Source organism: Nicotiana tomentosiformis, chromosome 6 (genome assembly GCF_000390325.3).
Source record: "Nicotiana tomentosiformis chromosome 6, ASM39032v3, whole genome shotgun sequence".
NCBI classification, from domain to species: Eukaryota; Viridiplantae; Streptophyta; class Magnoliopsida; order Solanales; family Solanaceae; genus Nicotiana; species Nicotiana tomentosiformis.
The window spans coordinates 141,110,147-141,182,235 of NC_090817.1; the positions used below are offsets into that span (position 1 = coordinate 141,110,147).

Below are 72,089 nucleotides of genomic sequence, written 5' to 3' on the forward strand. Positions count from 1 at the left end.
CCAAATTATATAAACAAAGGTGATAACCAAGACAAACCAATCCAGAAAACATATAGGCATTTCATTTATTTGATAGTTAAGCATAAAAAAGAGACATCGTAATAAATTTTATAGGATCCAAAAAGGCACCCGGCCCAGTAGTCAACGTATAAAATTTAACCTTGATCTTGTTTCACAATTCATGTCTTTCAATTGTATAGGGTTACATACAGGAAACATAATGCATCTACTATTTTTGAGATATTTACAGACACGTTCAACATACAGCCCTTCATACCCCCCCCCCCCCCGGTGTGGGGGAGGGTGTTTGCTGATTAATATATCACAGAAAAGGTCAAAAAATAAAATGAAGCCTCTCTCTCCCTCCTACCCTAGTTAAGTGGATCTTTTCTAAATTCTAATGCTTTGAGCCAATAAAGAACATCAAGATATAAATGAGAAGTAGAATTCCCAGCATCAGGAGAAAAGCCTGTTTAACAGAAAATTCCCTAAACTTTCTTTCCATCACTTGCATTTGCAAAATACGACTATCCGTTAGGAATTGATGGTTCATGTTGAAGCTTGCACATAGAAAAACTTTTCCTTGTGAGAACCGACTTTTTAGCAACTGTGACCTCTAAGAAACTGTTACTAACAACAACAACAATCCAGTATAATCTCACTAGTGGGGTCTGGGGAGGGTAGTATGTACGCAGACCTTACCCCTACCCTGGGGTAGAGAGATTGTTTCCGATAGACCCTCAGCTCCCTCCCTCCAAGAACTCCCCACCTTGCTCTTGGGGTGACTCGAACTCACAACCTCTTGGTTGGAAATGGAGGGTGCTCACCACTAGAGCAACCCACTCTTGTCAAAATTGTTACTAACAGAACAACCAAATCTTAATTCTACAAGAAATTAAACCCACTCAAATCACCCATCGTCATTCTTGTCCATGTATATAAATTTCCTTACTACTTCATGATCATATGCTTGTGAACATTCCATGTCATTAACAAAGAATCAAAATGAAAAACAAATATAGGAATTGAAGATTTCTGCTAAACAATGAGGAAAAATATTCAATACCCTTGCCAACTCTAAAGAGAGCTTCCAGTTCCCTCGGATTAATCTCATCAGGAGCAGCACAAGAGCATCTGCGAAAATGTAGTTGGCAGTAAAGGGTTAGAAAATGTCATTCTTCAGAGTATCCATCTAATCCCTGGACAAAGGTATACCAGAACTAGCTCACCTATCAAACATTGGCCGAGTATATACAACTAAAAGTTATTAAATGAAATAACAAAATTTGCTTAGGCTAACACCCCCACCCCCAAGGCAGAAGTAGGATTTCTAGTACATGCGTCATGGGTGCACCCAAAAAAAAAAAAAAAAAAAAAAGAGGAAAAAATTTATCAAGTGGGAATTGATCCGTCTTCTTCTTGGTAAATAATTCAACCTTCAACCAAGTGCACCATTCAACCTTTTGGAGCATGGGTGCCAAGAGTTAATATTATACCACTTTTAGAAAATGTGTACATAAAATATTTAATTTTGCGGAGAGACCATGGGTTATGTGCCCCATATTTTCCCGTATAAATCCGCCCTTGCCCGCCCCCAAAAAAGGCAAATGCATCTGAAAAACATGACACATTCATCTAACACCAACATCTCAGTTTGCACCGACTACCAATATCATAGTAAGAAGTCACTAAATTGGTTGAACGGAATTACCCCCTGGTTTATGGTTTACCTACCGAGGAACCACCATATGGGCAAAGATCAATTTTTCTTTTTCTTTTAGAAATGTGATATCTTGGGAAATTGAAATGATATAATAACCTAGTCTCAAATATAAAGCCAAAATGGGAGATGGATGGAGCCAGATACAGACCTTCTTGAGTCCCAAATATTGTCCGAACAAGTCCACTTTGCAGGAAGGAGAACATGCACCGGCAATCTACGCCATATAGAGCAGCTGTCACATTGAGCCCATTGCTCCTGATGCCTGCACAACGGTACAACACAAATTAGCAATCAGCTTAGCTCATTAGAAAAACAAAAATATCTAGCACATAACCAAATAGTGAAATGGCATAAGTAGTTCAAAGGTATCATGTGACAGTTTGAACATTGAACGAAGTTCTCTGAATACGCTGAGCTACAAAATATCAAATTTCTCAAGTCTGCACAAGTTGATCCATTTATCATAATAGAGAACTACAGATAAATTTCACTCAGTGTAGTCAATTTTTCCCTTACCCAGAAGATCGGGCAGTAAATATTGTCCTCTTTCCAAAGACTGGTGGTTCCTGTAGGAAAAAAAAGAGCATTAGACATTCCGCTTACTACTGTCTATCATTGACTATGAAAAGGGAAGGACAATGACATACAATTAAAAGAAAGGGAAAAAATTTTAGTAACACTTTCTACATTTGGGTTGCACGTACTTCATATTCCTCAAATTCATAGTCCTCAATCACAACAACGGTAGGCTTGGAAGTCGGAGGTGGCCGTAGCAATTCTTGTGCTTCTTCCCAAGTGATTCTAAGTTCCATAGCATCATCAGCATGCATAAGAAGCCTCTTATTTTTGGACCCTATGTTTCTTGCCTTTTTCTTCTCTGAAATCGGCACTTGCCGATTCACAGAATCATCACTTGCCCTGCCTCCATTCTTTTCATGCTTCGATGAGAAAAAGAATTTGTATTAAGGGAAAGAGCAAATTCAAATGCTTGCTTAGCAAAAAGACCTAACAGGCTAGGAGCAACACTCACCTGAAGATTTTCAGTCATGCCAGTGAATGAAGTTTCTGCAAAGCCACTGGGAAGGATAGACAGTTGAGGATCCTGTTATTTGCATATGAAAAAAAGGAAATAAATCACTATAATAACTTGAAACGAAAGCTGACTATAGCAACCAATATTTTTGTAGGTAACCTGCATGTCAGCATTGTTCGTTGCCTTTCGAAATCCCATAACAAGCTTTCCTCCCGGATCTATTCGACTGAATATCACTACAATAATAGACCATAATCAGTAGTTTATCTGAAAATCACTATCACTATCAAGTACAGAGTCCTTCATGAGCGAAATAAAGGACAGACAGCATCCAAATAACTAGCCATCTGCAAGAGGTGGAAAAATATTTCTCTGATAAATGTACCCGATCCATAGACCTCTTTTTGCCTTTTCTTCTTCTTCTTTTTTTTTTTTTTTTGGGGGGGGGGGGGGGGGGGGGGCATTTCCATTGAGTTTAAAAGAAATAACAGATGTAAGCATGCAAGAAAATGTTTTATAATTAATACAAACAGGGTTGGTCATATGAAGAGATTTCTTTTTGTTTTTTTTTCATAAGAAGAAAGAATGAAGAGTTACCAGTATCACCAGCTTGCAATTGCATATTCTGTATACAAGGGGTAACACCCTCCAAAACATACATCCGGCTGTTGTTATTGGGCCAAAATCTGAATTGAAATGTCCACTCTTTACCCTTTATATCCTGAATCCTTATAGGTAGACCCTCAGATTGGTTAATTGGAGGAAAGTACGCCTGCATAGGAATTGGCATTGATGACGCAAAAAAGGTGCATCACAAGCTAACCATTTGAGACCATAAAGATAACAGGCAAGATATCATATTGTCCAAACTTCACAAATTACAAAACATCTGAAGAAGTAAGCTCTTACCTCAGCACATGCTTTGGGCAGAACCAGACGGCCTATTCGACCAGCATCACTGGCACTTAGGACCTTCTCAAACAGTGGTACAATAGTAGATTTTAAACTGAAATTGCAGTTAAGTCAACATAAATGATATCAAAACTGGGGGAGGGAAAGTAAAAAAAGAGCCATAAGTAGAGCCTCTGATCCCTGTAGAGAATGAATTTTTTAGCCTCCTTGAGTTTTCACCATTTTAGCGTTTAAATTTTTCTTTTAGGTCTAATATTGCCATTTTTACCTTCATTTCATTTTTAGTAGGGCTTATTTGAGGAAATTGAAATTACAAAAATTAGTCGCATATATACATAATAGTTAAAGAATCCCAATTTGATAAATAGGGGCGATACACAACTCAAAGATAACTAACAGTAACCTTTTGACAAGGATACTCTCCAGATATTTGTTGCAACTCCTGGTCTGTAATCCTAGGCCAGTATCGAGGCAGTAATTGGTTGCGGCCACCTCGGCCTTCAGCGGGCGGCCTTGCAACCCGTGTCTGTGAAGCCATTGCTTTGTTTGATTCAGAACCTGAATTGGGGCTAGGTTTGGGGGGCTTGGGCAATATATGGCGTGTCCTTTGGCCCAGTTGAAAGGGAGAACTTTTGCTTTGTTCCCTTCCTTCAACATCTCCACCAGGAAAAGGCTGTGCTGAACTAGACGCACCAACAAGAGTACTCAATGAGAAATTTAGAGATGGCTGATTGATCAATTCGTACATATCTTTAACCCCTTGGCTTTGTCTGTCATTATCAGGCTTGCCAAATAGAGAAGCTGTTCCAACGGGCTGCTGGTTCAGATTTGAAAAGCATGTACTGACATTACCGATGGGAAGCATTGTTTCTTGTTTAATGTCATTCTTTTGAGTTTGAAAGAGTTGACCAGACTCACTGGTCTCCACTGGCTTGCTCAACCGCATAACCCTTCTTTTGTCAAAACTATTCTCATCCATTTTATTCTCAACACCCAGTGGCTGCGTAGCCTTAGTTCCCAAGGTTCCATTGGGAAGATCATCACCAGGTATCTGCCAAAGCATTTCTCGAATTTATTAAGACTCAAATTACGTCTATTGAACATTATCTAAATTTGTTATAGAGTATACTTTCAGGGCGTGGAATAAGTAGTAAAAGAACATGTAAAGTGGACTTCAAGAAAACATGTAAAAAGAACTCCAATTATATAAGTGAGATACGAGGGGGGGGGGAAACAGAAAAGAGAAGTTGCTCATTTGTCAATATGTTGAACACCATTTAGATAAGTGAAATAAAACAAAAAAGGACAAAGAGAACCTATTCATTTGCCAATATTTTGAAGTTCAGGGACTGGGAGCTTTCTGGTGGGGGTGGTTCCTCTACTGTGTGAAGAGTAGAAAGTAATAAATTACGGAGGCGGTTTAGAGTTTTCACGGCCGAGGGTCTATCAGAAACCGCCTCTCTGCCCTTCCAAGGTAGGGATAAGGTCTACGTACACACTACCCTTCCCAGGCCCTACTTGTCTACTTGTGGGAATTCCCTGGGTTTGTTGTTGGTGTTGTTTAGAATTTTCACTGTGAATGGCTATTTCAGCATGGAACTAAACTGAGTTTGACCGAACTCTTCTACCATTATTGGAGACAACTAATTTTGATGCTGTATTTTAGATACTTTCACAAATCTTTAAAATATTATTTAGATAATTTTCTTAGGACATGATAACTAAAGAAAAGACAATGTATTTAAATAACCAAGTACACTAGCTATGAAAGAGCATATATCAAATATGACAAGTGAACATCTGATTATCAAATGTTTAAAACATGCGAAAAAATGCTAAAAGGGGAGGGAGGATAAATAATCTCTGGTGGGTCTGTGTTGCATAGACACAGCACAGACACAAGATTAGGCAATTCTAACAATGCTCGAAATCAAATTATTGCATGCTTGCTCTCAGTGCAAAAGCAGCGTTAATTTGCAGAATTAAACGTGACGGTTTGAAAGTAATATACTACAGTGCTAGTCAGAATTTCACCATTGACGGCTATTTCAGCATGGAACCAAACTGCATTTGACCTCACTCTTCTTCCATTATTGGAGACAGATAATTTTGGCCCTGTATACTTCCACAAATATTTAAAATCAACATCGACTACTACTACTACTACGCTTCAATCTCCAACTAGTTGGGGTTGCTCTATGGATCCTCACTAACTATTTCACTCTATTTTGATGCATTTGAAAGTACTATTCCAATATTCAATAACTTGAGGTTCTCTACCTCTTACTACATATACATCTCTATATGTATAAAAGGAATGATATCTTAAACTACAAGTTCAGCTACACGTAGGGAAACTCGGTGCACTAAGCTCCCGCTATGCACGGGGTCCGGGGAAGGCCCGCATGTTCAGCTACATGGTGTCACCTAAATTGAACGAAAGGAATAAAAACTTACATCTTAGTAACCATTACTCAATATTTTTTTTTTATGTTCCAAATTATTATTATAAACACTTCTTTAATAACCTTGGTATAATAATCTTAAACATCTTATCTCAGTATCCACACAAGCCAAAGTAGGTATTTCTATTGGGATGAAGGAGTATTTTTGACGAATTACTTCATTTTACTCATTTTTTAGTTATTATTTTAACATGCCCTAATAACTCGAATTTTTCATCTTGCCTTGAGCCGACGGTCTATCGAAAACAACCACTCTACCTTCCAGGTAGGGGTAAGGTTTGCGTACACACTACCCTCCTCAGACCCCACTTGTGGGATTATACTGGGTTTTTTGTTGTTGTTGTTGTTGCCCTAATAACTCGAATATAATTTTCTTTTCTTAATTCCTTTTTTTAGGACCAATTTTTCTTTTCTTAATCCCTAAACTAGTTAAACGCGATAAATTAAAACAAATAGAGCACTAAACATGCAAATGAATCATAACTCCTCTAAAGAAAATCCTTCTGGAAAGCTCAAGGACTTCAAGCTCTTTAAGGTTCATTCTCCCTAAACGTGAGGTTACCAGTACATTTTGTGTTCACACATCCTCATACATCGAGTTATTGCAATAAATAATGTTGGAGAACAATACTTCCAATGTTTCTCCTTTTTTTTTAATAAGTGCATTTATTTTGTTAAGAAAATAAATTGCACCAAGATGATTACAATATTACATTTCTAGAGAGCACAGAGAAGCTGTAAAATCTTCTAAGCCATTCACATTTCAAGTGCCACTTCACAGTGCAATAAATGCCTCTTTGGCAGGGGCATTTGTCGTCCATATGGGGAAATTGATTACCCTCAGCTGTTTACCAGCAAGGCGTAAAATGACTTGACTGAGAATTTTAGGTGGGAGTTTTGGCAAACTTCATCTACCATTGAAGATAGTTTTCCCAAATATAGATTTGCTAACAGATGTACAATCTCAAGCTTCTGGTCATTACATTGTCTTCTAAAATTTCGCGACATGACTTTCATTATTTCTCTAAGGGAAAAGGGCCAAATATACCCCTCTACTTTCATATATTGTCTATATTTAACCTCCGTTATACTATCGGGTCAAATTTACCCCTACTGTTATACTATCGGGCCAAATTTACCCCTACAATCAGCAAACTTTTAAAAATACCCCTTGATCTATTAAGTAATCCAAAATCTCCCAAATTCCTTTTATTTAAATCACTTGTTGTTCTTCTTGGTCCACTATTTTTGAAATAATTGGCATTTACCTGCTTTCTAAATTAGAGAAAAAAATATTAAATAATACAACCGAATAAACAAAGTATAGTAAATTGAAAAATCTAAATTAGGTAGCTTTTCTAAATTCTAAAAATATTTACAACATCCCAATTTTAATGAATTCGTTGCACCAAATGTATGGAGACTTTGCAAGTATTAGTGATTGAAGTTGAAGTTCCTCAGAGACTTTACATTGTCTAATTTAACTTTCCTTTAATTAAATGCCTACACATTGTGCACTCTTAAGTTAGTCGATCGAACTCTATACTAACCAGGCAATGACAAAATATATTAGAATATACATGTAAATACATGATGATCAGCTGCATATAATACACAATAAATATACCGACTAAATTCTACTGTGTGTATATGATAGAAAAATAAATAAAATTCTAAACCAATATTATTTATTACAAGAAAAGAAATAAGTGCATTGGTAATTAAAAAAGAATTATGAATAATTTGTATAGTCTAGTAACTTTAGCATTCACATCAATAGTAATATTTGAAAATAATGGAGCAAAAAGAACAACAAGTGATTTAAATAAAAAGAATTTGGGAGATTTTGGAATACTTAACGAATCAAGGGGTATTTTTAAAAATTTGCTAATTGTAGGGGTAAATTTGGCCCGATAGTATAACGGAGGTTAAATGTAGACAATATATGAAAGTAGAGGGGTATATTTGGCCCTTTTCCTTTTCTCTAAAATGAAGCAGAGATATACCTATCAACGGTTAACCTAAAATAATCCGATGAAATATGAAACTCTACTTACTAAAACATATAATCTACACGTCAAAGCATGAAACTCCTGTGATGTGGCTGATGCCTCAGAGAAGCACCAAATTAGTTGTATATGTAACACAGACTTGTGGCCTAAACAAAGTTCGTGAACAAATGCAGCGACCTACAACTATCTTTACTGTATATAGAGATTGCAACATTATAGGGGTAAACTGAGGCAACACCTTCCTAATTCGCTAGCAGAGAACATGTAATGTAAAATTACTCATGAAATCTAATGAACAACCAGAGAAGAATAAGGAAGTTACTAATTGTCCAAATTACAGCTAAGCATTAATTATCCAAGTAGTACATAATATGATGACTAATTCAGATTCACAAAGGTACAATGATGAAAATGAATTTGGTGCTGCTACATATAACGAATGATGAGTTAGTCTCATTGGTCAAGAATTGGAAGGCGAGAGACAGAAGACATGATAGTAAGGTTCTGGTGCACTTCACAAATCACAACTACGTGTGCATGCCAATGCTTCTAACCCACCGCTTCTCAACTGTACATATTCGGATTTTTTTTTTAGTTTAATCAGATTCCACTGTGCATGTCCCTTTCTGTCTCACCAAATATAAAAAATAAAAAAATTACTCCTAATAAATAAGGATACCTGTATTGGTCTGATCGAATGACCATCCAATTGGCTTGCACAGTTTATACAGGCAATACCTCCATAATCCATGCACTCATACAAATATTTTGAGACAATACACCCACAGTGGATAAGCTGCCAGATCAAATGAAGATAGAATCAAAAACACTAGTTAACCATGCAAATCTAGTACATGATTCAGTGACCAACCTTTCTACACGTTTTACATTCCCTCCAACCAGATTCCTCCGAGTGGAACGTTTCACAAAAAACTAAATTCTCAAAAGCAGATCTGCATCAGAAATGAGGAGGCATCAGAAAAATTTGGTTTACTGCTTTCATAATTAACTAGTATTAATAAATAGCTAGGCAAAACACCACAAAAGTAGAAGTCAATTATATGTCAAGACTGACGAAAAGGCTCTTCATTTGGGACCCTTGTATGATAGAAGGGTGAATGAAAGAAATTAACAATAAAAATATGAGTCTGAAGCAACAACGATTTCATACTAGGGAGCTCTAGCCTCTAAGATAGAAGTTGAATTCCCAGGCTATAAGCATGTATACTTCTGATTCCAAGAACCAAACAGTTGATAATGAGGCTGGCATACCATTTGCCATGGGAAGAACAACAGAGCAAAAAAGTAATATTGCCTCAGACTCAAAGTCATTTGCGCAAGTTAATATCTTGGAACTCGATGTATCCAGCTATAACAACCTTAGTGTCTAAGCGATAACATGGAAATATATCAGCCTAAAACTAGATGAAAAATCTCATTTTTATTTGCAATGACCATTAAACCATCATGTAAAACTCATTTTTCTCTACTTAAAAGCTTAAAAATAACAAAATGAGAACAAAAAGGCACCATACAGTCCTTCGACTTATGACTTCCCCTCCTTCCTCCAAAGAAGACTTCCATTATTTCACTTGAAGACATAACTATTACAGCTCCTATTTGACAGAAATTGCAGATAACAGAAAAAATAAATGCCAAAAATGTAACATTTGACTAAAAATCCTATCTTTAGGAACAATTCCAAAATGCAACAAACAGAGAAGAAAAACAAAAACTCCCCCTCTATTATAGGGATCCAAAAATACCCACATCCCCAAACTGCCCTTGCATCAGAAAATTTAACTGAAGAAGAAAAATTAGTCAACGACAAAGCTAAAATTAGAACAGAAAAATTACCCGCAATTATAGCAAAGCTTTGCAAATCCACCAGATTTCAAGCTCCAACCTTTCTTCCATTCAGACGACGTCGTTGCACGACAAAGCTCATTCATGCAAATCATTGACCCCATTTTTAATTCCACCCAAAAATCAAAACTTTAACAACAAATCTTATTAATCAACTCTTAAATTAACCAAAACCCTAAAAAAATCGTTAACAAATCATTGACCCAGATCAAATAAACCCCAAGAAACTCAAAAAAAAAAAAATAACTCCAGCACTAAACATGAAAATGAGCATAAAATTATAGAATCTTGAACTGAATCTTAAGCAAAAAAAAAAAAAAAGCGGGTCAAATTAACACTGAAAAAAAAAATTAACGGCGGTGGTCGGTGGCGGGTTATAGTTTCGATGAAGATAAATAGAACAGAGATTTATAGATACAAATATACAGGTGCAGATTTACATATATATAGAGAGAGAGAAAGGAAGTATTGTAGAGATTTTTAGAGAGAGAAAGTTGCATGCAGTGGAGAAAGGAGCAAAAATGGATGCAACAAAATGCATGCACGACACTTGAAGACACCGCAAGGTCGTCTGTTGTCTACTACTTACATAAATTTTTCTTTTTCATACTTTTTAACCCACAATTAATTTTTGTTTTAATTTTATTTTCTTTATTTTTATTTTGGTTTCTGTCTAATTTTCGGACAGTGATACGATGACCCTATGCTTTCGTAGATTCCAATGTCTCTTTTTGACTATTATGACGTCAAAAATATTCAAATTTTGTAGTGTCAATGGTAAGTCAAATTTTACTATACTCAACATTGACTAAAATTTACCCTAAGTAAGGTAAATTTTGACAAGGACGGATTTAGACTCAGTTTTTTCATCAACTACAGATTTTTAGACTATCAACAACAATGTATCGTGTCAAATCTTTTTAACTATCATATAGCTCGAGTTAAGAATATAAATAAAAAGTGTGTTTGTATGTAATACAAGCTTCGATTTTTTGACCTTGTTATTGTTCCTTTCCTTTATTTTTCTTGAGCTCAGAGGGTCTATCAGAAATATATATTTTACCTTCTTAAAGGTAGGGATCAGGTCTGCGTACACAGGGACGGAGACATTTGATGTGAAGCGGTGTCACCTGACATCGCTTCATCGGAAAAAATTACTAAATAAGTATATATTTATGAATAATATAAAATCCAAATATAAAATCTTCTAGAAAAATATTGTGGCGAACAAGGGTTGAACCTTTGAACCCTTATCCGCAATGGCAAAATTTGCACATAATTATTGACAACATGTTATTTAATTATTCTAGAATTGGGTTATTCGAATAACCTTTAAACCTTAAATTTGAAACAAATTGAAGCAGTTATAGTAGTGTACTTGAATTGTGTTTCTTTATATATGATGTCATTACGGTGATTTATTCATGATTTGTTAACTTCTATAAATATCGACATTGCTTATGAAAAATCATGCATACGCTCATGTGCGTACACACTACCCTCCCCAAACCTTACTTGCGAGACTACACTAGATGTATTATTAGTGTCGTTATTGTATGTATTACAAAAACGATAACGAATACGTTTTAATCCTAAGCAAGTTATGTTAAAATTGACTACATAAATTATCTTTGTTCATGCATGCTAACATATTGATTAACTCCACTCAAATTCATTCACGTCCAATATTACAATGTAACAAATATTGAACAAGTAAAAACATATTACATATCTACATTCGCTCTAAATAATTATGAAACAATTTCTTATAATTTTGGAAGTGGTAAGGAATTTCTTATATAGTTTTTCATCTTATTTTTCCTTCAATGTGATTATGACTTAGAATATGATCATATTGACCATGTCGTATGAACATTTCAATTGTGACAAGGAAACATATTTTTAAGTGGCTTCATTTCACACCAGAACAAATTGTAACAGTGACCTCTTGAATCGGACTAAATCCATTTTAGTCTTAAGCTTTATGCCACTGCCCGACATTTTTATATTCCTTATTACTTTTAATATTTGCCATAATACTTTTTAATGTAGTTTCTAATTATTTAAATTTTACGTAAAAAATATATTAATAAGAAATTGATACTGAGACCGACAAATATTAGAGTGTGATCATCTTATCTCAAATTTTAAATTATTAGAGAGTATCATACTTTTATTTAATTCATTATATTTTCAACAACTCCAAATTCCTTCCTTTTTTTAAAGGACGAGAGTATATGAAAAGTGAAACTAAAATAAATACCATTAAGTGCGATGAACTTTATAACTCCCTTACTGTTTCCAAAATAATTTTTTTGCTTCATTATTAAATCGATAGACTTTGGTCACGCCCAATGCAACAAACTGAAATCTGATTACAAATGACCTTGTTTGGTAATTGGATATCTTTCCAAAAATATTATGCAAAGACCAAGTGTCAAGTTGACTAATATTCTTCATATCAATGACTGTTATATTTGCCATAATAATCTGATCTTTACAGAAAGAACTTCCCAGATTTATTGTTTAATTTTCTTAGTTGATATTTGTAAATTATATATTAATTATATATGGTTATACATAAATTTTATATATATATATATATATATATATATATATATATATATATATATATATATATATTTATTTATTTATTTATCATACATCCGTCAATTATTTTTAATTTAAGTGATTAAGAGAATAATTATTTAAGTTAATTTTTCTACTAAAGAAAAAAATAAATGAGCATAATCCGAGTGGTTAGTACAATTCGTCCATCATTTTAATTATATAAGTGACAAGTTTTATACTAGTAGTAATTCATGCATGCAGCTTGAAAGCAGCTCCAGAAAAGCCTTGCAACAGTTTCATGAAAAGCCTCGCACCAACTTTATTTCTTTTATAAATAAAGAGCCAAGACAATTTATTATGTACATCAATTTGAAATTGAAATAATATATCAGTCTTTCTCTCTATTTGTATTTGGTTTAATTACTTTATAATTTTTATTTTATAATACAATGATAAATATTTTTTCTTGGGAATAATGAGATAGGAGAAGGCCGTTGGGGGAGAGCTGAAAGGTGGGTGACTAGTTATTTTTTGTAAAATTAGTACTACTAGCTTAGTAGGTATACGTCTCTAGTTTCATAACGTTTTCTAGAGCGTTGGTTTATCATGGCACGCACGATACAACTGACCAAATTGAGAAATAATTATATTATTATTCAGGAGAAGACACATCACCCATATATCAAATATTTATAGATATTTCATAATTAGTATATATATATATACACACACGCACGCACAATGTATGTGCAAAAGTTACTGGATGCGTGAATTGATAATCAAGCCTCTATATCCACCTTGCTAGCTAACATTTGTTATATGAAGTTAACATATATTTTAATAATATTTATGTTTCGATTTATTTTAAATTGTCTTAACAGATAATATGTCTTATTTTTTATGTCATTGCTTTTATTTTGACAATCTTATACTCGTAGTTATGTCTTTAATGTAACTTGATAGTCGTAGATATTTTTTGTATTATCAATATATGTATAGACCTACTTCTAGTATACCTTCCGACCAAATATATAATTATGTTATATGTCTGTATACCATAAATGATGTTCATCCTCCTTTCTCTCTTTTGCTTTGAGACTGGTAAAAAAGAGTAAGGGGAAATAAATATTCGGTCCCATTCCTGCGTATTACTAAAGGACATAACTACTCTCACTATAGGAAATTGAATGTGCTAGTTTTTTTGTACTAAAATCCAAGTATGCGGTTGAAAACACTCTTTTTTTCCTATGTATGATTTATGGGTTTTTTTTTTCCTTGCATGTGTATGGTTATGTTACAGATTTGGCAAAGTAATAGATTTAGGGAAAACGACAATAGTACAATAGCCCTGCCAAAGTCATTGATGTGCATTGCATAATTCGTAAGACAACATAATATATAATTCAGCTGTTTTGTAATTTTCTTATCTAATATCCATCCCATTGAGAAATATTTCTCCAACAGGAGTACGTTAGGACACCTAGGACATGTTTTTTGTGCACACATATACAAACATTTGAATCCAAAATACTACTAATGCTTTTTTGTACTGCTAGCAAAGGCCACCCAAAATCAGGTAGATCAGGCATGTAATACCCCATATCTACTTTCCTACTACCTGGGGTGGCTAATTGTCGGGTTAACCGGTTGATAATGTGAATAATCATATTATCCATGGCTTCTTGAGTATGATCACTTTTGGAAGTATTTCTAATCTTTCAAATTTGAGTAATCCCCTAATTTGAGTACTTGCAAATGTAAAAGTTAAACTCATTGATTATCCATTAAGTATCTATTTTTTAAATAGATAATAATATGAATCTTATCCATATTTGACTCATTTTCCAAAAGTTTATTATTTTTTTTAGTGGATAATATAGAGAAAATGACACTGTATATAACCGCTCTCAAAATAATAACCAAAAATATATATTTTTGTATATATATATATATATATATATATATATATATATATATATATATATATATGTTATATACAAAAATTATACAAATTTTATACGTTCAGCTACTGAATGTAAATAGTTTTCGCACGAGTTACAAGTGATAATACCCGATAATATAGGTGGATAACTATTATTTATATTATTTTGCCACCGATACTTATAAGGAATGGGAACATAATCATATTAGAGCTTACTTTCAGTCTCATATGAATAAAATAGCCGACCATTGAAATTGTTTCAAAATATAACAAAGCCCGATAAAATCTCACAAGTGGAGTCTGGGAGGTTAGTGTGTATGCAGACCTTACCCCCTACCCAAGAGAGGTTGTTTCCGATGAAAATGTTTCTAAATGTTTTTCCTAATCTCCATTGATGTACAATTATGTTCAACAATAAGGACACAAGATAAAGCTAGAACAAATACATGTCTATCAAATAGGTAATTCAGGAGCACAATACGTCATGTATCTGTAGAAACTTAAACAAAGGCAGAAGCTCAAAGCCAAAACACCAACTAGCAATTCTTCATTCAGCCAGTGAACAAGAACGAGCATTGCTAATCCCAGCAAAAAGTCAAAATGTTCAATATCATACGCTGCGTGCATGAAGTGGGTAAAGATATAGACACATGCGGTGCAGCCTAGCAGTATAACGAAATAACCAACATTGTACTCCAAAAGGTGATGCAAGGCTGCTGCAACTATCATAGGAATGACCTCAATCATAAATTTCGCCTTAGCACCAATTAACCGGAAAGGCGACATCTCGCGATGCCAATAACAAACAGAGTACCATGGAATCAGATAAGCATTAGTGCTAACAATATAGTAACTGAAAAAGGTGACAGGACCGGCATCCTCCACAAAAATTGGAAAGACAGCCCATATACACCATAAGGGAATAAAATTAAGAAGAAACCACCGCCAGTCATCACCCACTATGAGACGAACTGAAAGAAACACAGAAAAACATATTGAGCATCTCAAATAAAGTTACTAAACACACAAAATCGAGCACACCAAATCTATAAACAAGCACAATTAGAGAGGGCAACTTTGCACAAAAAGTAACAACTTCAAAGTTTAAGCAGTTTAAGCAAAGAAATTGTGGCTTTGATCTGCCAACCGAGCTAGAAAAGCATTGTAACTATCTGTTGGTATATGTTTATAGAGATTGCTAGGATAAATTTCAATTGAAGAAGCCAAAAGACATACCGGCTGGTTGACTACAAGTATATGCACCGGGTAACCTAATCAACTTCAAATTTGAAACCACGGTCATCAACATCTACCTGCACTTCTGATAGGAAACACTGACAATGCTGTGAAAGCGAGGAGGCTCAACGCAGGGGAGGGGAGAGGCGCACAGGGGGAGAACATCACCCATCTCGCTGCAGATAGATACTGAGTCATATTCATATTGATTTGTATTTTGCTGTCAACCGAGAAAGGGGACAAGATGAAAAATATATGTTCAATAACCTGATTCACCACTTCTGACAAAATTAACTGCAAAAATAAAAAATAAAAAAAAAATAAATGCAGGAATAATTGAAATATTCACAAGGGGGAAAAGGCACGAAATGTACTTTGAAAAATATTCACAGAGGGAAAAAGGCACCAACTTTACCTTGAACACTAGTAAAATAAATTAATTAGCCAAAATTGAAGGTCTGTCATGTAATTGGGAATCAGAGAGCAGTAGATGATATCAAAGGACGAAAGTAAAAATTAGTTATCCAAAAACATTATAGCTAAGTATGAAGAGAGGGCTGCACAAAAAGAGAGATTCCAACAGCCTAGAAGAAGAAGAAGAAGAAGGAGGCCAAAAAGAACAATTCCCACCTGGCAAGTAAAGGGACTAAAGCAGCAAAATGACAACACAAATAAGCAGAATGTTCAACAGGAAATCAGGGGAAATATTCAACAGCAAAATGAGAAAAATGGAGCAGGGACTGTGGGATCAACAAGTATGATTCAGCAAGCTAGTAATACACCTGCGCAAGTTCAACATCACAAACAATAAAATATAAGGGGTAAAGCAGTGGCAAAGAATGATGAAGAGGTAAGACCAATTGGGAGCTATTCTGTTCCAATGAAAAACGGGTTTCAAGCTCTTCATATAGGAGATCATGATCAAATGCCTCCTGATGAAGGTGGAGGACCTCACAATACCCAATGACTTGGTTGATATGGAATATGAGAGGAATAAATAAGAGGTATAAGCAAAAGGAATTGAGAAAATATTTACAAGACAACCACATCAAGATAGCTGGCCTAGTAGAAACAAAAGTAAAAGAAAATAAAGCAAATATGTAGCAGATAAGATAGCTCCCGGATGGAAGATGATCAACAACTACAAAGATGCAGTGAATGGTCTATTTGGGTTGTTTGGGATGATAGAGCCTATGATATACAAGCAGTGTTTAGTGATGCTCAATATATTCACTGTCAGATGATGGGAAGACATGATGGTATGGACTATGGACTGTTTCCTAACAGTAATCTATGGATGCAATACTATCGAGCAAAGGAAAATATTATGGGAACAACTACAGAGTATGGCTCCTCAAATTACTAAACCATGGCTGATATGTGGAGACTTCAATGCAATGTTATACCCTCAAGATAAAATGTCTGAATCCCCTGTACTATGGGCAGAAATCAAAGATTTTTCTGATTGCTATCACAATTTGCTGGTAAATGAATTGCCACGGAATGGAGAATATTACACCTGGTCTAATAAGCAACTTGGAAGTGCTAGGGTATGTAGTAGGCTTGATAGGGCACTGGGAAATGATGAATGGATGATGCAGTTTGGCCATTTGATCTTGCAATATGGGGAACCATTTGTGTCTGATCATGCTCCTATGCTTATTCCCATCAGGACCACTATGAATAACAATAAAGTACCTTTTAGATTCTTCAATGTCTGGGCAGATCATTCATCCTTCTTACAAATTGTTGAAGAAGAGTGGGCCAATAATAAAACTAGTAGCAGGATGAAGAATATCTGGTTGAAACTGAAAACGCTCAAACCAAAGTTTCAACAATTGAACGCAGAAGAGTACAAAGGAATAACGGAGAAGATTGATCAGAGTAGAATAGCTCTGAAAGATATACAAGCACAACTCGCAGAACAATATACCGATGCATTGGTTGATCAAGAAAAAATCTGCCTGCAGTAATTAGAAAGGTGGTCATTAATTGAAGAGAGTATCCTTCAACAAAAGGCTAGAGAGCTGGATAAAGTTGGGGGATTCAAATAGTAAATATTTTTCAGCAGTGATGAAGGAGAAGAAACAAAGAAAGCAAATTCTGAAACTCAATTCCTTAACAGGAATAAAACTTAACAGGAATAAAACTACATGATCATGAGGAGATCAAATTAGAAATTATTTACTTCTGCAAAGCCTTGATGGGATCATCTGCTGCTAGTCTGCCTGCTGTAAACAAGATGATCATGAGGAATGGCCCATCCCTATCACATCAGCAGCGACTTGACGATAACTTAAACCGACATAGTGGAGATTAGGATTATGTGTGGATCGTACACCTTTGCGGAGTGCAATTGATTGACTAAGGAGACAAGTCTGCAGTAGGTGCAGAATCTGATGTGGGGCATGAATCACCTAGGCCTCATGCTGGACGTGGACGATGATGATAAGTCAATAGTGGTGGAGCTGCAGAAGGTTGAACTGGATTATGTAGAGGAACTGGAGCTATAGGTAGTGGAGCTACAACCGGAGCTGTAGGTGGTGGAACTGGAGTTGTAGGTGGTGAAGCTACAACTGGAGTTGTAAGTGGTGGAGCTGGAGTGACTGAATCTCTAAAAGATGAAACTGGTAGTACCTCGGAAATATCTAAGTGATTACCTGAACCTGTGAAGTATGATTGGGTTTCAAAGAATGTAACATCAGCGGACATATGGTATCCTTGGAGGTCAGGAGAATAGCATCGATACCCCTTTTGTGTTCTCGAGAAACCTAGAAATATGCACTTAAGAGCACGAGGAGCTAACTTATCTGTTCCTGGAGTAAGGTTATGGACAAAACAAGTGCTTCCAAAGATACGGGGTGGAAGAGAGAACAAAGGTAAGTGGGGAAACATGACAGAGAATGGAACTTGGTTCTGGATAGCTGAAGATGGCATACGATTAATAAGATAGCAAGATGTAAGAATTGCATCCCCCAAAAACGCAACGGAGCATGAGATTGTATGAGTAGGGTACGAGCAGTTTCAATAAGATGTCTATTCTTTCTTTCAGCTACCCCATTTTGTTGAGATGTGTACGGACAAGATGTTTGATGAATAATCCCATGAGATTTCATAAACTGCTGAAATGGGGAAGACAAATACTCTCGGGCATTATCACTACGAAATGTGCGAATAGAAACCCCAAATTGATTTTGAATTTCAGCGTGGAAGGTCTGAAAAATAGAAAACAGCTCAAATCGAATTTTTTTCAAAAATATCCAAGTGCACATGGAATAATCATCAATGAAACTGACAAAGTAGCGGAATCCCAAGGTGGAACTTACCTGACTAGGACCCCAAATATCTGAATGGACTAAAGTAAAATGTGACTCTGCTCGATTATCAAGACGTGGAGGGAAATGGGAGCGAGTATGCTTACCGAGCTGACATGACTCACACTCTAGAGCTTACAAGTGAGATAAACCATATACCATTTTTTGAAGTTTTGACAAACTGAATCTGGTGAATCAGTAACAGGACAAGTTGTAGAAGGAAGACAAGATGTGAGTCCATGTGATTTAGCAAGGATAAGGTAATAAAGTCCGTTTGATTCACGCCTGGTACCAATGATCCGCCCCGTACTGCGTTCCTATATAAAAACATGATCGTTAAGAAATAAAACATCGCATTTAAGTGATTTGGCTAAGCGACTAACAGTTATGAGATTAAAATGACTATTGAGAACATAAAGGATTGAATCTAAAGGTAAGGAAGGAAGTGAGCTTGCTTGACCTATTGCAGTTGCCATGGTTTGAGACCCATTGGCCATTGTGACTTTTGGAAGAGATTGAGAATATAAAATAGTAGTGAAAAGAGATTTGTTACCAGAAATATGATCTGATGCACCTGAATCAATGACTCAAGACTCAGAGGATGAAGATTGAGAGAAACAAGTCATGCTATTATTACCTGTTTGAACAACAGAAGGTATCTCAGAAGATGTCTGCTTACATGCTTTATACTGAAGGAACTCAATATACTCTGTTAAAGAAACCATACGATTATTCAAAGCATCGGTTCCCATGTCGCTACAATTTGTAGTAGTAGGGTTAACTTGAAATAGTGAAAATAAGTAACTCATGTGAGAAAACTGAAGAAATAGCTTGAAAAATACTGTTTATAGCAGGAAAACAGAACATTGTTCTGTGCCAGAAATACTGTTGCTCGCCGGAAAGTTCCAAAGTTCTCAGAATTTATCGTAGCCAGGATGGATAGACTCGAAATTCCTTTGTGAGCAAGTTGTCCTGAAGAAATATTTTTAAAAAATAGCCGAAAAGGTCATTGTTCACGCCGGAAAAATATAAAAGTGGTCGAAATTTGATTTAAATTTAGATGGGTAGGCTCGAAATTTTGAGGAGAGCACACTGTCCTGAAGAAGCTTCGCAAAAAAGTGGCCGGAACCCTCGCCGGAAAAGTTGTTGCCGGCGCGTGGAGGAGTGTGGCGGCTTTTCTGCCGGATAAAATTTCAGGGGTTGGTTGTCGGATAGTGATCTACCTCGTGGTGGTATTGGTTTTAGCACAATACCGACATAAAGTGACTTTCACTTAGACAAGCCTTAGGTCACCGGAAAAATTACACGATGACTAAGTTCTTTCTTCCCGGTTAACGCTGGAATGACGCACACCGATCCTTTCTCACTAATGCTCTAATACCATGTGAAAAGGCACGGGAGAAAATATGTTATTGATATTGTATGATAAATATAATACAAGAGGTCCTTATTTATAGCTATACACTACAAGGAGATATTACTCATCTTCCAATGTGGAACAAGACTACACTATACATATCTGTAAACTAACATATATAAATTAATATCCAAGATCATAGCTTCCAGAATGTAAAAGGTAATGTCTTTCATTATCTCAGAAGCACATGCTGGGTTTATACCTGGAAGAAAGATAGCAGATAATGTCATTTTATCTCATGAACTGATAAAGGCTTATAACAGAAAACATATCTCTCCTAGGTGCATGATAAAGGTAGACATGCAATAAGCATATGACTCAGTGGAATGGATATACATAGAGTAGATTATGGAAGAGTTAGGTTTCCCAACAAAGTTTTTTGGATGGGTAATGACTTGTGTAAAACAGTCAACTACTTTGATTCTTTTCAATGGAGAAACATTGGAGCCTTTCAATGTAGCTAAAGGTTTGAGACAAGGGGACCCCGTGTCCCCCTTCCTCTTTGCCATAGCTATGGAATATTTGAGCAGAATCCTCCTCGGTCTGAAGCAAGTGAAACATTTCAAGTACCATCCAAGATGTGGAAGGCTAGATATTACTCATCTAAGTTTCGCAGATGACATGCTCTTATTTACTAGGGGGATGTAGAATCTGCGAAGGCATTGAATGACTGTTTCCTCATCTTCTCTGCTGCATCTGGCCTACAAGCAAACTTATCAAAAAGTGTTGTCTATTTCATAGGAGTGGAGGCAAACATTAAAAAAGAGATCCTACAGGTTTTTGGTTACACTCATGGGGAGTTGCCGTTCAAGTACTTAGGGATCCCTTTAGATACTAAGAAGTTGACAATTATACAATGGCATCCCCTCATTGATAAGATTGTGGCTAGAATTACTTCATGGACTGCAAAAAAACTCACCTATGCAGGAAGGCTTCAGCTGATACAGACAGTTTTATTTGGGATACAAGCATACTGGTCTCAATTGTTCATAATACCCGTGAAAGTTCTGAAGTTGATAGAAGCATATTGCAGAAGCTACTTGTGGTCTGGAGCTAATACAATTACCAAGAAGGCTTTGGTTGCTTGGGAAAGAATATGTCTACCTAAATCTGTTGGTGGTCTCAACTTGATTAACCTACAGATATGGAATAAAGCAGCTATTGCAAAAATATTCTGGGACCTAGAGCATAAACAAGACAGGTTATTGGTGAAATGGATACATTCCTACTATATAAAAGGCCAGAGGATAACTGATATACCTATACCACAACAATCCAGTTGGATGGTGAGGAAGATACTGGGTGCTAGGAGTACAATTGCTCAACTGTATAAACCCTTGACGGAAGGAGAAAGACTTATCAAACAAATCTATATACAACTGCTACCTGCCCTCCCAAAAGTTGGATGGAAGAACCTGATATTTAAAAATGCTGCTAGACCTAAAGCTCTATTTACTATGTGGCTACAATGTCAAAATAAGTTGCTGACTGTGAATAGACTTGCAAAATGGGCAATAAAAGTGAATCCTCAATGTGTACTTTGCCTAACCACTACTGAGACTAGAGACCATTTATTTGGAGAATGCAAATTTGTTGTAGACTTGTGGAGCAGACTCATGAAATGGATGCAAATCCAACCTGTTGTTCTATCTTCATGGAATCAATTCTTTACATGGATCATTATACAAGCTAGGGGAAAATCTAAGAGGGCTAAGCTGATAAAGATGACCTACGCAGAATTTGTCTACGCAGTTTGGAGGGAAAGAAACCTGAGAATATTTAAAGGGGAGAGAAGAGATCAACTCACCCTTGCTAAGGAGATTTCTTGTGTCTGCAACTTTAGAGCTACTGGAGATATGAATCACATGCTACATCAATACTATTTTTAATTTGTGTCTGTTTTCGACACTTCATGCTACAACTAGGATAAATAGATAACACCTTTGTATAGGCTTTTGTGAGTATTTCTTTTAGAACAGCCAACTGAGTTTTGCTGGGTTGTACTTTGTATTCCTCTACTTGGTGATTAATAAAATACATAATTACCAACAAAAAAAAATATTATAGAAAGCTTCAACCAATGTACGTTTAGGGTTTTTAAAGGCTGAGAATTTTACGCTCTGAAAATTTAATATTTATATATATATATATATATATATATATATATATGAGAGAGAGAGAGAGAGAGAGAGAGAGAGAGAGAGAGAGAGAGAGAGATAGAGAGACACACAAAATTGCAAAACTGTGATTTAAAAAACACAAGTTGCTGCAAGGAAGAAAAGAGAATCGATACTTCAGTTACTTGACGAAACGAGATCCAAAGCAATTGGGAGAATGTTAGATGACAAAGCGGAGATATATGCTTGAAAAAAAAATATGGATGCAAAGCAACAACATGGGAAAACGTTTGATGACAAAGCGTCTAGTCTTACGGGTAAAAGATGGGGGAAAAGGAAGGGAGTCGAATAATGACGTTACTCGCCCAAGAAAAAGTTTAGAGGCTAGGAACCTGTCATACCCCTGAAGAAGCGGCCACTGTGCACGAAGAAGCTATTGTTAAGCTTCAATTAGCTGGACGAAACAAGATCCAAAGCAATTGGGAGAATTTTCGATGACAAAAGCGGAGATTTACGGTTTAAGAAAATATCGATCCAAAGCAACAAAAGAGAAGAAGTCAGATGACGACGCGTCCGGTCTAGGGTAAAAGATGGGGAAAAAAGAAGGGGTCGAGTGCCTAATTAGAAAGAATTACATAGTATGTCACCCGACCCAACCCTATAACCAAAATAGGCCCATATTTTGGGATCTTACCCGTTTGGGCCCATATTGTATAAATTTTGAAAAAAATAAAAGTTTCCCGCCACTCTCTTCTCCTATTCTTCTCCCCACTCTAGTGCCACCTCCTCTAGGTTTGTTATAAAGTTTAAGATTTTGATATCCAAATCAAAAATTAGGTTGGAGAAATTGGAAGCTTTCCAGATCTAAAATTTTATGAAAGAATCATACTTAACTACGAATGGGTGCTATTGAAATCTTCTATCTATATAGAATAGAAGAAGTAAATCAATATGATGATGCTAAATGTTACGTTGAAAAATCAACAAGTGTCAAATTTTTGAACAAAATTAGTTAGGATAGTTAATAATTAGTTACTTTTTATAAATTTAAATTAAAAATAAATAATATCAATATATTTTTAAGAAAAATACTATATATATATATATATATATATATATATATATATATATATATATATATATATATATATATATATATATATATATATATATATATATATATATATATATGCATGAGATTGAAATAAAATTTTAAAAAATAATAAAAGTTCCTAAATATGATGAATATTGATTCTATGTTAGTAATTCTATAACGAAATAAACATTGCCTCACAAAAATCCTCAATCCTCATACGCTTTATTGAAATTACGGTACATAAATTTTGTAGTATTTGTTTATTAGCCTGTACAAAATAAGCTAGAATTCTCTTTTTAATAAGGTATACAATTTTCTCTTTTATGTTAGGAAATTTTAGAATTGATAATAATTTTAATCCTTCTTGAAAAGATATTTTTTTATTTTATTAAACTTAGGATTTTAGGAATTGAATAAAATTTGATTCCTTCTTGAAAAAGTATTTTCTCATTTATTTATGACTGAAATTTTAAGAATTTGTTTTTTTCTTTTTCTTTATTTACGTTAGATATTTTAGGAATATTCATTTTTTTTCTATCATGTAGATCAATTATTTTATTTTACATTTCATATTAGACTATTTTAACTCCGTATATTTAGTTTCTATTTAAATTAGGAATTGTTAAACATTTCGGGGATACTTTGAGACAATTAAATTGCTTGTAGGAATTATATTCTCAAGCTATATAATTTTGTAGTCGTATGAGATGCAAGTACATATGAAACTTAAGGCTATCGTTGGGTTGTCAAAAAGGAAGAGGAAAGTGGTCAAAGGTTTTTTTTTCTTCTTCAAAGTTTTCGATAAACATCAATTTTCTTCTTACGCACTGTGATATTAGGAAAAAGGATGGAAAGAAGTCCTAAATATTAGAAAATAATTTTAAAAAAAAATTCAAATATAGGAAAAATAATTAAATATTTTTTTCTAAATATTAGAAGAATGATTAATTGACTATTTTGTCTAGTGTGAAATTAATTTAAGTGTAGAAAAAATTAACGATATTTCGCTAAGTGACTTCGTTCTTTTAGTATAACATAGATATAGATAGATATATAGATGAAGAATTAACCCAAACAGTCGTCCATCCAATATATTAAATAGATGAATAATTATACATATATGTATTATATGTATATAATTATATATAATATATGCATATGGCTAGAAAAGATAAACAATGAATATCGCCGGCTATTTTGCGTAAAGATAGATGCATGGATGGATGGATAGAAATTAAAGTTCCCAACGATATAGATCGATATTACGTGTTCTTCATAATTTTGATAAAAGAATTTAAAGTTAAAGTACTATTAAGATATTATTTGTTATAAATATTTTAAATTTTTAATCATAGACGGAGGTGCCTGCTTAGTACACGTTCTTCACAAAACAATATAAATTTCTTATTCCTACCCAAGAGCTAAGAACACATAATATTTGCACTTATTCTTATTATCCATTTGAGTTAAGAACAAAGATAATAATATAATACAATTATATAAGTTTACGTATTGTTAACAAAGATAATATTATGTGTTCTTTAAAGAAGAAGTATAATTATCTTTTCTTACGACAATATTAGTAAAGGAATCCTAAAGGATATATATTTATTTCTGAAATAATCTTTTCCCTCTAATTCTTTTCGAAGTAATATGATTCCTTATATATAGAAAATATTATGGAAAGATTTAAAATTACTAAATATTAGGAGTTCTTACATAATCTAAATAAGAAAAATATTTAATTAAAAAGATTTAGTTAGCTTTAAAGGTCCTAAAATTAGAAATATAAGGAAATGTCAAATTTGTCTAATGTGAAATCTATTTTTAAGGATAAAAAAAGCGAACGACATTTCGCTAAGGTCTTTCGTGTTTTTAATATAGTATTAGCCTTTATGGTATGCGCGTTTACCTAATCTCAACGAATACAAAATATAAAAGAAAGTCAAATAAATATTATTTTAAGATTTATTTTTGAGTTATATAATAAAAGTTAACGAATAAATGTAAAATCATAAATAAAAAAAAATGATTGTCAATCCTATTAGATTTTTTAAATTAATATAAACTGTTTAATATAGATTTATTTGTTGAAGGAATAATTTAATTTTTAAAAGGTATAAAATTATATATATAGGCCAACTCAACTTTGTGGTAATTAACTTCATATAAATTACTCCATAATTTTTTAGATTATTAGGTGCATTACATGTTTTTTCATATTGTTCGGTTTATTTCTAGTTTATTTTAATACTTTACATATAATATGTAACCAAATCTCACGGTAGTTTTCTAAAATAATCTATGTTTCCAATACCCAAATCCTCGTTGATTTCCAATAAATAAAATCTTGCCTTCGTTTTATACTCTTTAAGTTTCATAAATATTTAGGCGTGTATGTGTCTTTAGGAAGAAATATAGTCATAATAATAAATAAGTAATATGTCTATCTAATGTACGTGAGAGGGTGAACTTTTTGGAGTTAAGATCGCTTTATTATATATGGAAGAAACGTAAATGACAAGCTAATTGTCTATTTTGCCCAAATACTACTATAGTTTTAATGTAACGATTCGACCGGTCGTTTTAAGTATTACAGCCATGTTCTCTCATTTATTATTCATTTTATGCTTTACAGTTATTATGTGACTTGTCGGGGTAGTTTGTTCGGGTCCGGTGAGGTTTTGGAATGAATTAAGACACTTAGTCTCAAGGATGAAAACTTAAGTTGAAAAAGTTGTCCGGATATTGACTTGTGTGTAAACGACTCCGCAATAGAGTTTTGATGATTCCAATAGCTCTGTATGGTGATTTTGGACTTAGGAGTGTGTCCGAAAAATAATTTGGAAGTCCGTAGTTAATTTGGCTTGAAATGGTGAAATTAGAAAATTGAAGGTTTGGAAGTTTGACCGGGAGTTGACTTTATTGATATCGAGGTCGGAATTCAGTTCTGATTTTTTTTATAGGTCTGTTATGTCACTTCTGACTTGTGTGCAAAATTTGAACTCTATCGGATTTGATTTGATAGGTTTCGGCATCGAATATAGAAGTCGGAATTCGTTAGTTTTCATTAGGTGAATTGGGGTGCGATTCGTATTTTTAGCGTTGTTTGATTTGATTTGAGGCCTCAACTAAGTTCGTATGATATTTTAGGACTTGTTGGTATTTTTGATTAGGGTCTCGAGGTTCTTGGGTGGATTACGGATGGCTAATGGATCAAAATTTGGACTTAAACAACTACTGAAATTTTTTGCCTTCTGGTGCAATCGCACCTGCAGAGTTTTGCTCGCAGGTGCGACCTCGCATAAACGAGTTTTCCATCGCAGAAGCGGCCAGGCGTGGGTTGAGGCAGTGATCGCAGAAGCGGACAGGTGGACCGCAAAAGCGGGTCACACCTGCGAGTGTGCGATCGCAGAAGCGGAAGGGCGAGAGGGGAGGCTGCTTCGCAGAAGCGAGTTTGCAGAAGCGGACTTCTTGTTCGCAGAAGCGAAGGCAGTTGCGGAAGCGAAAGCTTCACCGCAAAAGCGCAACCGCAGATGCGGCCAAGTGCATCGCATATGCGAAAATGCTGGGTAGTGTAAATCGAAGTGTCCGAGATTTTTTTTCACTTTTGGACATTTCAAGCACGTATTGGGGCGATTTTTGAGCGAGAATTCACGAAAAAATTTGAGGTAAGTCACTTGTAATCATTGTTAGTCAATAATATTGAATTATCTTTGAATATCCGATTAGATTACGTATTTTTGAGGTGTAATTCGAGAATTTGGGCCTAGGGATTTGAAAATAAGATTTGAGAATTTGGAGGTCGAGTTGATGTCGGAATTTGGTAAAATAGGTATGGTTGGACTCGTGGTTGAATGCACATTCATATTTTGTAACTTTTGTCGGGTTTTGAGACGTGGGCCCTATTGTTGATTTTTTAGTTGAATTTCAGATTTTAATAGGGAAATTTAGTATTTTCATATGGAATTGATTCCTATAATTCGTGTTGACTGTATCGAATTAATTGTGACTAGATATGAGGTATTCAGAAGCCAATTCGCGAGGCAAATGCTTATTGGAATAAAGAATTTGACGGTTTGAGGTAAGTAATATTTCTAAACTTGGTTCTGAGGGTATAAACCCCGAAAGTACGAGTTATGTGTGTAGACATTAAAATTTAATCTGATTTAGGTGGGGCCTCTACAAGACAAGCCGGTCTTCAAGCCCAAAAAGTCTGCTAGGGTTGCTTGGAGGCTACTCTACCCTAACCCTAAATCAAAGTTATAATAAGAGTCACATATTCCCTTTGAAAAGACATATAAAAAATTGAGATCATCTCAACAATTCCATAAACTCTCGGAATATGCACAAAGAGATCAAATATATGATCTTTAAAATTGTATAAAACTCTTGGAATATTCATTAAGAGATCAAAGACATGCCAAATATGTTTTGTTCAAAGTTCTAGCAACATTTAAGATCCAAATAGAGTGTTGCTACATGCTTCTTGATAATCAAATACATCAAGGAGATGCATATCATTCTATGTTCGAGAAATACGCCGCTAAGGCCCTCGAATTACGGATAACAAATCAGAGTAAAAAATCAAGGGAGAAACATAATTATACCCGCATCATTTTATCAATAATTTTTTTTTTCATATTTATATTGTGGTTGTAATTTATTTTTGTATCACATATAATTTGTTGCAAACAAATTGGCACGCCCAGTGGGACCAGTTCTGCCCTTCATCTCTTTCTCCTGTAAATCGGAAACTACAATATTCAAAATCAACTATTGTGATAGCCTTTAGATAGATTAATGGTGTTCTAAGTAAGGACCTAATGCAGTCACATCTGTTGATCTCTATTATGTTGGTCCGGTCACTCGACGCATGTTCAAGACCAGTTGCTTGGATGGATCGAATAATTTACTTTCTTGGATATTGCAAAAAAGAGCAAATCTCATATGATGACTGTATATATTTGGGGGCAACATACCTTATTCTCTATTCAAAGTGATTTCTCGTCAAAGCCACAATATCGCAAGAAGGATGCGCTGAGTGGTTCCGCTACAATACTACAAGGATTAACGAACAAATTGATCCAACCACCGAAGTCTGAAACTGCAAAAGGAAGAATCTTGAAGTAGATATTCAATGGCGGACAAATAACGACATTCAGCAATATCCAAATCCAAAGGAAGCATGAGTTCACGACTATATCGCATGCCAAAGCAAAGCAAACTGTAACGGCCCGACCGGTCGCTTTGATCTCCAGCGCGTCGTTCAGCGGTTCAAGGCCATGAGTAGCTTTACTTCAGGTATTACGACTTGTACGTGTGGTCGGAATTGAATTTCGGGAAGTTCGGAGTTGATTCGGAAAGAAAATTCTCATTTCGGAAGCTTTAAGTTGGAAGAATTGGCTAAGGTTAGACTTTTGAGTAAACGACATCCGAATCGGGATTTAAAGGTTCCGACAGGTTCGTATGAGGATTTTGGACTTGAGCGTATGTCCGGATCGGGTTTTGGATGACCCGGGAGCGTTTCGGCGCATATTGTGGAAGTTGACATTTTGGAAGAATTTCATAAATTTGGGTTGAAGTGCATTTCAATGTTAGCAATGTCCATTTGGGATCCTGAGTCTGGAAATAGCTCCGTATGGTGATTCTGGTATTGGGAGCGTGTCCGAAAATGGATTTAGAGGTATGTAGGTCATTCTGGGGCCATTTGGCGAGAGTTAGAAATTTGAAGGTTTTTTTTTTGAGAAGTTTGACCGGAAGTGGACTTTCGAACTGTAAATAATCCAAACCAGTATGCAAACAGAGCTCCAGCCTCGAATTAAGGTACCTCGAGGTGATAACAGTATAAGAACAGTAAAGATTGAATAAATTGATGAACAAGAACACGAGTCAGAAAAGAAGAGCTATATCGCTTTTGTTTTAGTGAAGAATAATCCTACAAATGATTGGAACTCCTCTTTATATGGTAGATGAAACCTAATTATGGTATGTCTTACAGAAGAAAATCGTATAAACAGCTAATTAACAGCTTCTGATTTGGTCCGTTCCGAGATTCACGCCACGATCCTCGACCAATCATGAATATCACGCTCTTTTCGTTAATAAGTTGTCCCCGATGTTACTCGAAGTCTATATCTCCCGGCTTCGATTGATACCGACCTCAATCTCGAAAGAGACTTCGATCTCGAACTCAATACCTTAGCTCTTCAATGCAACGTCCTTGTTTCGATCATATAGTGAAATCGGGCCGATTTTTACCGTATACATTGACCATGTCGTATGAACATTTCAATTGTGACAAGGAAACATATTTTTAAGTGGCATCATTTTCAAACCAGAACAAATTGTAACAGTGACCTCTTGAATCTGACATTTTATACATTCCTTAAATACTTAATATTTGCCATAATACTTTTTTAATGTAGTTTCTAATTATTTAAATTTTACGTAAATAATATATTATTGAGAAATTAATATTTAACTGAGACCGAAAAATATAAGAGTGTGATCATCTTATCTCAAATTTTAAGTTTATTAGAGAGTATCATACTTTTATTTAATTAATTATATTTTCAACAACTCCAAATTCCTTCCGTTTTTTAAGAGAGTGTATGAAAAGTGAAACTAAAATAAATAACATTAAGTGCGATGAACTTTTATAACTCCCTTAGTGTTTCATTTTTTTTGTTTTTGCTTCATTATTCAATCGTTAGACTTTGGTCAAGCCCAATGCAAGCGGGTCAAACTGAAATCTCTGATTACAAATTACCTTGGTAATTAGATATCTTTCCAAAAATATTATGCAAAGACCAAATGTCAAGTTGACTAATATTCTTCATACCTATGACTGTTATATCAGTCATAATCTGATCTTTACAAAAGAGCTTCCCAGATTTATTGTTTAATTTTCTTAGTTGATATTATATATTAATTATATATGGTTATACATGAATTATGCATATATTTATCATACATCCGTCAACTATTTTTAATTTAAGTGATTAAACGAATAATTATTTAGGTTAATTTTTCTACTACAAAATAAACAAATGAGTATAATCCGAGTGGTTAGTACATTTCGTCCATCATTTTAATTAATCATATAAAGGAAAAGTTTTATACTCGTAGTAATTCATGCAAGCAGCTTCAAAAAAATCTTCCAACAACTTCCCAAAAAGTCTCGCAACAACTTTATTTCTTTTATAAATAGAGAGCCAAGACAGTTTATTCTGTACATCAGTTTGAAGTTAAAATAATATATCAGTCTTTCTCTATATTTGTGTTTGGTTTATTTACTTTATAATTTTTATTTTATAATATAATGATAAATATTTTTCTTCGGAAAAAAAGAGATAGGAGGCTATTGGGGGAGAGCTGAAAGGTGGGGGATTAGTTATTATTTGTAAAATTAGTACTACTAGCTAGTGGGTATACGTCTCTAGTTTCATAACGTTTTTTAGAGCATTGGTATACGAATTTAACTTATATTTTAATAATACTTATATTACAATTTATTTTAACTGGTTTTAACAGATAATATGTCTTATTTTTCATGTCATTGCTTTTACTTTTGACAATCTTATACTTGTAGTTATGTCTTTAGGTAACTTGATAGTCGTAGATTTTTTTTTTGTATTATCAATATATGTATTGACCCTCCTCTCCCATCTCATGATAGGGGTAAGGTCAGCGTACACACTATTCTCCCAGACCCCAATTTATTGTCGGTGTTGTTGTTGTTATAATATATGTGTAGACCTACTTATAATATAACTTCTGACCAAATATGTACATTTAAACCTCTTTATAACAACCTTGTTTGTTTCGAATATTTTTGGATGTTATAGCGAATTGCTGTTATAGAAAACATAATTATAATAGAACATGAGAATTGGCTCCGAAAAAATTTGACTTTTATAGAAAAGTGTTGTTATATAAGGATGTTGTTATAGTAATGTCTTACTGTAATATATTATATGTTTGTATACCATAAATGATGTTCATCCTCTTGCTTTGAGACTGGTAAAAAAGAGTAAGGGGGAATAAATATTCGGTCCCATTCCTGCGTATTACTGAAGGACATGACTACACTCAGTATCGGAAATTGAATGTGCTCGTCTTTTGTATTAAAATCCAAGTGTATGATTTATTATTGTTTTTTTTCCTTGCATGTGTATAGTTATTGGTTACAGGTTTGGCAAAGTAATAGATATAGGGAAAAAGACAATAGTACATTAGCCCTGCCAGAGTCATTCATGTGCATTGCATAATTCGTAAGATAAGTTAATATATAATTTAGCTGTTTTGTAATTTACTTATCTAATATCCATCCCATTGAGAAATATTTCTCCAACAGGAGTAGGTTAGGACAACTTGGACATGTTTTTTTGTACTGCTGGCAAAGGCCACCCTAATCAGGTAGATGAGGCATGTACTACTCCTATATCTACTTTCATACTACCTGGGGGTGGCAAATTGACGGGTAGGGTCGAATATGAGTGGGTTAGAATGAGTTAATCGATGGATAATGTGAATACTCATATTATACATGAATATGATCACTTTTAAAGTTTACTTTCAGTCTCCTATGAATAAAAATAGCTCGCCATTGACCCTGTTGAAATTGTTTCTAAATGTTTTTCCTTTTCTCCAGTGATGTACAATTATGTTCAACGATAAGGACACACAGTGGCGGAGGCACAAGCCGAAATACGAGTTCGGCCGATCCCAATAGTTTTTGCTCAAACAATGTATTTAGCTAGCGTTTGGTCATAGATTACCAAATTTGTTTTGAAAAATCGGATTTGGGTGAAGTTTGATTTGAAGATGAAAATGTGTTTGGACATGAGTTTTCAAAACATATTTCACTTTTTTTTTTGAAAAAACATGACTTATACCCACAAGTTCTTAAAACTATCACAAATACCCAACAATACCTTCGTCAATAACATCCATTATATTATCGCAAATCATAATCCTGAACATAAATAAATTTAGTACAAAATTATCATTTTTATAATGAATTACATAATACACCATCAGATGACCGAGAAGACGAAGCAACATTGTTACAAAATAATAAATGGTGGGCTCTTTTATAAAATACAAAATTTTGGAGCAATTTTTAAAAAATGTAATAGTAATATTTTGGGGCAAAACCAGCTCTTGAGTTGGTTTTAGGATTTGGGTTTTGGGAATTTGCCAAAATATGAATAAAATTTATGAACAAACATGTATTTGCCAAAAAAAAACTCAAATATATTTTGGCAAAATCTATGGCCAAACAGATCCTTAGTATTTAGAATTCATTAAATATGTACAAATATTAAATATAGAACCCAGTCACTAACACTTGGAATCATTGTTCTAAAATCCAGAAACCATAAGGTTGAAATCCTAGCTGCGTCTACAAGGACACAAAGATAAAGCTAGAACAAATACATGTCTATCTCAAAAGAAAAAGTAACTCATAAATTTAAGAGATACTGGAAAGGTACGCAAATGTCCCCTTCATATCAACAAGGCAGCTCCTCCTCCAACTCCTTTTTAGGATGATTAGGTAATTCAGGAGCACAATACGTCATGTATCTGTAGAAACTTAAACAAAGGCAGAAGCTCAAAACCAAAACACCAACTAGCAATTCTTCATTCAGCCAGTGAACAAGAACGAGCATTGCTAATCCCAGCAAAAAGTCAAAATGTTCAATATCATACGCTGCGTGCATGAAGTGGGTAAAGATATAGACACATGCGGTGCAGCCTAGCAGTATAACGAAATAACCAACATTGTACTCCAAAAGGTGATGCAAGGCTGCTGCAACTATCATAGGAATGACCTCAATCATAAATTTCGCCTTAGCACCAATTAACCGGAAAGGCGACATCTCGCGATGCCAATAACAAACAGAGTACCATGGAATCAGATAAGCATTAGTGCTAACAATATAGTAACTGAAAAAGGTGACAGGACCGGCATCCTCCACAAAAATTGGAAAGACAGCCCATATACACCATAAGGGAATAAAATTAAGAAGAAACCACCGCCAGTCATCACCCACTATGAGACGAACTGAAAGAAACACAGAAAAACATATTGAGCATCTCAAATAAAGTTACTAAACACACAAAATCGAGCACACCAAATCTATAAACAAGCACAATTAGAGAGGGCAACTTTGCACAAAAATTCACAACTTCAAAGTTTAAAAAGGAGAAACTCCTCATGTCTCCAAACAGTATAAGAAAAGAAATTGTGGCATTGATCTGCGAACCGAGCTAGAAAAGCACCGTAACTTCAAAAGACTTACCGGCTGATTGACTACAAGTACATAAACCGGGTAATCTAATCAACTTTAAAATTGAAACCACGGCCATCAAAAACTGCCTGCCTCCCTATATCTAGTCTTACGGGTAAAAGATGGGGGAAAAAGAAAGGGAGTCGAATAATGACGTTACTCGCCTGAGAAAAAGTTGAGGCTAGGAACCTGTCATACCCCTGAAGAAGCGGCCACTGTGCACGAAGAAGCTGCTGTTGAGCTTCAATTAGCTGGACGAAACGAGATACAAAGCAATTGGGAGAATTTTCGATGACAAAAGCGGAGATTTAGGGCTTAAAAAAATATCGATCCAAAGCAACAAAAGAGAAGAAGCCAGATGACGAAGCGTCCGGTCTAGGGTAAAAAAGGGGGGAAAAGGAAGGGGTCGAGTGCCTAATTAGAAAGAAATTAGAAAGAATTACATAGTATGCCACCCGACCCAACCCTATAACCAAAATAGGCCCATATTTTGGGATCTTACCCGTTTGGGCCCATATGGGTATATATTTTACACACACTTTACTTTACTTTACTACTATCAATAAAGGGAATCGGGAGGAGCTTCGGTTCAGGTGAAATTACAAAAAAATCATAAAACTTTACATTATTCCATATTGGTCCACACGACACTAATGGGTTGTGCAAAGAGCACTGTACATTGTACTTTACTATCTGTTCCATTTTATTGGCAATTGAATGGACTTTCTACAGAGACACAATCACACAGGTCCCTTCCAGCGCTGTCCATAAATTATGGTACCAAAATTTTAGTATTCGGTATGTTATTTGGTTTAATTTTTATAAAAAAATATTATTTGTTAGTTTAAAATAAAAATTAAAATATCGATACCGTATCGAAATATATATTATATTCCATAATATATATATTATTAATTATAACATAAATATATTATATTGTTTTCCTTTTTTCTCTAATTTTATCAATTAAATCTAACCAAGTAACAATATATTTCTAACGATCAAATTTATTACTTTACGAAAAGTTTTCTTTTTCTCGAGATAAAATATTACGGTATTTTCTCTTTGTCAACAAATATTTTTAATTTTGTATTTTTGAATACTTTAATTAATAATATTACGGTAAATTGAATAAAATGAACCAAATAAATCAAAATATAAAGCATAAAAATCAAACCATATGGAATTTAATTAGCTATGTAAACGGAAACCGACGACACATTCTAGGCTCCAACCCCAGGGAATAAACACATTCTTCAACTGTTCTTCAAGGGTTTCAAAGAGATAGAACTCTAAGTGGAACTTATCAGAAATCTTCACTCATCGGATGTCTCCAATTTTCCATTTGTATGTGGATTTTAAGTTTTGTGTAGTACTTCTCTGCTCTGTGAAAATTTCCATCTAGGACAAAAGTAGTGATAAAGAGGGAAGAACTTCGATGCCACCTATGTATTTGATGAAATTCCCCAGTGGAAGATCTTCATGGTCAGCGAGTTTGGATAAACTCCGTAATGCAAATTTTGACATAAGCTGTTCACGAAAGTTGCAGTTTATGACATAACGATTTCGTCCTTAAAAAGTTCTTGCTCTTGCATGGATGGGATTTCCTCTCTAAAGTGGTGAATTTTAAAAAGCTTGAGGTTCACTGACTGGTGCAATCAAGGTTTCACCTTTTTGGAACTGAACGGTTTGCTTTTAATTGGTATGCTCATCGCCAATTGCTGAAGGTTACTGAGTAATTAACTAATTAGTTATAGTCTATGTTCAGTTACTTTGTATTTTGTTCTTGAAATTGATAGACAAATTCCAAGTTTCTACCTTTATATTTAATAATTTGCACGTCAACTGTATTATTTCAATTTGTAATTATTCGCGCACCTTTGTTCCATGCCTGAAGTCTATGACAATTTGCCCTCTCGATAGAGGTTGCGATTAAACTATCAGAATCGAATGCATCGAAGGATCCTTTTCTTCTTCTAACTCTAGCTGTTCCATTGAAATCTAACTCAAACTCTTTGAGCTCATTTATATGTTGTAAATATTTTTCTTTGCAGTAAGAAAATTATAATGGTTAGTTATTTCAACTACTACTTGCAATTAGTTGCGTAAATAAAAAAGTTAAGATAAAATTTGATTACATCCTAAAGTGATTGTGAAGTTTCTAATTGCTTTCTTTGTTTTATTAATGCTCATACACATAGATTAACTCGGCAACCATGTTATTTCCATGTTTTCTTGTTGTAGATAAACAATGTCGGAATAAACATCAACTCGCTCCTCTCCTTGAAAGCATCTGAAGCTGGAATTGTAGTCTTCATTCTATTGTTGGTCTGGTTCACGTGTCGCCAGCTGGTTCTATTTATACAACAGAGAAAGGTGTAGTTCTGATTACAATTCACTCTTATTCTATATATATGGCACCTCTCATGTTATATATTTAATTAAGCAAATATAGATTTATGCTTCATTCTGCTTTGGAGTTTGAATTAGAATTTATTACAGAATTCAAAGTGTTAAGATTTTTTTTTCTTTTGCAATATTTAATGGAAGCAAAGAGACTATTGTGTTTTGATTCTGATCAAATGACAAGTTGTTACTATTTCACAAGTTTGTCTATAGGTTTTGTGATTTTTTTTTCTTTTTATGATAGTGCATCTACTTCTCTGTTTCTTTATATATGATTTACTTTCTGTCACTATTGGTTACTAAATTCGCGTGTTTTATGGACGTATTGTTGTGATTAATCTGCCACAAGTTTTTATCATATTAGTTGCCAGTTAGCATCAACTAGAGGAAAAATTGAATTGCTTGATAATCCCCCCTTGCTATTTGGAAAAGTTAATACCAGATTTTGGATAATGATAGGCATCATACGATGGCCTGGTTAAAACACACGTTTAGCATGGTTTTATAGGGAAAAGATAGTACTATTACTTTGGATTCAAATTTATGATTAGGTACTCCAATAGAGATATCTTTGCAAAACTGAAAGTATTCAAGTGGAAACGCGTATTATATAATATGAAACATCCCTAGCTCTCCTTTAATAAGTTTGCACTTTGTGATGTATTTCAAGCTTTTGACTGAAAATGTGATGGTCAAAGTTGGGATTTTATCCCTATGAGAATATTCAGTCTCCAGTCAAAGCTCTTTTTAGAAAGGGTGATCAGTTGATTTGGTTAGCAAAAGTTTGCCGCAGTGAGATTGTTAGTGTTTTCTGCAAAACTTTCTGCTTTATTTCTGTTGTTATGGCGGTAGGACTTTAGGTTTAGAGGATCTTATAATTAGATTATAAATTACATATATTACCAATTAAAAACGATGAGATTTATTTAATGAATACTTGTTTTCAATTGGAAAGGGCAAGTAGAAATAGATGGTTGTGCACATGTTTAAGCAAAACTTTTTTGCCTTTCAGTTTTCACATTCATTACTTGATTTCCGAAAGAGAAGTGTGAACTTGAGGTCATTGGTATGTTTTTCTGAATGATAATGTAGAGAGAGTGCATGGTTTGTACTAAATTATACTCCCTTTGGCCAATATTTAGTTTGTTTCCATATGGAGGCTAACCAAACAAATATTACGGAGGAGATGATAGATATAAATGATAGTGAAACAGTTAGCTCTTCTAACCAAGAGGACCACCATTGCTGCCACTATTCTTGCCGTATCTAATTTAATAGTTCCTAGCTATATGGAATAACATCATTTTGTACTTGCCATTTAACAATAAAAGGGGAACAACATCATTTTGGTATGTTTCAGGCTTTCAGCTTCATATCTCTTGTAAAAACTTCTTCATGGCACCTGGAGAGTTGGTGCCTTCACATAGACACGAATTATGTGTACACTTAGTAAATGCTCAATATTAAGACTATTTTAAGTGCTCGGAAGTACTAAAATAGATAATTATTTACGCGAAAATAGCTTTACAAGAGACCTTTTGTACTATAATAAATAAACATACAGCGTAATAGCTATTGAAAATCAATTTCTACTAAAAACGGACAACTAATGCAGGCAGTAACATGAAAATATATTTTATCACTTCTTCTCATGCTACATACATAGAAGTAAGACATCTCATGTAGAGATGTGATGGATCAGGGATGTAGTTGAGCAGCAGTATTCTACAATATACATTAGTTTATCTGCCTGACTATGAGTGAAAAAGATGGCGAAAGCAAATTAGGTTATGAAACAGATTTAATAGTATTAAAATATTTACTTTCAATTTATATAGTACTCGAGACTTAAATCTTAGAGTGGATAGATTTACAAACTAAAGTTTACTTTCATAATCCAAATTGCTGGCGCAGACCTCACTAGTGAAAGTTCATAGAATATTATGGTTAAAATTGGAAAGGTAGCAGAATGTACAATAAAATAAAATAGTTTTATTCACTTGCCCGGGCTACTCCTCCACTAATCTTCTATATAATAAGTGAAGGTCTGCTGTACGACGAAGGGTATTTCTGGAAATCTAACTTGCTTTATGGATAATTTAGTAATTCTGTGTCATTCCATCTTAAAGATCTATACTACAACTTTACATAACACGTGTGTCATCACTTATACCTCTTACAATGAATGGAAAACACATGGTCTTCTTTAAGTTTCAATGTTCATTCAATTTTTTCCTTTCTTTATTCTTTCTTTTCTTTGTATGACTCCTGAATCTTTTGTTCCCCAAAAAATTGCTTCAACACTCCCATTACTCATCCCTACAAAATCAAAGCGAAAATCCTAGGATACGAATATCGATTGGAAAAGTACATATAGAGAGATTGAGATATTGAAAGTTTAAGCTAAGGCATAAAGCCAAGAAGCCGGGTCATCTCTAAACGCAGAACCACTCTATCTTCATTGAGGCAGCTTTTTATACTTGATTCTTATTTCTAATAATACAGAATGAGATTATATAAATTCCGATTTCCTTTTTCCTTTTCTTGATTTTTCCTTTTTCCAACTCTACTATCAAATCTTATCAGCTTCTCTCTCTGGTATTCATTTTTCAAAGTGTGAGCTCTTTGTTTAGGTGAGTTTCTTCTGCAACCTTTCTTTTGTTTCATCACTTCCTTTGGTAATCACCATTCCTTGGTTATATGCTAGCTTCCTATTTTTTTGGTGGGTATTTATTAGATTTTCTGTTCTTTTGGATTGTTTCTTATTGATTCTTCTACATGCATGTCAATATTTTTTCTGATTTGATCATGCATGTTTGGGAATAGATACCTTGATTCAACCTGTGAGAAGTACTACAAATAATATTCGTTTTCAGGATGTTTTTCCTAATTAAAGCTGCTGAGGTAAAGCTTCCTTTTACATTCTGTTTTTATTCTATTGATGTAAACTATTAGTTCCTTATAATTAGTTTCCTATTTTCAAATATAATATGTTTGTTATTGGAAGTCTTATGAATGGCATTAACTATTACTATAAAGATAGCATCTATCTTTCTTCTTTGTTTCGTTTATACAATATGATTTTCATTTTTTTTCTTCCTTCCTGTCAATCCAAAAAATATGAGGATCTTGGCATTTAAGAAAGACCTCATTGGCATTACATATTGGATTAGTAATTTTGATTCTCTTGCATAAATAATTTCTACTTTCTCGGCCTTATCTATTTTATGAATTTGAGATGCAAAAGGCATACCTGTATTTTGTTAAATATAGATTTACAGGTATCAGAACACCATTTCACAACGGACCGACATCAATTATGAAGCTACAATGATCATATAACACCAGCTTTATCTGATTGAACATGCAAAATGCAAGTTGTGGACAAAAATCAAGAGCGAGAAAATCTTCACAATAATAAAAAGAAGACTTCAGAATTTTATCTTACAAGATGAAGAGGTAATTTGATCTATTGCATTGGCTATAAGCTCAAAGGATGAGATACCTCAAAAACTTGATCTATTGCATTGGCTATAAGCTGTAAGTTCTTAACATTTTTCTTGTATTTGTCATCCTATATAGCAGTCAATTTTTTACATCTATTCATCCCTTTTATTGCTTGCTTAAGGGGCTATTAGTTTGACTTGAATGACATACAATTCATGTTAATAAAGAAAATCTCAGTGAATTACTTTTGTGAACTATTTCAGTAGGTCAGTTTATTCCTCAAGAGTGCCTATAATCATGAGACTGATTCTTTCTCCTTCTAATGCTGTGTAGATTGATCCACGACTCTGGTATATGTACAACATACACTTCTACTAGCTGTGTAGTTTGAAAGTGAAACCCTCAACTTTTCTTCTATGGTGAATGTTCGTTCAGGATTTTACACATGTATTATATGAATAACATGTTTATCAAATGTTTCTATGAGTTGAAATATCTAGAGCTGACATGTTACGTTATCAACTTATTGAAGGTTGGATGTTGGTGATGGAAAGAAATACATCTTGAAGTGCAACAGTATGCCAATGTATGTTTGTCAAAACAACACCGGATTGTTAGGAGAAAGGAAAAATATACTGGGAGAAAAATCTTCAAAATCAATTGATGTATGATGTATCTTATTTGTTAGTAATTCAGATTCTATACTCTCGATTTTGATTTGAGAATTAAGCAATTACGTAGTGGTCGAGGATGTTTTCCATATGGTTGAACTAGTTCAATTGGTTGCTTCTGGATTAAATTAGTTTTGTTTCTTTTTACTTCGTCTATTGCCATCATTATTTCAATTTTTTCAAAGTTATTGTAAAGTCATGTCATTTTCTCTCTAAATTATCAGACTTATTTTCATCTTGCTCACATGAGCTCAGAAAGAGTGAGTGAGACAAAGAGTACATATGTTTCTCTCAACATCCTCATCTTTGTTATTTAGTGGAAACTTTTTCTATTAGATTATGGTTTATAATTTTGACATCTCTGTAAGTGCAGGTATATTGACTATAGGCATTCTTTCAATTGGTTTGCTCAAAAGTTACATTGCCAATTACTCTAGCTTTACAACATACCAAAGCCGTTGGGTTCTGTAAAGAGTACAATCATTTGCCTGAAGTCATCCGATGCTACCTGCACATACTTGGTCAACAAAAATATAAAGTTTCTTCTCAGAGGAAACACAATGTCTTTTGAGAGTTTGTTAAATTCTATGGTAAATGTTGATGTTTGCTATGATGTTGATATTTGTTGAAGAAATGCTTTTCTACACTTGTAGAAACTGAAGGTTTACTGGCTTGTATGATAAGAGGGAGGAAGGAAACTGTCAGTATGAGTAGAATGACTTCTGCTTAAATTCTCATGTCTTGCTGACTACAACAAATGCTTGTCCTCACATTCATCAGCTGAGGTAATGCTAAACTCAACTTTTCTACTACACTTGTAACTATATGCTGTTTTGTTTTCTTTTTTGAATGATACATGTTTGGGAGTTGTTGTGAATTATCTCCATTAAAGAAATACGCCATTAAATTTTGCTGAAGACGGATAATTTTTCTATATAAGACAAATGAAGCATTCCGGTAATTCTTTGTTAATCTGCTGCTTTTAATCGATATTCTTAACGAAGGCAAAGAGATTATAATATTCTGTTGCCAGTTGTTTTGCTTGTTCATTTCAGTGATTCTTGTTGAAACAAACCTTTTGCGATTATACTATAAATAAGGGTTGGCTTGTGTGCTTACAAATCGTCGTTGCTAAACTGTTATCCTTCTGAAAAAGGGATAAAGTTTTCTTATGCGCAATATATACATCAATGTTGTATCTATTTGATTTTGTTTGAACAACAAGCCTTATTTTGGACTAAAAGAAAAGAAAGTGATTGGAAGGAAAAGCTTTGAGCTTTGCTCAATTTAGAGACAAAGAAAGAGAGGGAATGAAAGCTCATACATCATATGAACAAAATTGACAGTCCTTTTTCACCCAAATAAAGACATGACTCTTTTAGTTGTCATAAAAATCAACTGTGAGTGTTCCAATCACATGCTTTCACACTTTCTTGATAATTCATTGTTCATTTCAGAATGAACTTATTTATGAGCACTATCCAAATATATTATGCAGCTATCTGAGTGGTAACTTCAATTTTTGTGTGTCTAGCTGTGTGTTAGGGCTTAGTCACTTGATATATGTATTTTTTTAAATACCCCAATAATATTACCAATCAATTTTGAAGACTGTTTTGAGTAAAATTTTCATAGTCACTCTTAATTTATCTAAAAAAGATTAGTATTGCCACAATATGTTCACTAAGTATACCACTAAATATGGTTGGTACAGTTGGTTTGATTTGGAGGAAATCTGTGGCAAGGCATATTTGCTTTGGCTTGATTGCTTTCACCAAATTATACTCTTTTGCTTGCGATGTACTTCTCTTTGAGTTAGCTTACGTGTGCTCTTTTACTAATAAGAGAATACAGATGCTACAGAGAGCTTACTCATCTGATTGGTTCCTAATTCAATAATTGGTTCACCTGACAAAACATCAACTTTTAATATGCTAATTGAATAACTAAGACAACAATGCGGCTGACTCCTTTTTAATAGCTTACTCATCTGATTGGTTCCTAATTCATTAATTGGTTCACCGGACAAAACATAGCCAAACAAGAATAAAAAATTGAACAGAACTCAAATACAATTCTTGAATCTAAAACTAAAAAAAGTTATCTGCTGCAAATATCTAAAGGAACCATAACTACTGAATATAATGTTTTACAGCATACTTGACTAATCATTGTTGCAGGACTAAACCTATAGAATGTTGTTCAAGCAGTAGGAGATAGACTTTGGAATGAGGAACTACTGGATAATGTGACTCCAAGCTGTGAAAAGGGATTGTGCTGCTGTTCTTTTTGCCGTAAACTTAAACTACGTTCAACTTTAACTACCACTGCTATGTAAAAAGAACTAAGAAAATTGAATATGAAAGTTGAGCAAGGAATGACTAATGTCTTTCTGCTGTCTGCTATTGTTCTTATAATAGGCCGTATAAGCCCGGGCCAATCCCATCTAGTTCTACTTATATAGAAGAGCGCAGAAGCAGCTCTCCGTCGACATCCCTGCTTGCCGACCAAGGGGTATTTAGTCATTTCAGTCTAATTTTGTGTTGAATTCTCTATTATATCCTTATATCTTATAACGCATGCTACTTAAATTAACGAGGGTTGCATAGTCATTTTACACCTATACAATCTGACAGCACCGCTACACAGCTCATGTGATTCTCTCTCTTTAGTATTCTCAACTTATTGTCTGCGATACAAGTTGCAACCCTGTTCCTCCATGGATTTTGCCGTACTTTCGCATTCATAGCTTAAATTAAATCAACTTCCATTTGTGGATGCTCTACCATCTTCTTCACAAGATAAATTGGGGTTTGGACTTCTTCGCTGCTCTGTCTTTGTTGCATCAAGGTAATCACTTCGTTTCAATTTACTTCACTGATCTGTACTATTTCATCTCCGCTCTTCTTCTGGTAGGAATTTTCATTTTAGAGAAAAAATCTGTTTGACTTTCCCCTATTTTGAATTTGCACAGTTGCTGAAACTCTGAATAAATGGGTTTTTGCTGCTTCGTTGGAGCTGAAGAAAGGGGGGGGGGGGGATTCACAATGGTGCTTGCTTTGAATTTTAGTTTTTTTACGGAAATTTATTGTGAATATTGGTGTGGATTTAAGGATTTCTACAGAAATTTTATTGTGAAAATTGGTATGTAGAAATTGTTTTTATTATTCTTTGTGTCAGGAGGGGAGGTTAGTTACGTTCTTAGGACTCTGTGTGTTGAAGATTTTTTGGTATTTGCATTAAAACAGTGTGTTTCGATCTCTAATTTTTGGTACAATTTTTTCAACTTTAGTGGTAATGCATTGGTAGGGAAAACCTCAATCTATGTTTTAAATAATGAAGCTTTAGAATGCACTCATTTCCAAGACAGAAAATTGGATTACTGTGATGAACACTTTTGTTGGTTATTGCACATTGACACATGTTCACATAATAGTAAATCTGATAGGGCCAGGGGAAGAGATGGCTTTCGCTAATCATGTTATAAAAGAATTATATTTTGTTGTTGGTGTTCCACATGTGCCTTAACTATCTCCAGATCTTCTTATTGAACTACCTTCTCCAAATGGTTCACATCATTATGGATTATGTTTTACCTGTCTTCCCTTGGATGGACTGCTTTGTCAGTAAAGCAACAAGCATTTAGCTATATATAAATGATCTGCTTCAAATGAAAGGGCAAATTAACCAAAGAATGAGACTTCTAAGAGGAAGAACAACTTGGAAGACCCTGCCAATTCGCAAAATAATTAGCATTATGCTAGGAAGGGATTAAGCTAATCCACTTGAACTTACTTAGAAATCTTGAAATGAATTAATTCTAGAAAGGGATCGATTTAAGAAATACTTGTTGCCTTTTGTCCTAATTTCAGGAAGCTTTCGGGTGTAACACATTGCTTTTCTTATAACAAGACAAATAGTAGGCCTATCTTGCTTGACTGCGATAGTACTAAGATGCCTGACGATAAGGTGAATAAATTCCTTGGTAAAGAAGTCATCTCAGTTTTGAATGGTTATTATACACAATATAACGTTCTACCATTAGTTTCAAATTTGGTGTCATTTTGTTTAATTTCGATTCCAGAAAAAATTTCAAAAGCATCCTATGTTTTTGTAGCGTTGAAAAATGTAAAACAAATGCAAGTGGGTTTACAATACTTAAAGAGGAATGTATACTATTGAAAGAACACGAAAGTAAGGAAAAAAAAATAGGAATTGGTACAGAGCTTCTACAATAGATAGTTTTCATGTAATTTGGTGGATGTGGGTAGGGATTTTACAGTGAGTGGCAGGGGTAAGGATTCTTTGAGCCACTGGTTATCTCCATGTCCAAGACTCGGCTATCACCTGAACATGGTTATTTTAAAAGGTTTGATATTGTTGCTACTTTGGTTTCATTAACACAGATTAGATTATTTATCTTCTTCTGTCTTTTTCAACTAGCTGTTTGTATCTCTTTAATTTAATCCTTTATATATGTGGAATAGGATTACAATGGGAATCACACCCAACAGCTACAGACATGGACTGAAAAGAGCAACATGACCTATTATGGAGCATTATACAGAAGCAAGAAATGGTTAGTCAATAGATTGGCATAGCATCATCAAGAACCCGATCTTGTCTTTGGTATATGGCAAGCAAAAGAGCTTCTTCATCATTTGGAGAGTGTACTGGATAATGAGCTTGTCAACACATGGTTGAGGTGAAACCACATGTATGAGAAAAAGGATGATGGTTGAATAATATTTCAAACTCGATGAACTAAAGTGGATACTAACCTTATTCATTTATTGCAGGATTAAGCCGAGGCATAGTTGTTCGGAGTCTAATGGCATCAATGAAGAGCAGAGGGTAGCGACAACTTTTTTTTCCATGCATAAGCGATGGCATATCCGACAAAGACATGTTTGAGAGAATTGCAAGTCATCTATCAAACCTTTTTTTGCTTGATAAAATACAAGTGTTTGCATCCAATGTTGATCAGAAACCAAGTTTGGCCTAATACTATCTTAATGATATAGTTGAAGTTACAAAAATGCTTCAACACCTTTCAAAAGCAACTGCAACATCATCAGCTACCGCCTAAAAAGCCAAGTCGTGCAACCTCCCTTAAATTTGTCATTGTATAGTTAGTCATACTGCTTATCTACAAAAACTATTCAAAACTGACAACTCTTTCCGGAAAAACCATTAGAAAGTAATTTAATGGTAGCTAATATGAGTTTAGGCTACAAAATAGTATTATTTCATGACCTTAAGGAATTCCATTATATGTTTACTTCCTTTTTTATGCATGTTAGAGCTTCTTCAAAGGCTTTTGATTATGATTTGGTTATTATTCAAGCTGGTGTTGGTGGCTATGGTGCTTCTCTTTGCGCCATAAAGAATTGTAACTCTGTGGTGGATCGAGTTATATAGGTGTTGGTCTTCGCTTCTGCTCTTAGTTGAAGACCTGTGAGAGCACCTCTGTTTTATTTTGTTAAGATGTATAATTCATGTTCAGCTGAATATTATCCCAGTATAATGCAAATAGTTGGGCCCCAATCCCATCTAGTATAATAGAAAAGCTCAAGTTTCGACGTGTGTGCTTATTGTTTATAAATTCGAAATCAAGGGCATTTTTGACTTTTCACGTATCTAGGCTTTCAGATCTCATGTCTCTTAATTGTATAGCCACAACAATACTGCAATCCACGTGTGTTTTAATTAGGGGTGTTTAAAATCGAACCGAAATCGAAAATCGAATCGAAATCGAAGCTTAATGGCTTATTGGTATCGGGTTAACGGTTTAACGAACGGGGAACAGATTGAAATTTTTTTATTAACGATTTATCGGTTTGGGGGCGGATTATTCAATTTTCTTAACGGATAATCCGTTAAGAATATATATATATATATATATATATATATATATATATATATATATATATATATATATTAAATATCAAAAATCCTTCCACTTCTTCCACTTCTTCCAGCTATTAGCTTAGCTTATTATTCCACCCTACAACAAGATTGTTTAAGCTGCTATCTATGGTTCACCACTGCTTTTGTTTTTTTAAACTAATGCATGTTGTCTATGTTTAATAGAAGAACAGTAGTGTTGTGCAATAACTTTTATCCCACAATATTGACGATAGTACTGTCTTGAATTATGTTCTGGGGAAAGAGCGCATTTGCGTTTCCTGTAAATTGTTTACTGCTTATAATCCATCCCTATTTCTATACATAACTGTCTTTTGCTCGGTGCTGTTTGTATGGTTAATGATATAGCGTGAAATGCCTGGTTGAGAGTTTAAGTTAGAAATTTAAAGCTGTTGTTTGAACTTTGAAGTTGCAGAAATTCAAGCACTATTAGGCGTTAGCTGCAGGCCAAACATTTCTGTATAGACTGCTCACTTATGGAATAATAATTTTGAAATATGTATTTTGGACTCACTTTGAATGTAGACTGGAATTTCCTATTCTGAATTAATATGCTAGGCGTTAACAGACATATGTATGTCTGGACTCATGTAATGTAGTCTGCTTTGGGATTTAATGGTAGGCGTTAACAGACATGTATGTCTGGACTCATATGTAGTCTGCTTTGGGATGTAATGTAGCCTACAATGTGTTTTGCTTTTTTCACTCTACAACACATGACACACAACATCATTCTTATGTAGGTGTTAACAGACATGTATGTCTGAACTCAATGCGTAATTTCCTATTCTGAATTTATATGCTAGGCGATCAGCAAATAATTAATGCACGCAATATAGATTGGATTAGGCCGATAAACTGCCTCATAACCACCCGATAAGAGCTAAACCGATACCAATCCGCCCGATATCTTATCGGGTGGCTAGCGGATTAATACATTTAAAAGTCGATAACCGTTAAGCTAAATCGTTAAGAATAATTAACCGCCCAATCCGCCTGATATGCCGCCTAGTTTTAATGCAAAGGCCACAACATCACCTTCGAACTTACAGCAAAATGCAGAGCTCCATCAACCTACCAGACTCAAACCGCTCTGCTCGCCGTCCTAGCCTCTGCTCCTGGTTTAGTTTCCTCCCGTCGCTCTGAATTTGTTTTATATCTTTCTTTCGATCTTCTTTCAATGTTCTCAGTTGGACTGTAAACTACTTTGCCTTTTGTCAATTTTTTATTGCGCTTTGCTGAGCATTTGGTTTTTGTGCTTCTTTTTGTTTCTTAGTTTTCACTACTATCTCCAGCTATTGACTTCGTCTATTGTTACCCTTTAGTTCATCGATCCTACTGCTTGGTTGAGTTCTATTCTGATTTTTTCTTTATTTCCCAATTTGTTTCTTTGCATATATGAATTGTCTAGGCTTAAATACTTTTTGGTGTTTTTTTCAATTTTAAACAAGGAGAAATATATTAGCTTCATATTCATGATTTTGCTCATCTATTATGATTGTTCCCCTTCTTTGTCTTTACTCAATAATATTGCCAAATTAGGTTGAAATTGATTCATGATATCTTCTCTGCTTCATTTGAACAAATGTGAACTTCACCAGAACTCAGGAAACCCCAGAGGGTTATGGTTGAGTTGGGACGAAGAGTGTACTTATGAAAGAATCCAATCTGGTTTGATGCTGTAGTCTAGAGTAAGATGGTAATTAAGCAAACAGATACCAACTAACTAGTGCAGAATTAAACTGTCCTACCAAAAATCTGAGGCATGAAAATTGATGCTGGAAGGTTAGTTCTCTTGATTTCTGCACACCTGTTCTTCATAATACATATATGAAGTTATATGATATATTTTTCTTTCACCTATATAATCTTTTCATTGCTTAATTACTGAAATTTTGAAGTGGATTGTGCACTTGTGATGTTTGATGATATGCCTTCTATATTTAGTGCTACTTATTTGGAGTTACGTACTTATATTTTGTAGCCAAAATACTTTCTTGGGATAAAACGGAATAGAACTATTGGTTTGGGGAGTGGAGCCACGTACTTCAGTCTGTAAGATGAGTCTCTCATTCACATATCCCCTTGTTGCTAAAAAGAAAGTAGCTAAGGCCAGTTCATACCAGAGAATTTTTTTTGTTATCTTTCATTATTATCTTAGTTCAACCTTTGATGGAAACCTCCTCCTGGTATTTTTATTAATGGTATTGGACAACTGCTGAGGATACGTTGTTTGATGTAGTTCTCATATGCCAGTGACAAGTAAGTATTTACCACAATTAAATTTTGCTTCTGCAATTTGTATTCTTTCTTTCCACCATCCAGTGACATTCACTTTTCATGCCCTCATTTTCTCATGTTTCTTCTTACTACATTATGTCATCAAAATTTAGTTTATGAATGGATGTTTTCTTAAAATACTGATCTTATTTCAATCAAAATAATATGAAATAATAGTAGGAAGGTGGTCAAGATGTTAAAATCTCCATATAGGATATTTTTCATTAAAAAAATCTCTATATAGGACATTCATTTCTACTGGTGGTGCTTCATTTCGTTTACGTTGTCAAATTATAGTTCAATCAAAGCATTTTGTGTGATGGAATTTACGAAGTCTGTTCTTTTACATAAAGTATATGATTAGTGACCAAACAGAGAGGAAGTTTTTGATTTTTATGTTTACAATTAGGTGTTGATATTTATTGATCGGTTCTAAAAGTTAGGGCACTTAGAAATGAAAGAAAGCGCTTGTGTTAATCGGGTTTGAAGTCAATTTGTATGCCTGATAATTATGCAGTACTCTGCTGGGACATAAAATATCAATGGTTAAACATGACAATGTGAAAGTAATAAGAAAGTGATTATTTGAGATTTTCATGTTCCCCTTTTTTTTGTTTGTGAAGTGAGACTCCCATTTTACCGTACTGTTTATGTAGCTCCTCGTAAGTTTATACCATGAATCCCAGTTTGTATCAAGTGCACGTGATGGCCTTTTAACTTGGAAATATGAGGTAGTTCTTGAGCAAGGAACACTCAAATAAGAAATATTATATCAAATTTAGGAGGACTGTCGTAACAACTACTCCATCTTATTAGTTGAAATCAGGTTGTAATACCTGTCTCTGGTTATTGTAATTCGGAAGTATTAGTGGCACTATGCCAATGTAAGGATTAAGGATTAATCCTTTTCCCCATAAATTGTATTGTGAAAATTCTTTGTAGTCAAAGAAATATTATTCTTAAAAAAGGAGTGCTCATATAATTATAACATGGGAAGAATGGGAACTTCTCTCGTGTACTAAATACAAGCACATAGATATGTATATGTGATATGGATATATATTATCATAAAAAGCTTGCACCTAAAATTTGCCAGAAACTCGAAAGCATTTGAATTTATTCACCGATCCATCTGTGGATCGTGTACTCATTTAAATCTTGGTTCTTTCAAATATTGCATTAGTTTATAATCATGGTTTTTTTGGGGGGAATTTGGGTGACTTTTTTAGAGTATCATTATCCATGTTAAAATTTTTTGTTGATGATTGTCTTACTCCAGTGATTCCTCTCTCTATTTATCTAGGAGGAGGATGTCAAGAATAAAATAAGCATGAAAGAGAAAGAATGATAAGGAGGGGGAGCTTCCCAAGAACATTGAAGGTAACATATAATTCACCTGCAAAACCGTCAAGATGAAGCCTAAACTTTTACTATTGTGACTGATTATAATGGAAGAAAACTGTCATTTGTGTATTGTCGTAAAAAGTGTATCATTTGCTGGTCATACAATATTCGGGAGTGGATAATTGTTTCAAATTGTATCTAACTTATATCCAGCGATATTGTCTATATTTGATAAATTTTTACATGCATCTGATACTCACCTCACTCACACTCATACACACGAAACCCTGCATTTTTTCCAAAATCGGAGATCTGAAAATTCAAAAGATTCCAAAAAACAAAACACGAGGATTTCAAAAGTTAGTTCGATTTCTATTCCTCTTCTTCATATTTCCTGGAATTCTGGATGATAATTGAGCTGTAGAAGTTTTATTTGGTTGCTGAACATTTAATTTGACCTATGTAATATACTATTAGTGTTGGGACCTCAGACGGGTCAAACATCAGCGGCCATGGGAATTAATATACTATTAACCAATGCATAGCATGTTTGACCAAGTTTTCAAAGTGTTTTTTTTTCTTTTTTTCTCAAAAGCACTTTTTCCCTTTGGTCAAACTTTTTTGGGAAAAAAAAGTCTTTTGGGAAGAAGCAGAAGCAGTTTTTGAGAAGCAGAAAAAAGTAGTTTTTTCCAAAAAGCAGAAGCAGTTTTGACTTTTTTTCTTACCAAATATACCCTTAACAAAATATAATATATACCAAAATAACCGTAAATCTAATACTTAGGATATTAATGTATAAATATTTCTTATTATTTTTAGGATAACTTTCTAATATATAGTGACTTTAGGGGTGAATGCTTTTATATTGTTGAATGATTTTTAATATATTTAACTTATATTAAGATAATTAAGTAATTTTAAATTTTATTTTCATATTTTATTTAAATAAAATAAAAATATTTAATTATTGCCTTTAATAGCAAATTTTTAAGATTATTTATTTACTTATAATATTAACTATTAAGTAAATATATTTATGTCCTTATTCGTAATTTGATATTTAAAAGCACTTTTTGAAAATCTTGGCCAAATATAATATTGCTCGAAAGTGCTTTTCAGTGTGATTAACCAAACACAAACTGATTCTCTTCAAAACTACTTTTTTTAAAAGCACTTTTTTCAAAAGCACTTCTCAAAATAAATTTATTTCTCCGGCTATGCCAAACATGCTAGTAATATCAACTATCATCAAGAATCCCAACATGGGCCTCTAATCATACCCAACTCTTAGGCTATTAATATAATATTAACCAATGTAATATCAAGACAACCTAGATTGAACAACTAATATGGTCTCTAAAAAATAATCAGCCGGGCAGCCCCTTTTAATAAGTTTGAAGTTTGAACCAATTTCCTTTTCATGTTAACTATTAGATTTATCTCGTGTACTGATACTAAACAAGTCTTAATATTTCGAGGTTCGTATATGCTAAAAACTTGTAGTTTAATAGTTTAATCCTTACACCAATACTTTCCATAATTTCGGACCTACAGATAACCTCAAACAACTTAGAAAGCATAAACAGTCTTTTGAACATTGTAGTTTGCTACTAATAATAAATTATCAGATTATGGGTGCAGTTTTCGTAGCATAGTCATGATACGTAACTCCAACTTCGAGTGCACGCTTGCGTGACTTGATCCTAACTTCAAAGTAATAATAAAAATAAATATATCATAAATTGCGGGTATATTTTACGTGGTGCGATTTGTGATATGTATGAAACGATAAGTGTACGACATCGTACTTGTTTAAAATAATTCCATAAATATTTAAAATGGCTAAATATATAATTAAAAAGCGGAGGGGATAAAAAACACACACATGTATAAAATATGTAATAATCAGACCTTCTCCCGAGTTAACTGAATTCCTTATCCGATTTTCTATGTTTCGGAGACTTAAAACATAGTCAATTTTTCTTGAATTGGAATTTAAAGTAAATGGTGACTTGGGACACCTTAATAAATTATTTTAAGTGGCGGCTTTATAAATAAAATAATTAATTATTTTTTAATAATATCACTTAAAATGAAAAAAAAAATTCCTTCCCCGAAAAAAAGGAGGTGTGATAATTTTATAATTATTTAATGCTTTTACTTTTTAGTGTCTAGCATTTCTTATATATTATTTATTTGAAAGATACTTACTATTTATAAGCTATTATTTATTATATTATTTAATATATTTCGATAGGATCATTTGAAAAAAAGTTTTTATAATTATGTAATTATACATGTACAATCACGACAGTGATAAGTACAATGTAATTAAGTTCTGACAAAGGGATATGGAGTAAATAATGGTAGCAGTTAAAGGGTAAATATGGACCTGGTTGGTTTGGTTTTGATGTATCAAAATCAAACCAAACCAAACTCTATCGGTTTTGATTGGTTTGGTTTTGTTGGGTTTTTCGGAATTTTTGTCATATAAATATTATTTCAATTTTACTTTGTTAAAGTTATATATAAAATTCTGATAAGTGAATATATATTTATTAAAAATTAAAAAAAAATTGACAAACATGTGATCTATTAAAATATTCTTATGGGAGAATTATTTTAGTAACACATGATAGTTATTTTCGTAGTCGTCTAACAATAATTTTTTGCTAATGTACAATTTTAAGATTAATCGAATTTAATAATTAATATAAAAATTAATATGAATGATATGTTCTATTTAATTTTAAATTATCGAAATACCATTTTCAATTCGAAAAAAATATAATAAATCTTGACATATGAGTATGGAAGAACAAAGAGATAATTAATGCATTTCAATAACACCTAAAAGAAAGTGATACAACCCATTATTTAAAATAAATAAAAATAAATATACTTTGTAGTTCTATTAAATATTACATTTCTTATGAAGATCCCAAATATTTCTTACATATTTTAAAAGAAAATTCAATATAAAGTCTCGAAAGTAAATATAAAAATTATATATTTATATGTCGGTTTGGTTCAAAATATTTTTTACTCAATATCAAATAAATTAAATTAAACTTAATCGAATTTTTTTATATATTTAATTTAACTTTTTGATTTGGGACGATTTTTCCATTCGATTTGGAAAGAAAAAAAAAAAAAAAAGGTGTATTTCTGGTCTACCTTACTACTAATATGGAGTACTAGAATATGTTACTGTCTTTTCAGTTTCTCACAGCTCAGGTAAGTCAAAATAGGTGATACGGGGGTAACCTTTGGACATCGAAATCTGCCACTATTAGGAGCTGCGTCGTGTACTGTGCCGTCTGAGCACTGGATTATTACCCCTTTCAGGTACCGCCGCCCTGACTTGTTTCTGAACCGTTTATGTCTTTCTTCCTTCTTTTATAACCTTGTGCATTAATTGTGAGCTATTCATCTTCAAAATGTTATACGTACATAAATATTGAATTAAATATCACATTTTTCACAAAATATTTCGTTCAAGAATAGCCTAACTTTTTTAATTAGGGGTAGGGTAACTATGAAAAAGAACAATATGCGAGTAGTAAGTACGATGACAAAAGTCAGGTTTGCTTACGACTTACGAGGACTCAAGTGGGCCACATATCCGCCGACGGCAAAACGACTAATAGATAAATTCTCTTTTCTTTGCAGAGTAGTAGCAAAGACTGGAATTTTCCTTAAAGTGATACATTGCTATACAAACCAACGTGGCGAACAAAGAAGTAGGTTTCACATTCAGAATAATAAACCTACTCCAAATTTCCAATTGACAATTTCTTTCTCCTTCTCCTATATACTTGCCTCTCTTTTTTAATATTATTACGGAAATTGCCATCACACAATTTGGTGAATAAAGAGAACTTTAGAGCCAATTGTAAAGCACAAATTATCAGCCCCATTTCCACTGCATGAAGACTATCATGATCTGATGGGCCCCACTTAAATTTGTCATTTCACACTGTTATTTGCAATTTAGATTTACACGTCTGCACATATAAGAATTTAAGCTATCAATAACCGGCCCCACTAAATTTTATCATTTCACATCTCTCTCGTTAAAAGAGTTCACAACCCATTAGTGGTTGTTTTGAATAAGTGTGACAGAAATGTGTATTAAAAAAAAAAGTGACATTTTTATATATAACACTCTTTTAAATATTATTATATATATATAAATACTATTACTATAAATCACGCTATATATGGCTAATAAGACAGTTGTGCATAACGCGATATATAAACCGTGCTATATATGTATAGCTCAGTTATATATCGCGCTATACATAAATAAACGGTCCCCTTCCCTCTTCCCCACATTCGAACCAGATGACCACCCCCCACCCCCACCCCGCCCGATTTCAAAATTCTGATTTCCCTCCCCCCCAAATTTCCTTCTAAAAATATTATAGTGGATCCCACCCGTCACACAAAAAGATAAGTTTGTAGGTCCCACATCCTAGCCAAGCCTTCTATTGTTATGGTTTCTTCGTTTCGGGCTCAAATTTACAATTCATCGACTTTCCGAAAAACATAAATCGAGGTATTCCGATTTAGTTTATGTCGAAACTCGTATAATAATGCATATTAGTTGTTTTGAATATGTTTCCATGTTGTTTTGTATTTTTTTTTTGCGATTAAACTAGTATGTTATTTTTATCCGGAGTAAGATATTAGTGTTTTGTGTTTGTTTTGTGATTAAAATGTATTTGTTATTTTTATCTAGTTTAGATTATTTATTTGCTTAAAGACTAGTGCCCTTTTAGCGTAGTAAAATGTAGAGCCTTTTAGCGTAGAATCCCTGTAGTTTAAGTATCTTTTATACTGATAGATCAAACACAAACTCTTTCCAATTTACAAAAATTAATTATTTAATTTACAAAACAAACATACAAAATTATGAAAATATTAAAATTGACACATAAGAATTCATGATAGCTTGGTGCTATTGGGCCTCAAATATCGAGCCTGGAACCCATAGGTATATACTATTTCCAATTAAATATGATACAAATTAATTATTTAGTTTACAAAACAAATATACAAAATTATGAAAATATTAAAATTGACACACATAAGAATTCAGGATAGCTTGGTGCTACTGGGTCTCAAATATCGAGCCTGGAACCCATAGGTATATACTCTATATAATTATAAAAAATAATTATTTAATTTACAGATCAAACATACAAAATTACGAAAATAATAAAATTGACACATACAAGAACTCAGAATAGCTTGGTGCTACTGGGCATCAAATATCGAGCCTGGAACCCATAGATATATACTCTGTCCAATTAAATATTGTATAATTATAAAAAATAATTATTTAATTTACAGATCAAACATACAATTAATGTTGTTTAATTTACAGTAGACGACATGGACGTGTCGCATATGCATCCCGGACCTGTCTCCGATGAGCTATTAATGTTACAGGGCGATCATAGGTCCGCCTACGTATGGGAGGGAGAGTTACTGGCCCAGATTCTCCGCGCCAGGAGAGTGGACGACATGTGGGATTTTATGAAGGACAGACAACTCTATCCTCGTGTAGTCCAGCACCTGCGGGATACGGGCTTCTACAGGATTTTGGAGATCGTGCGGCTGCAGCTCGACTGGTCTTTGATCACGGCCCTAATAGAGCGGTGGCGATCGGAGACGCACACTTTCCACCTGCCCATTGACGAGGCCACCATCACGCTGCAGGACGTGGAGGTTTTATATGGGATGCATGTTGATGGACTGTCCGTTGCACTGCCTCAGGCCATGAGAGAGATGACGCGTGGGCAGTATTTGGACATGCTGCAGCAGCTCACTGGTTTCAGGCCACAGGATGAGACTGCACACTCAGGGGCCAGTCGCATGAGTTTGACAGCTATTCGACATCACCGGGGAGACATATGATCTGCATATTCACCGGTATACGAGGTTGCTGTTGCTCCTTCTGTTTGGGGGGGGGGGGGTTGTTGCTGCTCCTTCTTGTTCCTGAACACTTCGGGGAACCTAGTCAGCTTGTGATTTCTTCATCATCTTCAGCTGCTAGATGATTTACCCCAATACAGCTGGGGTGCTGCTGTTCTCGCCTACTTGTACAGGCATTTGTGCCGGGAGAGCATGGGCACCCAGCATGACGTATGTGGATTTTTTCCGCTTTTACAGGTGACAACATATTCGAATACTCTGTTCATTCCTTCCAATTCTATTTAGTCAAAGTTTATCTTAAACTTTACGTCAACTTTGTATGTTAGGTTTGGGTCTCGGAGCGGTTCCTGCAATTGCAGCTACCTCTACCACCATTACCTCCTGATGTACCACCTCCGTTTCTCCCTCTAGCTAGGAGATGGGTTCTTCGGTGTGGATATGTACGAGATTACGAGGCTCGGCATAATCTTCCCTTTTGCAGGGATGTGTTAGATATGATGGAGGGTACACAGGTAAATGTGTACCTAAACTTACTTAGTATAGCTTCACATGTGTTGCGCATACTCACATTTTCTGTTGTTATTTGATAGTTCATCTGGACGCCATACAATGACGACTTGATAGGTGGCCTGCCCGATTATTACTCGGCCGACCGACTGATTTGGAGCACTTCCGTCCCGCTAATGTGCCTCGATATTATGGAGCATCATGCCACGGAGCGGGTACTTCGCCAGTTTGGCTGTCCGCAGTATATACCGAGGGGGATTACATGGGAGGCCACACATTATCAGCGGGATGATCGTTCCAGGGCGGACGACGCATATGTAGCATGGCTAGAGGCGCAGGTCCATACTTGGAACCGGCGAGCTGACCTGATTCCGCCCCCTTCACATATCCAGACGGAGACTATTCAGCTCTATATGCCCTGGTACCCCAGCGTTACCCGACTTTTTGCCAGGAATCCCATTCATCAAGCTGTCGGTCGGTACGTTCTATACGCCGGGCGGCACGAGGCCCTGGTATGTTTTCTGTTATTATTAATTATATAATTGTAACTTATTATTATGTAGTTTATATTTTATACGTTGTGCAGGCTATTTGGCCTACATATAGTCTACCAGATGGGACTGCGAATGCAGCAATATGCCGGCGAGAGAGCGGCTGCTTTGCACAATTACGGCCGGCAGGTTGCAGAGGTGGCTACTCGGACACTGCAGCGAGTTCGAGAGGATCAGCGCTTGGGACACGACCCTTCTTATGTGGCGCTAGAGCAGTACCAGCGAGGTAGGGGTGTCACACGAGGTAGGGGTGCCCCTCGAGGTGGGGGTGCCCCACGAAGCAGGGCTGCCCCTCAAGGTGGGGGGTGCCCCACAAGGCAGGGCTGCCGCACGGGGTCGTGGTGGGCGGCCAGGAGGTGGTCCCCAGCAAGGGGGCGTTGAGGCCCCTGTTGATGATGTTGATGCTGATCTGCCGGGTGACCTACATGAGCCGGACGAGTATCCCACCAGCATGCCGTCATATAGCCTTGGGATGCAGCTCACTCCATGGACTTCGCAGGTAACCCCATCAGGTCCATTATTGATCGCGGGCACGGACCTTATCGGAGAGGATTGGCTAGCATACTTCCTAGGCTCATCGACCACTGCTGATGATCGGCCGACCCGAGATTTGGATAGTGGGCGCCGACTGAGTTATGACTCATTATCACAGGCGCATGTATGTTTTTATTAGTATTAAATTTAAATTTGTTTTTTCTTTTCTCATTTATTTTTCATAACTTTATTAATTGTTTTATTAAGGCTTCATCCCTGCCCGTCACGGAGACCCATTTGTGCGATGCTGACATGGCTGTGACAGATGATTATATTCAGGAGCCCGACGAGACCATGGTAAGACAATTTAAATTGTTATGACTTAATATATGCTTTCCTATACTGAGCTGACTTATTCTTCTGTAGGTTTCTACTGGACCGACGGCCCCTTCTACCGATCCTGCCAGCACCACCGATGATCATGCTGCAGCGCATCCTGCTATAAAGAGGCGCCGTGATGAGGATGATCCTAATAGCTTAGTCGGGCGGGATGGGATGCGCCTCAGGCCAGCGGCTGCATTGAAGCACACTGGTTGTGGGACACATTATTTTTTTTTTTTTGTATTTTATGTGAATATTATTTTATGTAAATAATAACAACAGTTTTTTATGTTTACATAATATGCGCATTATGTTTTTCTTTCCCCATTCCTTCTTTATTTTAAAACTACAACACAAACACAAAGCATAGCAATTTAACATAATTTAAATTCAGTACAACTAATAAAAATACATGACACGGAAAACATAAAGATAAAGTAGTACACTCAACACATACATATCATTGTTTAGTCACTACCGCCTATTATTCTCTGCTCCAACCACTTAAATTTCTCTTCCATCTTATTTTTTTTTCTAATTCTGCCTCTTTCAGTTTCTCCTTCAATTTCATAATTTCTTGTTTATATTCTTTTTTATATTCACACTGTTTTAAGGTCAAATCATGAAGATACCGCAAAGATCGTTTGTAGCATTCCTGCTTACATAGTTCATCAATCCATACCTCAAAATTGCAAAAAGGTTCGTCGGGAACCCTATAAAACTTATTCACACACATTCAGTAGCGGCGTCCAACTTCACCATCATCCCAACAGTCATTCATCATACATTTTTTGTCGCACTGGCACCTTGGTACATAAAGGCGTTCGGACATTTGTTAAAGCGTAAAATAAGAACCTAACTTTTATGGAAAGTTTTGCTATTGGTTATTGTTAAGCGCAAAAAATAACTAGAATGCGCCCGTTATTTATAGGCAAGGAAACAAACATAACATAGTATTTAACCGCGTTATATATATTCACATAAGTATTTAACCGCGCTATGCTTTGCGTGTTAAAGATTCTTTCGGATACAAAATAACTTTTTCTCAGACGGGCAGCTTTTCAGTTCGACAAGACAATACACATAACGTAGTATTTAACCGTGCTATATATATTCACATAGCATAGTATTTAACCGCGCTATGTGTATTGACATATTTATCAAAAATCTACCTTTAACTCAACTATTTTTGAACTATATTTATCAACTATATTTATCAAATATATTCACATATTTTTTCGTTTTTTAATCCAATAATATTGTTGATTACATGAACGGGAGGGAGAAATGCATTAATTTACTCAACTGGAAAATGTTAAATATCAATAAGATTTAACAATAATGGAAACATAATTTTATTTGATACATCTTGCAACATAAACAAAACAGATACTTATTACAACATAAACTCATTGATAGTTGGGAACATTAGAAGAACACCCACAACGAGCTTGATTACTACCGCCACCCAAACTAGCCGAAGGACATTTTCGACGGTCGTGTCCTGTTTGCGAGCATATACCACATTTGCGCGCATAAACGGTATCGCTAACATCCATTTGGTTCCGTATATGCGTTCTCTTCTGCACCTGTATTCGACGCAAATAGTACTTGTTACACACCATTTTAAATGGTTCCGGCGGCCAATAATGCTTAGTACCTACTGGCTGCAACTGCCCACTATCAGTGTTTAAGTAAGTAGCAACACTATATTGCTTATCAACGTAGTTGGTTGGGCCTAAACCTGTATGTTGAAAACACCAGATGGCATGTGAGCACGGCATGTGGTACATGGACCATTTCCCACAAGATCATAACCTTCTAGATTCATTTATGGTATGTACATTATTCCCTCGGTTTTGATGGATAGCAGTGCGAACTTCAAAAATATTTCTGTCGTGATCATACTGCAAAAATGAATGCCAATGTGCTCGCCGCCTGCATTTCTCAAATCTCTTCATCGGCAGTGGCATAAATTCAACACTCCTTTCCATCAATGACGTTGCATCTGTAACCCTTTCAATAAACCTCTCCGCCATCTGCTTGAACGACATCCGCACCATGGCAGTGACAGGCAGATGGCAGAGAGGTTTGTTGAAAGGGCTGCCGATTTCAATAACCCGTTGAAAGACTCTGACACGTTTATAATCAGAATTTCCCATCTTCTTCTACCATCCGCATGCAAAGTCCACTTGTGAACCTCATATCGCATCAACCAATGATAGGCTCTCTCGTCTTCCTGCCTGATAGATTCCATGTGTCTCCGGAATTTATGCTCTTGGTGGTCTGTTGTTGCTATCCACATCAAATCATACAGATCCTTGTTGGGATGTGCCTTCTGGAATTGGCCTTAAAGTGACTCACACAGTAACGGTGGTAGGCATAAGGTTCTTGCCATGCAGGCAAGTTCTCTACAGAACTTAAGATACCACCATACCGATCAGATATTAAACAAATACCGGAACGCTGTTTGACAACGTGCTCTTTCAAATGGTTCAAAAACAGCGTCCACGTCTCTTGGATTTCATTGGCACAAATAGCAAAAGCTAGAGGAAATATTTGTCCATTAACATCTACTGCAACGGCTATCAATAACTTGATATCATACTTTCCATAGACATGAGTGCCGTCTATGGATATTACCAGCCGGCAATACGGAAAACCATCAATTGCTGGTTTAAATGCCCAGAACACGTAATTGAATATATATTCTAGTTTTTTCGGACTCCGCTCAAGCTTCCATTCAATAACCGTCTCGGGTTTAAAGTGTTGCAGTGCGGCCATGTACTTGGGTAAAGCTACAAATGACTTATCCCAGTTACCACAAATAATTTCAAACGCACGTTTGCGCCCGAGAAATACCTTTCTTTTTATAATGGTATGGCCATATTCCTGGTGGACCGATGTAATGCACTATTTGATTATACCTTATGGACGCTTCAAGGTGTGGAATAAGGACAAAAGAAATCAAGTCAATATCCAAGTTGTTGTGATTCCCATTAAATGTGTCCATTTCACATCTGTGGGTGGGAATGTATTTACCCACTTGCCACAAACCTGTTTTCTTCTTACTCGCACGCAGTATCCAATGACAACCCGTAAACCATCTGCGGCAAACAACCTTGTATACCTCCAGAGTTGACTCCCATACCGTCATCTCACGATACTTTTTTACGTTGTGCATGTTCGTCGCCCTGCTTAGGCGCACTTTATCAGGAAAAAGCATGCTCTTTGCCAGCACCGTTGGTCTAGAATCATCCCACATTGCTGTCCGAATTTCATCAAAATCCCTTGTGAGAGCATCCACATCCGGCATACTTGGCAAGTTATCACGGTAGGGAATCTTCCTTGAATGAAACGACAATTGGGACTCGTACACTCTTGGTCTAACGGGGCGTGGACCATACTCCCTCATCAAATCAGGTCCTTCATTCTCTTCCTCCTCATCACCATCCTCACGAGGGAAGGGTGTGTCGTCTCCGGAATCATCGACATTATTATCATAATCATTGTTCTCTTCCTCACTCTGTGCATCTGCCAGATCCCGATTTAATATGTCATCTTTGGGCAATTGAGTGAGGACAGATGGTTCAGCTTGCTCATTTTCACTGCACAAACAACAAAATAATAAGCTACTGAAATTAACAAATACTTTTCACATAGTTGTATCACTTCACTTACAAGTCGTAACGTGTTGACATTCCTTGATGGACATTATCCTGTTGGTGATGACTCCCGGATAGACCATCATGATCCAACACACCAGAACTACGCATATTCCAACTGGGCGTGGGTTCATAACTTGTAAAAGTCATATTTGGCCGGTATCCCATGTGAAATATATGAGTGTTAATACAAATTCAATACAACAAAAATATACATCGTAAAACTAAAAAAAAATAAAGTTTACCACTCGTCTTGTAGATTATGTAAAGTAGGAGAAAAATTATTTTCTCGCTCCTCATTCACTCATGGTGATAAGTTTAAATTAGGGCAAACTCTTTCATCCAGAACCTGTCCGGCAAAAACTGCTCCAGAATAATCACCTGATGACTGAGGGTTATCCCTACTATGCGCAATCTCATTATTGCGAACGTCTTCGACCTTGACGTACATTTCCAACATTTTTATTACAAGAAATTTCCGGTATTCATCTGGAGTCTTCAAAAAATCCCTCAAAGTTTCATCATCGTTGATGTTAAACACAACGTAACAAGCAACCCCTTGCGGAGTGACGAAATACGGATATCTTCCGGTTACTTTAAGGTTCACCGAACGTTTCCTCACACTCATTTTATTACATAACAACGATACCAATCTATCGTACTCCATTGTAAGTGGCAACTTAACATGATATTGTGGAGATAAACTATAGCTCACAGAGTTATTCGCCACCACAACCTCAACCCCCCTCTCCCCCAAATATAATGAAACCCTTACTTTTTACTTTTTAGACATTATGAAAAAATGCTTGAGAATTTAACAAGAAGAAAAATTTGAACGAGAGTTAGGAATATTTTTGAATGGATTTTTGTAAAATCCTAACGCCTTTAAATAAGGCAATGCCTAGCTCGGTGGGCTGAATTTTGTTTAGGTATAACGCTCTTTTAAAGAGCGCTATACCCATTTGAATTATTATTATGTCAGTTAAACGCATGAGGCTTATTGGTGGGCCCACAAAACAGGTATAGCGCGGTTATATACCGCGCTATGCATAACTGTATAACGCGCTTTACAGTGGCGTTATATATATATAGCGCTCTTTTAAAGAGCGCTATACTTTAACGGCCAAAACTCCGTTAAAGCATAACGCTCTTTAAAAGAGCGCTATATATAGAAATGTCACTCTTTTTTTTAAACACATATTTCTGTCACACTTGTCCAAAAGAACCACAAATGGTTTCTCTATACTAATTTATTTTATATTGATAACAATGGCAGCTGCAAACAAATTCGAAGATCAAGGGTACTTCAAAATTTTCCCTTTGAAAATATGTGAACATGTCTTCAAACAAATAGATCTGATGCTACAAAATTTCTAAGTATTTTTTTAGGAATAGTAATAGTATTTTAGTATGAATTTAATATTATAACAAAGTGTTTAAATTAAATTTTCCATAGTTAGAAAATGAATGACGGATGTATTTATTCATTTACACCATATATTCGTTGTGCATCGTTTCAATAGCCCTCTTAAAGGTGTTCTAATTTATTTGAAATAATTTAAATTCAATTTTGATTTTAGTTATACTTAACTAACTATTCCTAATCACATAGCGTACAAAATTCTCAATATTGTATTGGATGCCAAAGATATCATTATTTTTGGAAAAGATTAGAAAAAATATTATCATATAAAATGAAACAAATAAGATAAAAAATATTGAACCATGTTTTTCAATTTGATCAACGATTTACTTAGTTCCGTGAAATAACAACAACAACAACCAAGTATAAAATCTCACTAGTGGGATCTGGGGAGGGTAGTGTGTACGCAGACCTTACCCCTACCCTAGGGTAGAGAGGCTGCTTCCGATAGACCCTCGACTTCCTCCCTCCAAGAACTTCCCACCTTGCTCTTGGGGTGACTCGAACTCACAACCTCTTGGTTGGAAGTGGAGGGTGCTCACCACTAGAGCAACCGCTCTTGGTTGGAAGTGGAGTGTGCTCACCACTAGAGCAACTCACTCTTATCCGTGAAACAAATTAGACAAAAAATATTGAAACATGTTTTTTAATTAGATCAACGATTTATTTATTTTCGGTGAAAAGCACCTGGTTAAATATTTATATCGGACTATATTGCAAAAAAAAAAATCCTTTGTGTATTTTTTTAATATAGCACTCTCTTCACTCCATACAACCATATAGTAGTCTATTTTTAATATAGCATAAGATGATATTAAGTAGTTAAAATATTATGATAGTCTAACAAAGAATAAACTATATTGACAAAAAGCATTTTTTTATTCGTTGGAGTAACAATCAGCAATACATGGTAAAATTCTAGGTGCCTAGACATATTTGTAAATATTTTACTTTTAACTATACCACAAACTTGATTAAGTGGAGAGCAAAGGGCTAGAGATAATTTTAGTTAAAAAATATACTTATAATTACTATTATCAATTGATTTTCTTAATGAGTATGCAAAAATCTTGAAACACGTTTTAGACAAGATAATATAACATAAATTGTTGGGCCCGTAATATTCATCAGCTAATATACACACATAAGCAGCAAAACACTTAAATATTTTATAGAATCTCCCTTAAACACTTGAAAAGATTATTCGAACACTTCAAAAATAATTTTAGGTTTTTAATACTGAACCCGTGCGCAGCACGGGCTTTACCTCCTCTTCTAGTTTATATACAAACCCCTTATTTTATGAAATTTTTACATGGTTGCTCCCTTTTTAAAATTTATTCTCGTAAATGATAGTAGGCTTTGTTTGTTCAAAAAATGTCATTTAAATTTTTTTTTTTAGCACTTTCACGTTGATAATCCATTAACTAAGGGATCCCATACATTAATATACTTTTTACTACAATTCCTTTTCCCTCGCTCTTCCATAATTTCTTTTTCTCTTCCATAAATAATACTTACCAAAATATATCAAAGATTCTGAAATAGGAATATCTCAAAAATAACTCCCTCTGCACAATGAGAATTTTAGTATTTTTTTTGAGTTTTAAACTATTTTATGTACAATTTTAGTTTTACTCAAAATATACCTTTAATATATTTCAAGTATATTATATTGTGATAATTCATAATGTAAATATTCCATCAATATGTCATATATATTTTTATATGTATTTTATACCACATATATAACTTATTTATATACATCATAATACATATAAATAAACAAAATATACCATACTTATTCTATACAGATGTGTATTATACTTTATATATACCACAATTATATAATTTATCACATATACATTGAAATAGAAAATATATAAGCACCACCAATCAAAGTTGTAACATGTTAAAATTATATATGTTATTATCCAAATTTAAACTCCAAAGAAGGAAACAAAAAGAAAGAATTTTGCATATATAAAAAGAAAATAAGAAAGAAAGGCATTAGAAAAGGGAAGTCAAAAAAAAAAGAAGAATGGAATGATTGGATCAATTATGGAAGATATGAAATTTGAGGGAAAAAATAGGAACAGTTTCCTATGGGTTGATTCTTGTCCAGCTAAATTTTAGAAACCTTTATTTGAAACCTTTTATGATATGTTAATCTTTAGCCGTGGATGATAATTAACTAATGAAAATATAATTTTGAAAAATTTCTATAAATATTGCCTAGTTATGTTTTTTCCTCTTCACTCAATGACTTTTTATTTGTACGAGAGCATATTTAAAAATGTCGTATCAAAGTAAATTATTCAATTTTGGGGGATGTTAGTATGAAAGTCTCATTTTAAATACAAAAAAACTCCCTATCAAATAAAATAAGTATTTAATTAAGAATAAATGTTGAAATATTAGTTTCATAAAGGCGGCGTACTTTACATAATCGATATTGTGATTCCTTCGTTATTTTTATCTAAATAATAGAATATTAGTAAAAAATTTCAAACTATTTTCCTTTGAAATATCGGAAATAACAATGAAAATATTCTAATGAGAAGAAAATAGAGGAAGACAGAAGAAAAGTAAAACATTTCAGGAAGCTGTCACTGAGCCGAAGTTGTACCCTTCATGGGTGATTTGGTATAGAAGATATAGGTTTCTTGGTGACATTTTTACCTGTTGCAAACACTAATAAATTAACTAAAACGGCAGACTTGAATTTACTATAAAGAAGAGTTTTCTCTATTTACGCCTCGCCTTATTCCACAACCTTGCATATATCTCAATTTTTCCTTTTTTTTTTAAAATCTTTTTGATACACATTTGGTTAAATTTATTAGATTTTACCTAAATTTGCATAAAGATGTGAAAGAAAATATTTTATTTATAAATCTATGAAGTGTTTGCCTAAATGTTTCTTTTGAAGCATTTTCCAGCGGACGTCGGGTTTTTCAATCTCGATTTTTTCTTGGTTTTTTCGATTTTCTCGGGTTTTTCGGATTTTTTCCGACAAAATATTCATAGCATAAAATTTATAATTTGTTCTCTAATATTTCTTAGGTCCTAGTAGGATAAAACTATATAAGATGTTATCTAATAAAATAATATAGAATAATGTGAGATGAGTCATGATTATACTAAAATACTCAACAATCGCATAAAATAAATATTGTTAATTAATAAGTCATAATAAAAATAAACATAATCTAAATGTACTAAGTCATGTTAAAATAAGTATGACTAATAAGTACTAACTACTCCATTAATTACATGACAAAATAATATTAAAAGTAAGTTATGTATTTTCACTATCTAAAGTAATGAAAACTAAGAAAATAAATATACAATACTATTATCATTCCTAACTTTGAATCGAATTTTTTTGTTAGCATTTTTATTGATTTGATATTGCTTTGGACTTTATTTGAGTCACTTACTTTTATGGGTTATAAAACATAGTTGATCATTCAAAAGTTCTAAATCTTGAAATAATATATTAAAGGAGAGAACTATGAAAAAATTTAAAATATATTTATAAATTATATTACAGTAATTATGTTTATGTATAAAATATTTTTAAAACTTTTATATATGTAATATCGGGTTGGTTTGATTTTGATTTGACTTTTTTTTAATTAAAATCAAAACAAACTAATTATGATCGATTTTTTTTTCTAACATTAAATCAAATCAAACTAAATCATAATCAAATTTTTTTTTCAATTTATCTCGAATTATTGAGTTGATGTGATTTATCGTTTTTCTTATTACTACTAAGAAGAAGAACATTTTTGCTTTTCTCTTCTGTTAAGAAGAAGATCTAGGAGGCTGTTTGATTTGTCTTTCTCATCATTTAACTTTCTGGTTCCAAGGAATAAAAAGGGGGTATTCACTTCCCTCTTTTTCGCTAAACCAGAGGATCTTTTAAATGAGGGTGGTTTCTTTCGAGGAGCGTACTATTCACAAGTTGATTACGTTAAGTGGGCGTTTGGACATAAGAAAGGTAAAAATTTCGAAAAAAATAATTTTTTTTAAAATGAAAATATTATTTAAAAATTAGAGTTGTGTTTGGACATGAATATAATTTTAAGTTGTTTTTGAATTTTTATGAGTAATTTGAATGAAAATTTTGAAAAATAACTTTTTGAAGTTTTTTAAATTATCAAAAAATTTCAAGATCCATTTTCAAGCGATAATTGTAAATTTTATGGACAAACATTGATTGCGAAAAAAAATGAAAAATTTTCGAAAAAATATATTTTTTTATGGCCAAACGGCTCTTCAGTCTAATTTACTCTATACACTCTATCATTTGATTCGGAGGTATTAGTGAAGTGCATATTATGTAACATAAAAGACTTTGAATACGAATATCACCATGCATGCAACCGTAATACTTATAGTGATATTATTTGTGAACATCCTTTAATTAGGAAAGAACTATGAGAGAAGTTATGTGACATGCAATGTTTATAACATCTCTTCCTAATCAACAAGATCATTATTATAAAACTAATTTAAAAAGATATACAATGTTTTCGTTTGGATTTTGAAAAATCTTTTTTATGCATATTTTTTAATCTTTTTGATATTTGGTAGTACCACAAATTTTATATCTCTTCTATGTCAACTGAGTTAATTAAAAAGAAAAAGAAAAAGAAATGGAGGAATTAACATGTTCAGTTCTTGAAGCAGAAAAAAGGAGAAAATTAAAGGTTGTGCTTTTCACGAGCCCCCAGATGGATACAGATTATCATGTTGCAGGGATTAGGGTTAGGGGCGAGGGGCTGTGCATCGATATCTGCACCTGGTACTCATGACCAGTACGTACCCTTATTGTAGGAACTACTCTTTTTCTGTTTCTTTTTTAATATAATAAATGCACTTTCTTTTTATCACTTATGTTATGTGTTTGTCTTTATGCATATGTGTTTCCAAAAAATATATTGGTATATATATATATATATATATTATTTTTGCTGATCATATATGCTAATATTATTTAATTATAAAATATTAAGCATATTATATATATTGGTGACAACTGCTAATGAGATTTCCGCTTGAACAATATGTTCTGTATTACTTGGATAAAAATACGTCTTGCAAATCATACTACGTTTTTTAGTCTCATCTTTGTTAACATACGGTTTAATTTGTTAAATTAGGGAATAAATTAAAGTAGTACTATTAAACATTAATGAAATGCCAATTTAGATAAAGATGAACATATTACACTGCTTAATTAAAGGGAACTTTACATAACTGTCATAATTTAAAAGAAATATAACAAATTCGTAGCATGAAATCTAATATTACAGTTGTGGCAGGAAAATATTTATATTTGTAGCATACTGTTCCATTAAAATAGAAATATTAATTATTAATCTCTAAACATAAGCAATTTGAATAGAAAGTCAATAATTCTTTGTACAAAAATTATGCTTTTTTTTTTCCCTCTTTGTCTATTAGCTTTCCTTCTTTTTATTCATCTTCTTAATTTTATTTTCTGTCTAAGCCAATATATTTTCTAAATTTGTTCCATTCGTTTTCTTTTTAATTATCTTTCTTAAGTTTTTCTCTTCCTTCTTTCTTCCTTTCTTAACATAAAGATCTTACTTCGATAATAATATACGTTAATATATACAAAACATATAAAAATATATATTAAATTAACACATATAAAATATACATAAAAAATACATCTTCAATTAAGATGACACTTAGACATATGAAATATACATTAAAAAATATATCTTAAATTTAATTAAGATGGCATATAAATATACAAAAAACATATATATAAGAAATACATCCTGAATTAAAATGACACTTGACATATAAAATATATTTGAAATATACATTAAAAATACATCTTAAAATAAGATGGCACTTCACAAATAAATATACAAAAATTATATACATAAAAATACATTTTGAATTAAAGTGATACTTGATATACAAAATATAAAAGACGTATAAATCAATACATCTTGAATTTAGGTGGTATTCACATATGCATCAGATTTTAAAAAATAGAGTGAAGAAGATGAATGTTGGGCTTAATTTTTGTAATATGCTAATAATGAAAAAAAGTGCTCTTTATGGAATAAACAATAAATGATGCTATTTTTTAAAATAATAGTTAAAAAAAAATCAAGTGGGTAAAAAACTGTTAATTAAACGTCGTCAAATTAAAGGGGATAGGTGCCAATGAGATATTCGCTTGAAAGATTGAGGAATAATTTAAGCTAGCGTTTGGCCATAGATTCCCAAATTTATTTTGAAAAATTTGATTTGGGTGAAGTATTGTTTGAAAATGAAAATGTGTTTGGACATCAGTTTTGGTTGAAGTTTGGTTTGGTAAAACATGAAATATGACTTATACCCACAAGTTCTAAAAATTATCACAAATACTCAACAGTACCATTATCAATAACATACATTATATTATCGAAACCATAGTCCTGAACATAAATAAATTTGATACAAAATTATCATTTTTATAATGAACTACATGATACACTATCAGATGACCGAGAGGACGAAGCAACAATATTACAAAATAATAAATGGTGGGCTCTTTTATAAAATATAAAAGTTTGGGGCAATTTTTAAAAAATATAATAGTGATATTTTTGCCCAACACCAGCTATTGAGCTGGTTTTGTGATTTGGCCAAAATGTAGATAAAATTTATGGCCAAACATGTGTTTGACAAATAAAACCCAAGTTTATTTTAACAAAATCTATGGCCGGGTCCTAAATGTAGAGCTGCTTGAGTTTTGCAAAGTTTTGCTTATATTTCAACGAATATCACACACTACGTTTTTTTTTGTCTCACGCAAACAATATAGCCTCTTAAAAAAGAAATACTGCGTATGAATCTATTTAGGCAAATAAATTCAAAAATTTCCGTACGGGCACACAGTGCTTATATGTAGCTCCTCCTTTCTCATTTTCTCTCACAAACAGTTAGCCATGAGAGAAGCCATTATAGAGTTTTGGGAAGCTTTCCTAACAATTCTTATCATATTTCTTTGGCCAATGCACTTCTTGTTGACCATATTTTATGGCTGGGTTGAAAGTATGTGAAATTTCCTACGCGGAGTTCTATCAATAATCTCCTATCTTACTTCTATTTTGGCCCTTGCCTTACATGGTTACAAACATGACAAAGGGGAAGAGATATTTGTCTACTATGGCACTGCCGGCGGGATGTGTTGCGTTTTATTTACTGTCATATTATGCTATCGTTCAGCTGAAGCATCATTCTTCGGTAAACGACCTGCTATTGTGTCGGCTGCTAATGGGAAGCAACTGAAACTTCTGGGTCCATTTCTTGGAATGTTGATAGGCTGGTTGTTCACTCAATGCAAGGTCTTAGAAGAATATAATGTGTGGGCAAATCATGCAAACCAATAGCCTCGTGTGCTCCAATTTCTGACCAATTATTTGTGTCAATTTTTAGTTTCACCACTGCAACTTTCATTCTTATCATGGTATTGATGCCTCTCAATACTGATTTCGGGTTGTTAAATTCGAGTGCTGGATTGTTATTTGGGCTGACATTGAGAGATTTCAAAGAAGATACGGTCCGATTCAGTGTTACTTCTATAGTATTGGGTGTATTCATGTACGTGAAGGCTGGATATGATACATATCTGGCAAGGCGGGCTGCTACCACGCTTCCGGTGCAAATGTTATCTCCTTCGGAGACGGAAGAACACCTGAGGGCAGAGACTCAAAATCTAAGGGAGAGGGCTCGTAGAGCCGAGTCCGAAGCTACTGCCACAACCGAGAAGATTCAAGGTTTAGAGCATGAGACTCGTGAAGCGTTGGAAGGAGCTCACGCCTCTATGATATATAGAGGCAATGTTTTTTAAAAGTGCTCTTGTTTCGACAACGGACAATGCTAACACTGTTGTGGCAGATTTGATCCAAAGGGAGCTAAATGCTTTATCGAGGGCCGATGTAGCTGAAACTTATGCCAAGGGAGCTAAAAAGAAGACGACGAAAATTGATGTGCAACAATTAAAGTCGTTTAAGCATTGCAAAGTGGAGTTGCTATTAGGGAACAATTGGACTATCCAACAGTAAGTGCGAGTTTTTCCAGTCTATAGCTTCCATTTCTTTACAAGTCATGTTTGGCTCTTATATCTCCAAATTTATGACCAATTTCACCTTAATATTACTATAAGGATCCGTTCATTTCTCTATGACCTCTTTGTCGTCCTACCTATAGGGGTTTTGTCCTTCTTTTCTAGATACTATTACCTGATCACAATTTCCGTATGGTAAGTCCTTAGTTATATTGGTAGGACATAGTCATTGTTCTTGTTTTGTTAGTCGGTGTTTTTTAAAGTTGTGACTTGAATGCTAAATTATCATAAAACTACATTGCTTCCTGTTTCTTGAGTTCTAAGTTGTTCAATGACTAGATAACATGTTTGGCTGTTTGTTGAGATTAGTTTAGAGATTTAATTTACTATATCTAATTATAGTTAAGAGAGTTCATTTAGCTTGTCCGTGCATTGTTGCTTTGACTGCAAGCTCAATCCCCTTCTCCCAGTCAATATTGACTATTAATGCACAAGATAGCGCTTGTGCCTGACGAGGGATATTCACAATATTTGGGTTAATAGATAAATTATATAACGGACATAATCTGAATACTTGTATAATCTTTAAGGACTTCTTTACTTAGCTAAATGAGTTTCAGTGTAATTTCTTGCTCTCTCATAGTTGTAAAGAAAAGAATTATTTTTGCACTTTCTCGGTACTGTTGACTAAAGTTACTTCTTTACTTATCAAAATGAAAAGGATGAGGGCTTTTCTCAGTATAATAATTTTAGTGTTTCGTTCTGTTTCATTGGAAAATACTCTTGAGCTGATTCTGAGACTTGCACTCTTTTCCAATTTGTTTAACTGGATATCATCTTTTTATTTAAAAACTGTATTTTCTATGGCTTGCACTCATTATGTTTTCCGCAATATGAATGAGTGGTTATCTCATCAAGTCTTTTCATGTAGCAGCCCCCAAAATGGTAGAATTTGTGTCT

General features: G+C 34.1%; 1 protein-coding gene and 6 long non-coding RNA genes across 52 annotated transcripts in view; 4 read left to right on the forward strand and 3 right to left on the reverse strand.

Annotated features, from left to right (window-relative positions):
• The window catches only part of LOC104098758 (B3 domain-containing transcription repressor VAL1-like), an 11,546-nt gene extending 955 nt beyond the window's left edge, over window positions 1-10,591 (reverse strand). Inside the window, exons 1-12 of one of the 2 annotated variants that reach the window (XM_070177913.1) lie at window positions 10,003-10,591; window positions 9,017-9,098; window positions 8,825-8,941; window positions 4,088-4,719; window positions 3,666-3,762; window positions 3,354-3,528; window positions 2,916-2,992; window positions 2,754-2,825; window positions 2,428-2,652; window positions 2,240-2,289; window positions 1,872-1,985; window positions 1,067-1,134 (exon numbers count right to left, since the gene is read on the reverse strand). In XM_070177913.1, the coding sequence (XP_070034014.1) occupies window positions 1,067-1,134; window positions 1,872-1,985; window positions 2,240-2,289; window positions 2,428-2,652; window positions 2,754-2,825; window positions 2,916-2,992; window positions 3,354-3,528; window positions 3,666-3,762; window positions 4,088-4,719; window positions 8,825-8,941; window positions 9,017-9,098; window positions 10,003-10,115 (1,822 nt within the window). In that variant the 5' untranslated portion in view covers window positions 10,116-10,591. Of the gene's footprint in view, window positions 1-1,066; window positions 1,135-1,871; window positions 1,986-2,239; window positions 2,290-2,427; window positions 2,662-2,753; window positions 2,826-2,915; window positions 2,993-3,353; window positions 3,529-3,665; window positions 3,763-4,087; window positions 4,720-8,824; window positions 8,942-9,016; window positions 9,099-10,002 lie in introns of both variants that reach the window. The other variant, XM_070177912.1, reaches the window with a different exon arrangement.
• A 4,251-nt stretch (window positions 10,592-14,842) lies between these two features.
• On the forward strand, window positions 14,843-33,298 carry LOC138893426 (uncharacterized). Its single transcript, XR_011408924.1, has 2 exons — window positions 14,843-14,985; window positions 33,165-33,298. It is a non-coding gene; the product is annotated as an uncharacterized lncRNA (long non-coding RNA).
• LOC104121113 (uncharacterized) lies at window positions 14,890-23,228 on the reverse strand. Of its 9 annotated transcripts, none has more exons than XR_011408922.1 (3): window positions 16,176-22,643; window positions 15,761-16,054; window positions 14,890-15,014 (listed from the first exon to the last, which is right to left on the reverse strand). It is a non-coding gene; the product is annotated as an uncharacterized lncRNA (long non-coding RNA). The 9 variants fall into 9 exon arrangements; XR_011408916.1 differs by lacking the exon at window positions 14,890-15,014 and adding an exon at window positions 23,010-23,228 and having other exon boundaries at window positions 15,275-16,054; window positions 16,176-20,693; XR_011408917.1 differs by lacking the exon at window positions 14,890-15,014 and adding an exon at window positions 23,010-23,227 and having other exon boundaries at window positions 15,275-16,054; window positions 16,176-19,711.
• LOC104121110 (uncharacterized) lies at window positions 32,967-34,504 on the reverse strand. 2 transcript variants are annotated; one of them, XR_011408914.1, is made up of 2 exons: window positions 34,167-34,504; window positions 32,967-33,295 (listed from the first exon to the last, which is right to left on the reverse strand). It is a non-coding gene; the product is annotated as an uncharacterized lncRNA (long non-coding RNA). The 2 variants fall into 2 exon arrangements; XR_011408913.1 differs by having other exon boundaries at window positions 32,967-33,776.
• Window positions 34,505-35,198: 694 nt separating this feature from the next.
• LOC104121111 (uncharacterized) lies at window positions 35,199-45,823 on the forward strand. Of its 33 annotated transcripts, none has more exons than XR_691812.4 (8): window positions 35,199-35,704; window positions 36,247-36,378; window positions 39,690-41,311; window positions 42,707-43,376; window positions 44,399-44,495; window positions 44,798-44,895; window positions 45,014-45,243; window positions 45,326-45,823. It is a non-coding gene; the product is annotated as an uncharacterized lncRNA (long non-coding RNA). The 33 variants fall into 33 exon arrangements; XR_011408952.1 differs by having other exon boundaries at window positions 42,707-42,820; window positions 42,947-43,040; window positions 43,163-44,895; XR_011408939.1 differs by having other exon boundaries at window positions 39,690-40,302; window positions 40,388-40,441; window positions 40,900-41,311; window positions 42,707-44,895.
• Window positions 45,824-47,472: 1,649 nt separating this feature from the next.
• Window positions 47,473-50,326, forward strand: LOC108942967 (uncharacterized). Its single transcript, XR_001966858.3, has 2 exons — window positions 47,473-48,239; window positions 50,038-50,326. It is a non-coding gene; the product is annotated as an uncharacterized lncRNA (long non-coding RNA).
• Window positions 50,327-71,034: 20,708 nt separating this feature from the next.
• Window positions 71,035-72,089, forward strand: part of LOC104101354 (uncharacterized) — a 7,278-nt gene continuing 6,223 nt past the window's right edge. For all 4 annotated transcript variants that reach the window (XR_011408955.1, XR_011408958.1, XR_011408956.1 and 1 more), the window contains exon 1: window positions 71,035-71,123. This is a non-coding gene — a long non-coding RNA (uncharacterized lncRNA). The remainder of the gene's footprint in view (window positions 71,124-72,089) is intronic.